Source organism: Vicugna pacos, chromosome 19 (genome assembly GCF_048564905.1).
Source record: "Vicugna pacos chromosome 19, VicPac4, whole genome shotgun sequence".
Taxonomy (NCBI): Eukaryota; Metazoa; Chordata; class Mammalia; order Artiodactyla; family Camelidae; genus Vicugna; species Vicugna pacos.
In genome coordinates, this window is record NC_133005.1 from 42,111,514 (window position 1) to 42,182,099 (window position 70,586).

Here is a 70,586-nt window from a genome sequence, read left to right on the forward strand (position 1 = left end):
CTGAGTCCTGACTGGGTCTCTGCAAGCAAAGGAGGCATTCCCCCTAGGAACCCACACAAGCTGATGGCTGAATTATCAGGAATTTTGAGTATTGATTGTCAAACAAACATGGTCAATATTAAAATTAAGTTATATAAACTTATAATTAAATGAGTTAAATTAAAAACAAAGGTACTCAATACTCAGCACTCACCACTAATCACTTCACTACACTTCACTGCACCTTTATCCATGCCTGTGGGGAAATTTATCTTGATCCTCTCCGTAGAGTGGAAGAGCTCGAGTGTGCCCGAGTCTCCCTGCTCTGCAGTGAGTCACGCTGGTAGCTTGAAACCCGGCACGGTTGGCAGTGTTCACACCGTGGAAACTGGCAAATGCTGCAAATAAGTTTCCCCCACCCAAAACTGTTGTTAAACAGTTACCAGCACGATGCTGAAAGGAGGCCTGATGGCACGTGCAGGGCCCGCCTGCTCTCCAGGAACCCCAAGCAACAGGAAGGAGAGACTGCAAGCATCCTCAGGGCAAGAACCATGCTTGATCTCTCTTGGCTTCCCCAGCATCTAGCAAGGGCATTCAGTTTACAGGTGCTGACTGACTAGAGGAAATCGGGGTCCAAGATGTCAAGGGTTTTGCCTGTCGCCTAGTGGTGGGGTAGGTCCTGAGCACAGCTTTCATTTCACTCCAGACCCTGAGCCCCACCTTGGAACCAGCTCCTCTTGTACCATGATCTCTGACACCCACCCCTGGTGGCCTGAAAGGCCCTGCTGGCAGCCGGGGCCAAGGCTCTGCAGCCAGCCACGGAGGAGATGTTCCCTCCTCAGCAGCCTCGGGCTGTGTGCACTCATTTCTTAGCAGCTTGCAGCTTTGCAAGATGATTTTAGCAAATGATGGGAACGGCATTTAATAACACAAGGTCCCAAGTTAAGGCCGATAAGTCTTCTCAAAATATACGAAGCAAAAACCGAGAGGATAAAATAGAGAAATTGCAACCATAGTGAAGTCCTCAACACTCAGCTCTGAGTGATTGAAAGAACAAATAGACGGAAATCGGTCAGAATGTAAAAGCTCTGGATGGCGCTGTCAGCGACGTGACCCGACTGACGTTTTACAGCAGATCTGTAAATTCATCCCCTGCAAAATGTATTTTTGTGCAACCAGATGTACAAATGTGTACACCTTTCATACAAATCGGCAAGGGAATTCATCAAGTGAGACGGAGAGGCAGAGGATCTCGGAGAATCAGAACAATTTCAGGAAAGAAGAACAATGCTGGGGGACTCGCGTTTTCTAATTTCGGTGCTTACTATAAAGCTACAGTAATCAAGGCAGCGTGGTACTGATGAAAGGCTGCATCAGTGGGACAGAACAGAATCCAGAAATAGATCCCCACACGTGTGGCCAATTTACTTTCAACACAGCTGCAAAGGGAATTCGATGGACAAAGGATAGTTTTTTCAACAAATGGTGCTGGAGCAATTGGCCATCCATATGTGAAAAAAGAAGCCTTGATCCACACCTCATATCACAAACAAAACTTGCCTCAAAATGGGTCACTGACTTACGTGCGAAACGTAAAATTACAAAACTTCCAGAAGTAAACCTAGGGAAAAAACCTTCGTGACCTTGGGTTATGCAAAGATGTCTTAGGCAAGACACCAAGAGAATGATTCATCAAGAAAAAAAGGATAAATTAGACAGCATCAAAATTTTTAAAAAATCTGCTCTTTGAAAAATGCTATTAAGAGACTGAAAAGAGAAGACAGACTGAGAGAAAGTACTTGCAAAACATATGTCTGGTAAAGAACTTGGGTCCAGAATCTATAAATAACTCTCAAACAATCCAATTTTAAAAAAATGATTAGAAGACTTGACCAGATAGTTCATCAAAGAACATGTGCAGATGGTAAGTAAGCCCACGGAAAGATTTTCAAACTGGCTAGTGTTTAGTGAAATGCAGACTAAAACCACGATGAGATATCACTACAGATCTACTAGCACAGCTGAAAACAAAACAAACCAAACCCTGACAATACCAAAGGGTGGCGAGGACGTGGGCGACGCGCATGCTCACGTCTGGCTGGTGGGAATACAGGTGCATCCACTTGGGGAACTGGTTCAGCAGTTTCTTACCAAGTTCAACAAACCTCTATCTTATGACCCAGAGATCTCACCTCAAGTGAAATGGAAATAATATTGTACACAATGTTTATAAGCAGCTTTACGCATAATCTGCCCAACGCGGGAACAACTTGAATGTCCTTGACCCGGTGAACGGATAGGAAAATTGTGGAAAAGCCATATAATTATGGAATATTACTCCACAATAAAAAGAAGTGAACAAATGATCCAGGAAACAGCAGGGCTAGATCTCAAAGTCCTTACTTTGAATAAAAGACGCCAGATTCAAATATATAGCGTATTTGATTGGAAACATACGATTCCATCTATATGACATTCTGGAAATTACGACTATAGGGACACAAACCAATGGTTATTTGGGGACAGGAGCAGGGTAGCAACTGGATACAAAGGAGCCCAGAGGGACCTGGGGTGGTAGTTACATGACCATTCATGTATCAAAACTCATAGAATTGTACGCTTAAAAGGGGGAATTTTACTGTATGTAAGGTAGTCCTTTTAATACCGAATTAAAAATATGTAAGAAAAAGATGTATTGTTGGAAATTAGCACCAAGAAGAATTCTAAACCCCGTTTCACTTGGATGAAAAGTTGTGATTAGTGCCTGCATTTCCATTTGGCCAACATTTGAAGGCCCCACATTCCCATGGCTGATTTCTGATTCTTCATGAAATTTTTTAAAAACAAAATTTTAGAAAAGTGAGCAAGTATCTATCTGTTCACATCCATCCATCCGTCTGTCCGTCCGTCCGTCCGTCTGTCCCCATCCATCCATGCTGACGTTATCCTACCCGTTGCAGTAAATGGTAAAAACAATTTTAAAGAAGATCCAGATGTTTTTATTCTGAAATGGGTCTGTGTTATTCAAAGTGGACTAATCTCCTGAAACAGGACAAAACCAGTTTGCAAAGTCAGACAATTGTATTTCCAAATGGTTCGTGCTCTACGTGACACATTTACCATCATCCAGGGTCAGAACTCCTGTACAGTCGGCAGATCCGGAATCTTCCCTCTGTCTCCCTCCCCTTCCCGTGGGTTACGTTCTGCCACCGCCAAAGAACTGTCCCAGTTCACCAGAGTGTGGGCTCTCAGTGCCAAACCATGGAGGAGGCCCAGCAAATTCCAGAACACAGGTCACATGTTGCTTCCAGAGGCTCTGTCTTCTTCCATTCCCTCTGGGACAAAACCCCAGAGAGATGCAGAGTTGCTCTTTGGGGTTGAACCACCCAGAATGAAATGCTTAGGTCCTGCCCACTGAGAGCATCTTCAATTTTTCTAACATTGGAGAAAACGGGGAAGAAACCCAGCCTGGAGGGCAGGTGACCCCGAGCTGACTTTGCAACAACACCACCCATGGAAAAAGCAGATTCTCTGGTGCCACGTGGAGATGCTAATTCCGTGGGCCGGGGTGTCTGGTCCAGGAGTGTATGATTTTCACAAGCCCCTGACAATCCCAACGCCCAGAGAGATTTCTGAACCACCTCAGCCAAAGGCCTTGAAGGAGCTGGGATTCCGCCTGCGCCCCCAAGACAGGATGAGATGATGGTCAGCTGTGTTGTGTGGTGGGGGCGGGAGAGAGGAGCCACGCTGGCCGAGGCCAGTGGGCAACCGGGTGACCAGTGCAGCGACAAGTACACACTCAAGTGAAGGGTGGTATTGCTCCAAGCAGGACCCAGGCACTCTGCACAGGCTGCCACTGGAGCAGAAGCACCTCAGAGAACTGGGGTGCCACCTGCAGACGCACATGGCAGTGCCACGCTCTGGCTCCGGTCCAGGCTGGGCCCTCCGCTGTCCTCACTGCCTTCCAGCAGCTCCAGCCACTCTGTCCATCCCTGAAGACATCCCACCCCATTTTCCCACCTCCACACAGGCGCCAGGCTGCACCCTGTAGCTCGTGAACAGTCCTGCTCTCTCAGGTGCTTAAAACATCACTTCCGTTTCGCTGTGGGGCTTCCGAGGGAATTCAGGAATCGGCCATAACGCGGGTTCCTGCACATGCTAGTGAGTACCAGCAGCTTTAGGACTGTGCTCTAAAATCCAGGCGCACAAAGTCGAGGAAGAGTGAAGTCAGCAACTGTGGTCACTTCTAGGGGGGACCGTCATGCCCACGCCGGGTGACACTGTGTTCTCCAGAGCTCATCCCAGCGAAGAATATTCTAGGGACCTCACTGCTAAGTTGGGCACATCCGTTAATAAAACTCAACTTCCTCCATCTCCTCCGAAAGACTCTTACCTTCAAATATTAGCTTTTTTAATTTAAGGAGTTGGCATCAGGACTGCAGGCTTGCTAACGATCAGGACAGAAAAAGCATATTTGTTCCTTTATTCCATTTAACAATGATTTTTGAATGCCTGGGGCAGCTGCATTGAAATCTCTCTGTTCCAGTAGCATACCTGGGCGTGCCTCTGTAGTGAAACTTTTATTTTCTGCTGAAGACAAATTATTTAACTGACAGAACATTTTTATCTCATAGAAAAATCCTGGAATCCCTCGGAACAGCGCTGTGTCAGTGGCCGCCGATGGTCCCAGTGCCGCAAGCACAGTCTTCTCGTTTTCAGGGGTGAAGTGGTTCCGATGCTTTGAAATATGAGATGGGCTTCTCTCCACAAACAAATCTGTGTTTAAAGTTTACAAATGGCCGGTAAGTGAAAGGGTTACCTGGGAAAAGGTCAGACACTGCTGTTCCGATCAATTCAGCGGCCGATGCTGATCGATTTAAGGTGACGTGTTGTCTGGCGTGCCGCTTCCTGTTAGCACTTTTCTGATGCTGACAGTTCAGGTCTCGGGACATAATTAGAATAATTATCAGGAGTCTTTTAATCGGCGACCTTTAGACTTGTCTACAAACACCACCAACAGGAAATGACACCACGAGCCGTGCCGGCTCCTCCTGCTGCTTCTGTGAGGAGTACTTCACGGGGAGAGCTATTTGCCAGCTTCCTATATGGTCCCTCGTGGCTGGTCCCGGCCTCTGTGGCTCAGTTTAAGAGTTTTTTTTTTTCCCTTTACCGCATTTTTCTTTTTGTCTCCACAAGCACGTGAGCAAGCCACATAGTGCTTATCTGCAGCTACTCCGAAAAACAAGCATCTATGTCTTCTGACATCCTGAACTGTGCATTCTGTACAAGACGATGATTTACAGAAGCAAGGCTGACACTCACAGCCACATCTTGGAGATGGTGCAAAAGCTGTGTAAGTATCACCATAAACGAGGCTGCCACTTAAAATCTGTGTTTAATCTGATACGCTCCATTAAAAATAAACAAACCACAATGTGAGGATGGGGAGATGTAGAAACAATTGGGGAGTTAAGCCAAAGGTCCTAAGGCTTTGGACTGAACGCGTTTAGGTATAAATAGCACTGCCATCAGTGACTGATGGTCATAAAGGAGACATTCAAGGGGCGATTCAGTAAGATTATCAATGGTTAGCCAAAAACATAACGTTTATACTGGAAATAACACCTAGAAAATAAGAAATTCTGGCCATTTTCAAAAGGTTGTCGAACTTTATAACATAAACGGCTTAAGTTCCATCAGGACAGGACCCCCCCCCCCCGCCCTTGCTGAATCCATCCCCTTCAGTGACTGATCTCAAACAACAGAGACATGCGTCAAGCCTCAGGTTTGTTTAAAAAGCATCCTTTATATAGTAAAACTGTTGTCAAACAACTGTAATTTAAACACCCTTGTCCCAAAACAGAGATGTTAAATTATGCAAGAGGTGTGCATGCCAGAAGGAGCTCTTGCTGGATCTCAGAACTATTTTAAGCCAAAGTGTGTCGAAGACAGCTCGCTCTCCAAGTCCTCTGACCCCGAGCCCACAGTGTCTTCTCTCCCAGGTTCTTGGAAAGGCCCCTTTCACACTTAGCAGCCTTAAGTGCTAGAAATCCTCCTGTTACTATGAAAGATAAACAGTTTTTTATTCATCTTTCTGTGTGGTTCAGAAGTGATCAGATTGCCAACTTGCGTTTTTTAACTGTCTCCGAGGTCTGGAGGAGTCTGTCCCCATGAAAGAAACCACTGCCCTCTTGTGGGGACGACTGTCATTGCTCATGTCACAGCCAGCAGAGGCACTGACAAGAATTTCTCCTTTTATCCAGGTGTTGGAATTCGGGCACATACATGAATCAAAGCTGAGCATCTGAACCTGATTTTATCTAGTATCTCATCCAGGTGTCACACATGCAAAACACTGCAAATGACCTGTAAGAGATTGTTTCTAAGGAGTTTTGATGGTGTTTAGATACCAACAGGGTTTATGTTTTGAAACATGTTTCTTACATTATCTGTTCTTTTTAAATCAAACAAATTTAAATTTTGGTAAGATATCTGATATGAAATTTAGCGTCTTAACCATTTTTAAGTGCACAGTTCAGCAGTGTTAAGTCCATTCATTTTGCAACCTATCTCTAGAACCCTTTCTGTCTTCCCAAACTGAAACTCTGTCCTCACTAGACAGTAACTCCCCACTCGCCCTTCCTCCCAGCCCCTGGCAATCACCCTTCTACTTTCTGTCTCTACGAATCTGACTACTCTAGGAACCTCATATAAGTGGAATCATACAGTATTTGTCCTTTTGTGTCTGGCATATTTCACTCAGCATAATATCCACAAGGTTCATCCATGTTGTAACATGCGGCATCATTTCCTTTTCGAGGCTGAATACTATTCCATTGTACAGATAAACACGTTTTGTTTATCCATTCATCCATCCATGGACATTTGAGTTACTTCAACCTTTTGGCTATTGTGAATAATGCTTCGATGAACATGGGTGTACACATATCTCTTCAAGACTCACCTTTCAATTCTTTTGGGTATATCCCCAAATTGCCAGATCACACAGTAATTTTCTGTTTTATTTTCTGAAGAACCGCCATACTGTTTCCACAGTGCCCACACCATTTTACACGCCCACCAACAACGTGCAAGGGCTCCAGCTTGTCCCCGTCATCACCAGGCGGAGAGGATACTTTTTAGAACCATCATTCACATATAACAAAGACAGCAATTTTAAAGCATTTCATTTTATTGAGTTTTGCAAAACATCTCTAAACAACAGTCAAAGAATAAGAAACTATTACAAAACAGGCCCCATTACGGCACACAACAGACCACGGGATTTAAGTCTTATTGTGCCATTTCAATTAATTTGCTGTCATAAAAAGAATCTACTGCCTTTCCTGCCGAGAAATTACTTGCATGTGTTCACCCTATACGGGCTTCCTAAACTTGGGCTATTTTTAACAGCAGATCCGCCTTTAAGACTTTGAATTCAGTTAGCTAGACGGGGAAAGCCCTTTCACAATGTATGCCTGTATCAAATTGTGTATCAAATCATCACAACCATGTGATTTGTTGACTATATCTCCATAAAGCTGAAAAAGGAAGAATCTGAATTTAGGACCTACTGATGGTATTAAAAGATGGGGGGAAAGTTCACAGCAAAAGCAGCTGCTGAGATGAGAAAAGAAGGAAAATATGACTCAGGACAAAGACAGGTGCCCGTTCATTTTAAGTCCTGAAGAGGCCATTTCATGTGCTGCTTGAATGTGGGGAAATCTTTGCAGTTGGCAAGAGAGAAATACTCATGACAGGGGCTTCTAAAAAAAGTACAAATCCTTTACAAGTACACGTTTTCATTATCAGATTTTTAGGTTTCTTCTCACTCTGCCAATTATTTAAAAAATATAAACAAAGGCGTTTCAGCAAAGCAGAAGGGTGAGGAACTGACACACTAATACACAAGAATGGGATGCAGTGGGGGGGGTTTCATACCTGCTGAAGAACATAATCAAAAACATAATCCAAAATCCAAAAGTGAGCTTTGCTCATCCACCAAAGTAAAAAACAAAACAAAACAAAACAAAAACCAAAAAACAACTCACTGTTTTCTTGTGTAATTCAAGTTTTTCATTTTCTACTCAGTTTGAAAAAAAAAATAACATTAGGATCTTTTGTGCCGAATTTGGAACTAATTAAAAGTATTATGGTAGCTGTACATTTCATGGAAAATTCATTTGTATAAAAAAAGGACATAAAATTAGCCTTCTGTGTTTACAACTCATAGGATTAGAGACACGATGGGTGTGTCCAATTCAACACAGTTTCCCAGCTTATCTGCTGAAGCACTGAACAGTCTCTACGGGGGAAACAACCAATTGTCCCCAAATTACTGCTCATTGCCTGTGGGCCACCTTGCCGGTATCAAGCGAATAAAGTCATCGGTTTGAGGTTTTATCTTTCAACTCGGGATTTGGGCTCTTTATCAAATACCTGCAATGTTTTCGAAACATCAGTTGAAAACAGGCAAACAGTTCTAGACACTACTGCAAGCTCTGGAAAAACCGCGACCATCCACTGTCAGGAATCTGACTGTTTCAAAGGCGGTGCTGAAATTAACCCCCTGCAACATGCTTCAGGAATTACGTGATGTGAGGACGCACTCTGAGCCCCGTCACTTGTCCATCAGGTCGAGGATCATCTCACATGTCATGCCTTCATCCAGGTCCTCGCTTTCCGCCAAGGCCGCTCCGAAGTCCATGGGAAGCGCCCCTCCCGGGCACTGCTCTCCGCTTATCAGGGAGGCCTCCTCAGCTGCGGCTTCTTGGGGGAAAAAGGCACAGGGTTGGCAAGGTTAAAATAAAGCCAAGAAATAAGAATTGATAAACGGTGCAACTGCATTTTGGAAACAATCACTGCATTTTTAACACCGCAGCAAGCGTTTTAGGAAACAATCCTCCCACTTATAGGACGGTACACACATTCTGATCGCCACTCTGTGCTTTAAGGCAGGGTCTCCCGACCTCGCTCTGCGGACATTTAGGGCTGGATCCTTCTCTGCCATGGAGGCCAGCCTGGGCACTGGAGGGTGGTTAGCCACTCCCCGGCCTTGACCCATGGGATGCCAGAAGCACGCTCCTCCCCTGTTGTGACAACCAGAAATGTCTCCAGATCTTGCTACCTGTCCCCTGGGGGGTAGAAATCACTCCTGGTTGAGAACCGCTGCTGTAAGTTGAACCCAGATCCCGTGGACTGAGTGGCTGAGCTGCTCCCATGAGGCCTGTCTCAGTGCCCATGGAATGACACTGATGAAACGAAAAAGGCCAGCTGCTCTCAGGGCATCTGTCCTTTTGGCCAATCAGCATATCCTGAGTCACCTCTGGGTCAAGCATCATGCTAGGTCCACACTGTGAGCCACACTCAGACTGGCAACCATCCCCACCCGCTCACCCGCAGGCTCTAGATAGTCAGCCTGACTTTAAAGGCCTAAAGACAGAGGCTCACTGTAAACCTATCTGTCTTCAACCCTCTACCCAGGTTCTAAATTCCTTCCCTAGAAAACCCATGGAATGTCACCGCTGGGCCTTGGGGAAAGCGAGACAGAGGACCCCACAGGGAAGGCAGCTTCTACCTTGTGTGAGTTCAGCCTTGTTGCAAGATACTTTCTTTTTCCAGTTTTTGTTTTTTGGAGGGGAGGTAATTAGGTTTATTTATTTATTTAATGGAGGCACTGGGGATTGAAACCAGGACGTTGTGCATGCTAAGCACACACTCTACCACTGAGCTACACCCTCCCTCCTATAGATACTTTTGCTTGAGGTTCCTTGAAGCATTTTGGGGGTGGGGGGAAGAGCAGTAAGACCCAGTATATGCAGGAAGATGGACACGAGGTCCCAGAATCGGTGCACCTGACAGTCACTTGCAGAACCTCCTAAGGACCCGGTAGGGGACATGCTGCCCCACTAACGCTGCAAAAGGAGGAGTGAGACAATTCTCTGGATGACACAGATTAAAAAAAAAAAAACCCTGAAATGCACATTAAGTCATGGTTTTGGCTAATTTAAATCAGCTTACTTGTCTCAATTCACACTTTGAATACACAACTGACTGTCTTCAATACGCAAAGCGTCTTAACATAACTGGTTTTCTCATCCCCAAAGTTTAAACCTGTAAGAGTTTTCCCATGTCTGCATCTGGCACATGGAAGCCAATGCCAGCGGCATCTCCGGGGCCCTCCCCTGATGGTCCTGTTTCAAAGACTAGCGTAAGTCACGGGGGAACAACGCTCAGCCCGACCCACTGTGCATCATTAAAACAAATTCTTTTTTTCATTTCTTTCAACATCAGTGTCCAGGAGGCATGTCGGGGAGAGGTCAACTCAGGCTCACGAGGATGAGGGCCGCCCTCCGATAGCTGAGGCCGCTGCTCGGGCTGGAGACCCTTGTGCTTCAACTCTGCTCCTCAGCAGAGACGTCACCAACCGGGGGGATGGTTTCAGGGGTCTCTATGCCCCCTCCTCTTTGGCTTCTAGTGTAGGCTACCCTCATCCGGGTAGAATTGTGCCATTTCAGGCGCCTTATTTAATAAGATAATTAAAAGAAAATACTGCGCTTAGGTGTCAGGAGGACGTCCTCAGGCACCTGACTAGCTGGGAAGTCGCACGTTTATATGGGCGTCTCGGGGTCCGGCCCACGTGGGGAGAGGAGTCCTGGGAACCTGGCCTCAGGAGCTCTTTACTATGGCTGAAGGATTTGGGTCCACTTCACCTGCTTGTCTTTGCCAGTAAAGGGCTGTGCTCATTATTCGCTGGCTTATTTAACATGTGGTGGATTGGCTGACACTAAAGCAGGCCTGGTGAGGCACTGGGGACAGACCTGCCGGCCAGGCCCACCTATGAGGAGAGCACGGCACAGGTGGGCAGGGTGACTCCCTGAAGGATCGGAGAAACGCAAGACCCAGCACAGGGTGAGGGGCTGCGAGGTGCACGTGAAGGGGGCTGACCGGGTCAGGAATCCGAGCTGAGCTATCAGGGAGGCCCAGGTGAGATTTTGAGGACCCGGGGCACAGTCACCGAGGAGAGGCGTTCCAGGCAGAGGAAAGGGTGAGCCTGGCCTGGTGGGGATGGGGGGACCAGCGTGGCTGGGTGTCGAGTGGGCAGGCTGTGCCTGGGTCCTGGGCTTTGGGCAGTGGGTGGCCAAGGAACGGGCTGCAGGTGGTGTGGGTAGTGAGGATGGAGGGGCCTGATGTGTGTGTGCAAAAGGCCCTTTGTTGGTTCAGGAGTGGCGCCCCAGACCAGGTGGAGACAGGAGGACTCGGCATGTGCAGGGGCTGAAATGTCGGGCAGCTTCAGATGTGAGCGAGAGGGAGTCTGCCAGTTCATGGGCCCAGACATCGGTGTGGGTCAGGGTTGCAGGAGAGAACTGGCTAAGGGTGGGAGGGATGGCGCAATGGGGGTGGGGGTGGGGGGGGTGACAAGACTTCAGCTTTGGGTGGACTGAGCTGGAGACAACCGCGGGGAGATGCTCTAAATGTTCAGGCAGCTGACTACTTGCTCCCCGTCTGCAGAGGTTCCGGGGGCTGCAGTCCCAGATCAGCAGGGACCCGGGCTGGAGGGATGAAGCCACGTGAGAGGGCGGGGCCTGGGCGAGGCTGCAGGTCTGAGTGTGGGCGCAGGTGTGGACGAGGGGCAGGCGCAGGTGTGGAGGCGTGGCTGTGGGTACAGGTGTGCACTCGGGCGCAGGTGTGGACGGGGAGGCCGGTCCTCTGTGGACAGTAGGCCCACTGCAGGGGAGGAGACGGGGCGGGAGGAGCTGAGGTCAGAAGAGGAGGAGGAAGAAGGGCGGCTCGAGAGGCGGGAGAGACGCCAGGAGGATGTGTGTCGGGCAAGGCGGGCTGGGAGGTGGAGAGGACAGCGGGCCAGCGGAGCGAGGGCTGGGGGGGCAGGGAAGGCCGGTCCGCCAGCGGGAGCGCGGCTCAGCCGATGCCCTGACTGAGGGCCTCTGCCTCCAGAACTGTGAGAAGACAAACCCCTAAACCTCCCAGTTTGTGGTCAGTTGTTGCCGCCGCCCCAGGAAATGGACACGGTCCCCATCAGCTCCACTAGGCCCAGGGACGGTCCACCAGTGCCACCCCGGGGAGCGGGGCCGTGTGTGGTGCCGCCGCCGCGCCCACGCGTCCCGCCAGGACCCCGTATGACGGGGAATGCGGACCCGCCGGGCTCCCGTGCGCCCCTCCTCACCGCGTCCTCACGGCCGTCACTCCCGCCCCACCACCCTGCCCCGCGGGGCAGAAGCAGGACAGCCGGGGGACCAGGCGCCCTCTGGGGTCAGGCACTTAGGGTCTCTGGGGGCGTCCCCTGCCCAGCGACGCTCCGCACCCAGAAGAACACACAGGGAGACACCCACTGCCACGTTAAAACCCAGCTCGTTTAAAATGAGGTACCGTCTTCCTTGGCTGCCGTTTTGGGGACGGCCGGCTTTCTCTTCTTTGTTCTTCTTCTCTTTTTGGAGGTGGACGGCTTTTCTTGCCCCGAGCCACACTTCTCCGCGTGTCTCTGCAAGTTACTCTGTCGGAGAAACGACACGGAGCACATGAGGACCAGCGTTTAAAACCCACGGTTAGAGAGACGGGGCTCTGGGGACAGGGAGTGACACGTACCTTGTAAAATCCTGTACAAAACAGATGACTTTTTAAAGGTGACCCTTTCTGTTGTGCTTAGGTCTAGCCAAAAGCTAGCTTATTTTTAAATGTATTTTTACGATCGTGGATGTCAATGAGGAAAAGTTCATTTTTCAGACTGCTTCTGCTCTCCAAAGTGAGGCTTGGTATTTACACCAAAAATTCAATATGTCATCAGCTTTATGAAAATCAACAACGTACCACAGAAACTATACTGTTCTGCCAGCTTCTCTCCTGACCTACTGTGCGCGGAGGTATTAGAACTGCAATGTTACACCAGGAATTGACACAACACTGTAAACTGACTGTACATCAATGAAAAAAGTGAACAGCATTTAGAATTAAAAAGGCAGCTCAGAGATTTCCTAGTCAAGCCTGTTAATGATATAACCCCACATACGGACCCTCAGGGTGATTGAAAGTAGGACAGAACACTTACACTATTTGAAAAAGTTCGCATGCCATAAAAAGATACCAGTGGCATGTCATTAAATTTGCCGATTATGTAAAACGTGCCCCCTAATTTCCCTTTTGACTTCAGGACTGCTTGGTGTGTGGGTGGGAGGAGGAAGGATTCACAGAGAAAGGCAGGGGGAACATTACTCAGACTTCTTCCATTTGAAGCCTCTCCACAGGGGTTGCAAACTACAGCCTGCGGGACAGGTATGGCTGGCCAGCTGTCCTTGTAAATCACGTTTCGTGCGACACAGGCATGTCCACCGAGATGCTTCGGTGCTACAGTCACGGACTTCAGGGGCTGGGGCAGAAACTGGTCTGTGCAGCTGGAAATAATTACTATCTGGTCCTTTCCAGAAAAAAGTGTGCCAACCTCTGGCTCATGTGGTGATTATGTAGAAACCAAGCCTTTGGGGGTCAAGGATTCCCTTGTGAATATGACAAAAAGCAGTGGTGCCTGCGTATCTCCAAGCACAGTCTCCCTACAGCTTCAGGAAATTAATGGCTGAGAACTCCTGATACCAGTTTTGGATGAATGAACAAAACCAACAAAACCACATCCAGCCTTTAAAAACGAAGTGGGGTAAGGTTTTAAGTAAACATATGGACATTCAGGGCCCAGAGGGCAGAGTAATAATGTAACAAACCTCTGGATCGGGGAAGTGTTTCTCAAGAGAGGAGGTGCGTGACCTGCACTCAGAGCAGGGGTCCCTCCTGGGGAGGAAGCGGCTGGCCCTGCGGCATCCTGGTATAGAGATGCACAGGGACTACTGCGTGAACAGGATGGAGGATTGTGAATAATTTACCCTGAAAAAATTAAATTGAATTTGAGTGTCCAGATCTGCTTTCATTTATTTGTTTATTTTTAAACACTTATTTTTTTAAGAGCAAGTTTTAGGTTCACAGCGAAACTGAGAGGGAGAGGCGCCCTAAAAATCCTCTGTTCTCTGTTTATTCATTCACCCCCCAATCCCAGCCCCTGGCAACCACTGGTCTTTCTGCTGTCTCCATAGTTTTGTCTTTTCCAGAATGTTATCTAGTTGGAATCATACGGTACGTTGCGTTTCCAGACTGGCTTCTTTCCCTAACACACATTTAAAGTTCCTCCAGTCTTTTAGTGGCTTGACATCTCATTCCTTTTTAGCGCCGAATAATATTCCACTGGCTGGAAGCACCACGGTTTGTTTATCTATTCACCTTCTCAAGGAAAGTCTTGGTTGCTTCCAAGTTTGGGCAATTATGAGGAAAGCTGCTATGAGCACCTGTGAGCAGGATTTTGTGTGGACGTAAGCTTTCAGCTCTTCTGGGTGAATACCAAAGAGCAGGAGTACTGGATTGCATGGTGCGAGCATGTTTAGTTTCGCAACAAATTTCCAAACAGTCTTCTAAAGCATCTGCACCATCTTGCACTCCCACCAGCACTCAGTGAGAGTTCCCGGGGCCCCACATCCTCACCAGCACGTGGTGGTGTCAGCGTTCTGGATTCTGGCCATTCCAGGAGGTGCTGGGGTATCTCGGTGTGTTTCTTTGCATTTCCCTGATGCCTCGTGATGTGGACCAAGTTTTCGTATGCTTGTCTGCCATCGGTAGACCTTCTCTGGCGAGGTATCGAAGTCTCTGGCCCAGGTTAGCTTATCACTGAGTCTTGAGTTCTTTACGTTTTGGAGAAGCCTCTTATCAGATGTGACCCTTGCATGTATCTTCTCCTAGTTTGCAGCTTGTCTTCTCATTCTTTTGACACCGTCTCTCGCCGAACAGAAGTGTTTAATTTTACTGAAGCTCAGCTTACCAGTTACTTCATTCATGGATCACGTCTTTGGTGTTTCATTCAAAGTCATCACCACACCCCGGGTCGTCTGGATCTGTTCCTACGTTATCGTCCAGGACTTTGAGTTTTGTGTTTTACGTTTAGGTCTGGGACCGATTTTGAGTTAACTTTTGTGACTGGTGTAAGGTCTCCGTCTAGGTTCTGTTCCTTTTTCCCTTTGGCACGTGGGCGTCCAGTTGTTCCAGCCCCATTATCTGAGAAGATAACCTCTTCTCTGTTGCACCGCCTTTGCCCCTTCCTCAGAGATCCACTGACGATGTTTCTGGGCTCTCTGTTCTGTTCCGTTGGTCTAGTTACCTGTTCTTTCACCAGCATCGCACCGTCCTGATCACCGTAGCTGTACAGTAAGTCTTGAGGTTGGATCTTGTCAGTCCTCCCGCTTTACTCTCCTTCAATATCGTGTCGGCTCTTCTGGGTCTTTTGCCCTGCCAGCCTCCGCATCAGTCTGTCGATGTCTGCAAATAACTTGCTGAGACTCTGAGAGGCATCACGCTGAATCTTCCGTGACATCTTGACGGTACCGAGTTTCCTCCTCCGCGAACATGGGACATCTCCACTTCCTCAGCTCTTCTCGGCTCTCCCGCCTCAGAGCATTCTTCATTTCTGTTACAACGCTGACCTCTGGCATTTCTTTCTGGTTCTTTCTTAAGATTTCCCGTTCTGCTCGCACTGCCGGTTCGTTCTTGCGTTGCTGCCTACGTTTTCCCTCAGAGCTCCCCACGTATAAATCACAGTTGTTTTAAACTCCTGGTCTGACAACTGTAACACCCCTGCCCCTTCTGTTTCTGACGTTTGCTCTGTCTCTTCAAATTGTGTTTAGCGCGCCTTGCAATTTTTTGTCCCACAGCTGGACATGCTGTACTGGGCAAGCAGCTCCTGTGAACAGGCCTTTAGTAGTGGGGGGGGGGGTGGATCTACGCCTGGGACTAGGTCTAGTCCTCAGCGAGCCTGTGCCTCTGGACTGGGAACTGCAGGCGTGCTTCTCAGGTGTGTCCCCTCCGCGCCAGAAGAAGGTGGAGCTGCGTACCTCCCTTCACCAGGTCAGGCAGACGCTGATACACCCCGGCAGGTTAGGCGCCGGTTAACTGGCTTCCCCGAGGGCAGGCCCCGTGAAGAGCACGGGGCTCCGGGCCAGCTCAGGGCCTCTTCCGCCCCCTGGCAGGATGCAGGAGATCCGGCAAGTTGTCCGAGTCCTTCATGTGTTCTAGACGCAAGTCCAGATGTGCCTTCGTGAATGGAAGAAAAAGCGTCAGAACTCCTGACTTCGTGTTCTGAGGGGTGCCGAGGCTGAGTTCTTCTCTTCCCAGCTGTCTTGTTTCTCGGGCCAAAGGGCAGCTTCTTGACCATTTACACTCGGTGCGAATGACACTGGTTTTTGGAGCACTGCTGCCACTTTTATTTGAAATTCTGAACTAACACCACTAACGCTCCAGAAGGGAGCCACCACCCAAAATACACAACCACCCTGCGTCTTCTTTCAAGAGAAAAGCTAGGTTCCCCCATAAAAACAGTCAGATTCAGAAAATTTAAAACCTTCACAAAGTTAAGGCGGACGCACATTGTCCAGGGGTCTAGCTAGTCATCCGCAGTGGCTTTAAAATGTCCCCAAATTCTTTAACACTCTTTCTTTCAAAGGGGACTTCAGCCCCCACCCCTTGAGTGTGGCTGGACTTTGTGGTTTGTTTCTAATGAATAGAAGGGATCTTGCGTTGCTTCTGAGACTAGGAGACGACAGCCACTGTGGCTCCCTCCCCGTTCTCTCCCGCTTGCTCTGGGTCACGAGGACACCTGAGCAGCCTGGGGGGAGGCCCACATGCTGGGGAACTGACGCCGCCTGCCAGCAGCCACGCCGGGTGCGCCACCTTGGACGTGGGCCCGGCGGCCCGGCCGGTGGCCGCAGCCCCTGACAACGCTCTGACCGTAACGTCGCGAGCGACCCTGGGCCAGGACCACGCGGCCAAGCCGCTCGCAGCTTCCTGACCCACGGAAACTGCGCGATAATAGATGTCTGTTGTTTGAAGCCACTAAGTTTTGAGGCACTTTGTTATGCAGCAATAGAGAAGTAACACAACACCTAAAAAATAAAATGCAGTTGAGGGGTAAATGTATTTCTCTGCACAGTACCAAGAGCATGTTCTAAGAATTTCTATAAAACATACTAAAAATTAAGTTACCTCTGTGAAGTAGCCTAAATCTAATCCACAGGGACAATTTAAAAATGTTACACTAAAAACAGGAGTTCTTTGTCTGTGGATTGCTGGGAGTCTGAGAACTGCCTGAAACCATTAGGAGCCTTTGTCTGCAGGACTGTCTTTTACACGGAAAGTAGACCACACGTTTATAAGATTTTCAAGAGTTTTGTGACTCCAAAAAGACTGCTGACCACCTTCCTGGCGTGACAGATGCTACCGTAAGTCCTGGCAAGTTTCTATAATCAGGTTTAACTCCCCGAGTGTGACACGAGCCTGGGGGAGGGCGGCGCCTTTTCAAGGAGGATTTGCCGTGAGCGAGCTTACCCAGCGGGAAAAGCCTCTGCCACATCGGGGGCATTCGTGAACGGTCGGGGTGAAGTTGGTGTCATGGCATTTCCTGACGTGCACATTCAGCAGCTGCTTCTGCCGGAAACACTGACTGCAGGAGAGGCAGGCAAACGGCTTCTCTCCAGTGTGGGTACGGATGTGAACTGTCATATGGCGTTCCTGGGAGGGGAGGGGACGAAAACAAATGCCTTAGCTATTTATAGGAATTTTTTCGTCTCAGACATTATTTGCTGAGTGATACCTTTCTCCCCTCCCCAAAGATATATGCATTTTTAAGGAAAAAACAAAGCAAATGCACCTTCAGCACAGCACTACGTGGAAGCTTGGCCTGGCTCCCGGGAGACAAACTCGCACACGGTCCCCGCCATCGGGTCTGCAAGTGCTCACAACGGACCCAACTGCTCCTGCAGTCCCACGGCGGGTGCAGCAGAACACAGCTCGGTGGGGGGGCCCGTAATCAGTCTCCCCTCCAAAAGGCCTCATGTGCTTGCAGCCCGACTTCTAGAATTATTTGTCATGACCTGAACTGACAAAGGGCAGATGGAACCTGCAAACTTGAAAATCTATCACTTGGGTTTCAATTCGTTGGACATCTAGGGTTGGAAGGACAGTAAGCATCTAAATGTCTTCCCGCCCACTTCCGGAGAGGATTATAACCACCTTAACAATGATTCAAAAGCACGGCGGTGAAAATAATTGTTCTTAGCAAAGAAACCCCCAGAAGTTTTGACTAAGATTTATATGAGTAAGTCACTGGGGAGTCAGGACAAACGTATACATGAAGTCAAGCAAAAGCTCAGGCCGGAGCCCTGCCTGACACTCTTTCTTCCAGCCTTTCTCTCATGAACATCCTCCACCTCCCCACACACCTTTCATCTCCTCCCTCCTCTCAGGAGAGCATCACCTGGTCTCTTGCCAGGAGTCAAGGTCCAGCGGGAAGGTAGGTCAGCGCCCCCGGCAGTGCTCCGGCCTCATCTCCTGCCTCCAGGTGCTCCAGGTCTGCTCCCCAAACCCCGGGGGCTTCACCCTCCCTGGAACCATCCCCCAGGCTTCATCCAACTTCCGGGGAGCCCTCCTAGTTCATCGCGACAAATGTCCTGTGCTCGGGGCACCCGAACATCCTAATGCTCAAAGTCTACAAGGAAAACTCTGGCTCCTTTATTCAAAGCATCTTCTATTGCTAGCCCGCACCCTGGAGCACCGCAAGCACTAGCTTCCACCTCTGGCGACCTGCAGCGAAATGTTCACAGTCGCACACGGCGCTTCGAAGCAGCCACTCAGCTCTTCAGCTTCTGGTCTTAGGACCCGTTATGTTCTTAGACAGTCCCTGACGACCCAGGGGGCTTGTGTTTATGGGGGTGACAGCTGTCACTACCGACCGGATTAGAAGTCGACAGAGAAATGAAGAAAGTGTAAAAACACTTCAAATTCATCTAAAACTAACTACAAACATATTCAGTATGTTTCTGTAAACATACATTATCTATTTCTTAAAACAAACGAAAATTAACGTCTGGCCTCATGCTAAAATTCAGGCTGCACTCTGGAACATACTTATATACGAAAGTGTTCGCTGTTTATCTGAAATTCAAACTTAACTGGTCATTCTCTATTTTTATTTCTAAGTCTGGCAACTTAATTAAAAGAAAACAGCTTCTGCCCTCAGCCTGCTGGAGCGTGCCGTTGTGGCTGACCCAGGGGAAGGGAGTCTGCTCTCCCAGATACACAGCTGGGACACGGAGCCGAATTTTTATAGCTTTTTTCAAATAATTACACATGTTCTCTGATACTGTACCGAAACTCAAGACGTTGGTAATTTCTCCAAAGTGGGTTAAAATGTGGAGTCTGAAACTGCACCAGTGAACTCGTGATGCTCTGTTACATTAAAATCTGTTGACTTATCTCATACTTTGAATGGATCCTTTACCCATGCACGATTTTGCAAAATAATAGAGGGGTCATTTGGAAAATATCAGTTTACTGAGTTATGAAGAGCTTCTAAATGTTGAATATATACTATAAGAAACTGCTGTCTTAAAATCACTCCAGTCTCACTAGAAACATTTTTAAATATTAGAAAGCCGCCAAGCTCATGCTGGGGGGTAGAAGTGCTCCAAAATTTGAATTCTAATTTCCTCTTGAAAGTGGAAATCGTATCCTTAGCAATACACCTGCCCTGAAGTGGCGGGCTCGCTTCGTGAGTTCTCAAGGAAATGTCTAACAACTGCCATCAGCAGTGGAACAAGCAGAGGCTGTCACTCGTTCTTTCAAGTGAAAACAGGGATTCGTAAAAAAGTGGCTAGTTGAGCTGGCAACTCAAAAACCTAGCGGGCGTGTCCCCCTCCAGAGGACAGTGACTGTGCTTTATGACGACTTCCTAGCTCACCACATGGACAGTTACAGAGGTGAGCATCCAGGCTCAGGACTGAATAAAGTGAGTAACTTTCATGTTTTGTCAAGGATGTTCTTAAGGAAAACTGCCCTTTCTTTGTGCTCCGGGACATGAAGGTGAAGAGCACTGCAGGCCTGCCTGGTGTGGCCACTTGGGTTCCCTGAAGGCAGCCCCACTGCTCCTGCACCTCCAGTGCCAGGGCCACACAGGCAGAAGGCGTTATAACTAGTTTGTGACAATAATTCTTATCTCCTGATCCTGGTCGGTCTCAAGGACCTCTAGGGCTTCGTGAGCCACACTTTAAGAACAATTGCCTTAAGGGGGGAGGGGATAGCTCAGTGGTAGGGCATGTGCTTAGCATGCATGAGGCCCTGGGTTCCATCCCCAGTCCCTCCATTAAAATAAATAAATAGAAAATCTAATTATCTCACCCCTCAAAAAACCAAAGCAAGAACGGTTTCTTTAAACTCTTGGCTTGTGGCTACTTTTTGGTTATTCTAAATAGTCTCTTTTATTAAAGCATGGCTTTGAAAAAAATTTTTCCAAGTGACAGAGCATCTCATTCCAACCCCCCATCCACGCGCCGCCAGCGCCCAGCGCGTCCCACGCGCACCTGTCTGCAGGCGTAGCCGCAGTGCTCACACTTGAACCTCTTCTCGTTCTTGTGCGTTTTCTGGTGCTGAACGAGGGTGTAGCGGTCGTGGAAGGCGGCGGGGCAGTAGCGGCACTCCATCGCCGCGGCTCTGTAAGCGTGCAGGTTGCGCAGATGGACGCCTGGAACAGTTACAGACCGTCACAGGCGAGAAGAGGACTGTTTCCGTGAGGTTGCCTCCCCCACCCACCAAACAGGGGCTCCCAGCCTGGGCTCCACGGGCAGACCGCAGAGACACCGCGGGGTCAGCTCCAGCTGTGTATAAAATTCATGTTTACGCTACACTGCAGTCTGTTATGCGCGCAACAGCATTGTGTCTAAAAACAATGTACGTGCTCTAATCTAAAAATACTTTATTGCTAAAAAATGCTAATCATCGTCTGAGCCTTCAGCCAGTCGTAGTCTTTTTGCTGGTGGAGGATTTGAAATACTGTGGGATTGATCCAAACGTGACACAGAGACAAGAAGTGAGCAAACGCCGTTGGAGAAGCGGACTTGCTCCAGGCAGGGCTGCCGCAAACCTTTCACCTGTGAAAAACGCGGTGCCTGAGCAGCGCAGCAAAGCCAAGTGCAGTAAAACGAGATGCGCCGGTGTTAAAGCTGGAGGCGCGCTAATTCCTCCGCGGGTGGGCAGGTCCTGTGTGGGGCCGGACATCAGCAGCAGTCACCCGCTGGGGCCAGCAGCGCCCCCGCCTCGTGACAGCCACAGTGCCTCCAGACACTGTGACGTCTCTCCCGGGGGGAAAATCATTCCCAGCTAAAAACTGCTGCTCTGGATGAACAGCATATGGACATCTCATTTTAATGCCCTTTCACGGGGAGTCAAGCGTTGCATGAGGCAGGGCAAGCTGGACCTGACGGGCTCCTTCAGCAGAGCACGCTGAGAGCCTCATGGTGCAGGTGGACCTTTAGGATAACGTAAGATGGTTTTACATGACAAACACAGAACCCCTGCATTCTAACTTAAAGCCCGGACGTTCCGTTAGAAGTCAGCGCTGTTTGTCCTGCATCATAATCGACAGACATGCTCCAGGGTGACTTCTGCTCAGCTGGGTCTAGAGCACGGCGGTTTTGTGATCCTTTGGGTAAGAGGCCAAACAAAAACTGACAAGTGCAGGGCGGAGATGCAGCCCAGATGCGCTGACTCAGTCATTCAAAGAGCTCTATTTCTCACACAGCGACAGGAGGGGACACTTCGCTTGTTTATAAAGCATCTTACGGGGTACACGGGGTGTGCTGCCTACTCAGGTGGGACGTAACCTGTGCTTCTTTGCTGTGGTGTCAAAAATGTCCTTTCTTGGAGGCGGAGGGTCTAGCTCAGTGGTAGAGCACGTGCTTAGCATGCACGAGGTCCTGGGTCCCCAGTGCCTCCATTAAATAAATAAACAAACCTAATTACCTCCTGCCCTCGCTCCACCTGCCCCCCGCCCCCAAAAGTCCTTTCTTGGCAACTGGCTCTTGACCCTTGTGCCCTACCAGGTCCCACTGGACTGTGTTTTGCAACTGACACATGTTCCAGATAAAACAAAAAGTTAAGGTTTGAGTAAACATCTTTACCCTTTCAGAAAAGTTCTCAAAACAGTGCCTTACATCTCTAGAATTTCTCTGGGCAAAACTGGGGACTCTGTATTTTTGTTGACATATTTTGAATATCATAGCATTATGTATTTTGGAAAGAGAAAAGAGATCATGGAAAATGGGAGGCCAGGAACCCTGGAACAAAGGAGAGAGGCTGGTTCACCACCGTCACCCCCACCACTGCCCACTGCTACGCATGGGCAGACTTCCCCTGCAGGCGGGATGCGACCCCAGCTCCTAACGTGGCACCTGGACTCGCTCACAGTGACATCCATTCTTGCTCTGCGGTGCCTCTTACTGTTTGTTAGGGGGCTCACCGCGCCACAGTGTGGGTTTCATGTCACCTGGGCTCTAAGACCGAAGAACCACGTCTTGCTCCTTACGTTTGTACCCTCAGTTCCCAGAACCATTTTAGGGTCACAGCAAGGGCTGAAGACAAGTTTGCTGAGTGTCACTGGAGGGAACATTAATGAAGAATCAGAACCTGCAACCAGGCCACCTCCCAGCACCCAGGTCCTGGGCACCGTGGGGCAGCTCGCTTTCTGTCTCTGATCCCCTTCGTCATCCATAAAAACAGGCCCAACCGGGAATAAAATAACATCCACCCTTGAAAGTGCTTTATGAGCTCAAGTGCCCCCGACAGCTCATCTGCGCACCTGGACTGGCCGGGGCGGACTTGGAACCTGCACTTACGCTATGCAGCCACAAGATGGCACCACAGGACCTGTGGACAAAAACCCAGGCCCAGGCGCCCAGTTCCCCGAAGAGCCAGCACCCAGTGCCGCTCAAGGAGCTCACTCAGCTGGACACTCACGCAGGTCGCTCTTCCTCGCGATGATGGCGGCACAGTGTGGGCACTCGTATTTGGGCAAGTTCTCGCTGTGCTTCTGCAGGACGTGGATCTTCATGGTCCCGCTCTGGGTGAAGCGTGCGTGGCAGACTTGGCACTCGTAGGGCTTCTCACCTGGGACACAGGTGACAGCAGTGACCCTCTGCCCAGGGCTCCTCCCCGAGAGCCCGACGCTCCCCCAGAGGCCCCTGGAGCCGAAAGCGGTTCTTTCCCCCAAGACTCCTTCGTCAGCCCCTTTCTCATGCGTCTAACCCCCCCAGTTAGAGCCAGGTTCCTAAATCAAGCTCAGACAAGGGGCCGTCCGGCTGCGTGGACAGCGGCCAGGTGGGCGCTTCTCCCAACACCCGCAGGCTCCTCACAGCTCACCACCGACACCTAGCTCCTAGCCCTGGCGTCGAGAGCCCAGAAGCACACGTAACACGGGGCTCCTTACACAACCAAATGTGTGTGCGTGAAACCAGCACACTTTGTTTTATGTTTTGCCTTAAAGGATGAATTCAGGGGTCGGCTTTTAAACGCCTGGAAAACCTATGGAACCAAATAGCTGACGATGTCCGCTCATCCCGGCGGGGTCTCCACGTGGTATTTACGTGTGTTTATGTGCTGAGTTATGCTCCCTTAATGCTAGGTACACGCGAGGGCACGGATCAGCGTCCCTGGGTCAAAACTTTGTTTTGACAAACTCCAACTTTGCACCAGAGGTAAGTTTCACGAGGCCACTTGTAAAGATGCACCTGCGCTTCCCCTGTTCGGTGCGTGAGATGCCTTTACCTGAATGCGTCCTCATGTGTCGCTTCAGCTTGTAGGTGTCTTTGCTGGCGTAGCTGCAGAGGGGGCACTGAAAAGGGCGTTCTCCCGTGTGCGAGCGGATGTGGCGCTTCAGCTTACTTGCCTAGTCAACGAGCGAAAGGTATTTATTGCAAATGGAAGCATCAAGCTTGTGGAGCCTGCAATAAAGCAGCCTTGAAAAAGAGATTTAAATGAGTACGACTTTATCATCAGAGTCTATTTCACACCCTGAGAAACAGGCTGAGCCGTGGCCTTTCCTGCCCTGTGGTGGAGGGTGTTTTCCATTTGGTGCGCATGCGTGCGGGACCCTCTGGTGACAACGAGCAGGTTAAGAGACTCTCATCTCCAGCTTCACTTTGCAAGGGAGGATGGAGATCTCGCTGCTCAGCGCCATTCACGATTTTATGCTCATTTCTAAGGCAACTTCCTCCCCAGAGCTGCGAAGTTCAGGCCGTGCCGCAGAACCAGCAGCCCTGTGTTTGCCTGAACAGGGAAACGCGAGCTCTTCCGTGGGCCGATGCCCGTCTGAGGCATGTCACACCCCAAGGCCCGCAGACCCGATGGCACAGGGATCGGGGAGGCCTGCCTTTCCGTTAAGGACAGGGTCTCTGCGCCGGCACTGCCTTCCTAAGGAGTAACTTTTAAGCAGAAGAAAATACATTCTAATTTGATTAACTGTGTATCCCGGGCAATTCATTAAAAGGCAAACACCCCGCCCATTTGATCCCTTTTCTGGCTGTTTTTGGACCTTCCAGAACCGCTTGTACTCTGCGTCACTCAGTCCAGGCCCTGATCTACCGTGGGCAGAACAGCAGGGACCCCACCAGGCTCGGGCCGCCGAGGACGGAAAGCCCGCCGGGCTCTCAGCCAGCGCTACACTCGGCCTGGTTCCCTCGTGGGCAGCCAGGTGCCCGGAAGCCTAAAGAACATTCAAGAACAAAAGAAGATGTGGAATGGAAAACAGGATTCAAACCAAAACATTTCACTTAAGACTTTTAGGGCGAAAAATAAAAAGGATATCTAGAGTTTATCAGAAAGCAAAATACAAAGAATTGTTTAAATTACAGCACGGAAGGTCGGGTGAGCCGAGCGTGTGCCTGGGCGGTGTGGGAACCTGCTCTGGACGCTCTGGAAGGGAGGGCGGGGAGGAGCTGGTGAGGGCTGCACCCAGCTTCCTGCCTTCCTGCCGGTGCCTGTGTGAAGGGAGGGCACCAATGGGAGATTAGGCTCCTCCCCCTCAGACCAGACCAGCAAGACCCGGAGACTGCAAAGACGGGGCGATGGCAGCTGTAGAGGGTCCATTTGTTGGGGCCGCACCCCCTACAGGCTGTGGGCGACTCAGGGCCCCAGAGAAGGGTCCCAGCGAGCCCCGAAGTTGGCACTAAGAATGGGCAGGACCCCAACAGGAAGTCCATCCCGGGCTTGGGGTTCTCAGATGGCTCTGCTCTTTGAAACCCACATCCTGTGTTTCCACGTTATAATCACAACCTTTAACGCAGATGAGAAATCATTTTTAAAAATAGTAATGGCAGAAAAAAAAATTCTTGGAAGCAAATCCTGACCCTGTTTGTGAAATCTCCTACTGATGAAACACGGTTGCATCACTACTGTACTTAAACTTCAGCCGCCCCCTTCAACTCACTGCCATTCAAGCGAGTCGTCCTTCCCGGGCGGGGGGCGGGCCTCAAAAATCGGGACCCAGCACGCGTCCTACTACAGAGTGGAGTCCTTAAAAACTAACTGCAGAAAACTGACACTGGCAAGTGAATGCACTGTTCTCCTGCCGTTTCCCTGAGGGTGTGCTAAACCTGCCGGAAGGTATAAATAAAAAATCTAGTTGAAATGACCATGACACACAACTGAAGACTGAAAAATTTTGGCGGTCAAGGTCACAAGGAGTAGGAACGGCCACATTTGCATCTTCTTTGCACCTGACCAAGTGCCCCTGGGGAAAGCAAACATTTCAGCAAAGTTCACAGCATCTGGGTTCTACGCTAGTGCAAATACATTCTGAGTTTTGTGGAAAGAGTACTACATAAAGCGCTGGGCAGAACATTTTACCAAACTTGAGAATTATTTCTCAAGGACCACGAATACTTTTATTTGTGATGTATACATCTTTACATATAGCTCTCACTAGTTGGTAATCAAAGAAAAAAGAAATCCTGTTTTCTATTTTCAATTCAGAAAACTGAGTACTGTTTCCCACATAGAGGTATGACCAGTGTCCTCAGTAAGACCTGTTTTGTAAGAGATTCTCCTCCCAATTTAACTTACATAACTTTTACAGCAACATCTTAACAAGTCGCCACGAAGCCTTGAGTGCAAAGGTCCACTTACTTCCACACTAGCATACGTGCACATGGAGCACTTAAAGGGCTTCTCGTGAGTGTGTTTATAACGTCTGTGTCGGACAAGTTCTCCACTGGTGACAAACGCCATGTCACAATCGCCACACTTGTAGGGCCTGGTTCCTGTAAAAAATCACGTGGTTTATTCTTTTAAACGAGATTTAGCTACAAGTTTTCCTAGGAAATTATAACTTACAAATTACAGCCTCAAAATTCTTTAAGAATTAAGAAGAGGCTCTTTCAACCACAAACACGCCAGAGAGACACGTGAAAAGTCTTTGCAACATCCAATGTTTTTAACCAAAACTAAAGTCTAAAAAAATCGCATTATTTAAAGATAGAAGCAGGGGACTGGCATGCGTACACAGGCCTCCACACACATCACTGAAGGCAACATCCCTCCCCACGGCTCACCTGTATGGGTGTTGACATGGTTCCGCAGAAGAGTAACAGTCCGGAAAGCCTTCAGGCAGAGGTGACACACGTGGGGCTTGTCACCGGTGTGAGTTTTCAGATGACGATTAAAGCTTGAGATTCTAGAAGAGGTGAACATGCAGGCGTCACAGCGGAAGGTCTGTTTTACTTCTGCAGGAGGGACAAAGTTTATATATTTGTAAAGATCTTTCTTTAGGTGTTCAAATTTCATGTAAACACATCAAAGTAACTTGGTGCGTCATTTTTTTAACCGAATGTGGAAACTTGACAAAAGCTATTGCATGCAAATGGTAACCCAGAGAGTGTTGGCTGGCTATACTAACAGACAGAAGAGGCTTGGACAAAAACTGTTGCCAAAAAAACCCGAGAACAAAACAGGACCATTATGTAATGATAAAAGAATTAAACCATCACCAAGCTATAACAAGTACCAACATACATGCACCTAGTAACAGATCCCCCAAACACTTGAAGCAAAAACTGAAAGACTTGAAGGTGGAAAGAGATGCTTCAGTAACAGCGACTACAACACTTCACTCTCAACAATGGGCAGAACTAGACAGAATATCATCAGGGCAACTGAAGACTTAAACAACTTCATAAACTAACCGGACAACCGATGTAACACTGCACTCCACAACAGCAGAACGTACATTCTTCTCAGGTGCACAGAGGACCTTCTCCGGGAAAGACCATATATTAATCCAGAAAACCAGTGTCAATTAATTTAAACAGACAGAAGTCACTTGCCCTCTGGCCATCACGGAATGAAATCAAAAACTGACAACAGAAGGAAATCTGGAAAATTCACAAACATGTGGAAGTTAAACCACAGACTCCTCAAGGACCAATGGTCAAAGAAGAAATCACAAAGAAACTCAAAAATGCTGTGAGGTGAAGGAACGTGAAAACACAGGACGCCAAGGCTTACGGGATGTACCGAAAGCAGCGATCTGTGGGAAATTTTTAGCTGTAAACACCTACATAAAAAGGAAAAAATATTTCAGATCAATAACCTAACTTTATATCTTGAGAAACTAGAGAAATAAGAGAACCCTAGACCCAAAGCTAGGAGAAGGAAGAAAATAATGAGGTCTAGAGTGGAGGGACATGGGGCAGAAAATAAGAAGGCGAGACAGAGATAAACAGTCACACTGAAAGTTGGTTCTTTTAAAAGATCAGCATTAACACTTTATCTAGACTTGAAACCAAGCAAAAAAAAAAAAAGGTAAAAGTTAAATAACTAAAACCAGGAAGCAAAGAGAGGGCATTACTGCCAACCACACAGACATGAAAAGGATTATAAAAGAATACTACAAACACGTGTGTGCCAAAAAACTAGGTAAGCGAGGTAAAATGGACAATTCTTAGAAACACACAAAGCACCAAAACTAACTCGAGAAGCAGCAGAAAACCCAAACAGTCCTACAACCAATAAAGAGACTGAATCATTCATAAAAACCTTCCAACAGAACCCCCCCCCCCCCCAGGACCAGACAGCTTCACTGGAGAATTCTACCAGCTGCCTAAAGAAGGAACATCAATTCTTCTCAGACACTTCAAAAAAGAAAAAAAAAGAAGAAGAAAAGAGTAGGAAACACTTGCCAACTCGTTCCACGAGGCTGGTTATTACTCTGATACCAAAGAAATAAAACAGCAAAACAAAACTAGAGGCCAATATCCCTCACGAATGCAGGTGCAAAAGTCTTCAACAAAACATTAGCAAACCAAAGCCAGTGGCATATTAAAATGACTGTGCATCTTGACCAGGTGGAATTTATCACAGGAACGGAAGGGAAGTTCAATACGTGAAAACCCATCCGTGTAATACACCGTATTAACAAAATAAAAAGAAAAAACTCACATGGTATCTCAATAGGAACAGAAGAAGCATTCCCCAAATTCCAGCACCATTTCATGATAAAACACTCAACAAACTTGGAATAGAAGATTCTGGGGTTGAACTGTGTGCCCCCAAAGATATGCTGAAGTCCTAACGGCAAATGTCTATAGCGTGACCTCAGCTGCAAACAGGGTCTCTGCAGATTGATCTGTTCAGATGGTCACACTGGATAAGGGTGGGTCCTAATCCAACCTGCTGTCCTTATAGGAAGAGAGACACAGAAAGAGACACACAGAGAACGTATGTGACAACAGAGGCAGATACTGAAGGATGCACGCACAGCCCGAGGAAAGCTGGGCCTGCGGCCACACCACAGGCTCCGAGAAAGGGCACGGAACTTACTCTCTTCCAGAGCCTTCCAAGGGAGCAGGGCAGTACCCACACTGTGATTTCGGGTTTCCAGTTTCCAGAACTGCGAGAGAATACATTTCTGCTGTTTTAAGCCACCCAGTTTGTGGAGTTTTGTTATGGCAGCCCTGGGGAGCTAACACAGGCACCAATTTACCAATGGGCAAAGGCTTGGAATAGACATTTTTCAAAGAGGACACACACGCGGCCAACAAGCACACGGAAAGATAGTCAACGTTGTTAGTCATCAGGGACGGGCAAACGGAAAACATGGGCTCGATACCTCATCACACTCTCTGGGACGGCTGCGATTTTTTAAAACAATTTTTATAATCCTATGATTTTAGCAGTTCGTCAAAAAGTGAAACAGAGTACCCATAAGACCCAGAGATTCCACTCCTAGGTGTGCACTCGAACCCAAAAACAAGTGTTCAGACAGGAACCGATACCTGAGTGTTCACAGCAGCGCCATTTCCAATAGCTAAAGGGCAAAAACACCCTACACGCTGACTAACGGATGACCCGATAAAACACGGTGTACCCACACCATGGGACCTTATTCGGGGGGAACGAATGAAGTGCTCACACAAGCCACAACACGGTGAGCCCTGAGAACATTGTGCTCAGTGAGGGAATCCAGACACAAAGGCCCCGGGTGACCTGTGCGCGACTGTTTAAACGACATGCCCAGAGGAGACTATTTAATGGGTACACTTTTTTTTTTCAGGGTGATAAAAGTATTCTGGAATTAGTGGTGGTGGTTGCCCAGAACTGTAAATATATTAAAAACCTGAAGATGAGTGAGGAGTTGGGAATTTGTGGGTCGGATCTCTTGACTGAAGTATATGAAAAACTAACATTCAGCAAAGGTGACAGATGCCAGCAGCCACTGAAGCCAGAGGCAGGCAGCCTAAATGGCCGACTCTAACCACATGTAAGAAGGGACAGCGGTGGCAGTGTGGCTCTCTAAACTGGGTCACTTTCCAGCCCCGGCCACCCGCTGCTAGGAGCAGGAAACAGAGCTGAGGGTTGCCACATACGACTTTTTATAAATGAGCTAGAAGTTGAGATTTTGGAGTTGAACTCTCTTGATTTAATTAAGTGACAAACTAGTATTTTTTAAAAAGCCAAACAGGGAACGTTTGAGGGCGCAGATTCATCCTCTTTTCTTTCCTGGCCTCACCTAAACATCTCTTCCCCTGAAGGTGCCTCTGCTGCCTTCTGGGCACCTGCCTTCTCCTGGCCCTGAAGCACCTGCTCTGTCTCCATCAGACACCCAACCCCCCAGGGCTGCAAACTGGGAAGCAGATCAGGACTCAACCTTCTATTTAGGTGCACAGCGCTTTGCGGGAGCATCTTTACCACGCGTTGAAAACATTTGTGCACAAAAAGCAAAACTCCCTTGGATCCAATTCACAATACAGAACATTAGTTCAAAATGTCTCCCATTTCCTGACATTTTGTGAGCAACTAAGTCAACCACTTAAAATTTCAATGACCATCTTCCCTCCCCTAAAGACAAACCACAGCCCGTTGTTTGCAGAGTATTTTATACCAAATGAACTGGCCTACCCTTTGTCTTTTTTTGATTTTCTGTAGTTTTGGCTTTTTCAATAGGTGCTTGACCGGGGACCGGTTTATCTTCTTCCATATTCAAGCTGGAAATTGTCAGAACAATTTCATCGCTTCCTTCATCTCCTGGCCTCGCTTCCACAAGAAAAAACTGCTCTTCTCTTTTTCCACTGACTCCTTCTTCGGCCAGCAGCTGTTCCTCCTTCTGAGCTTTCTCAAGCTAATCAACAAAAAGTATTCAAACAAGTGCAATTCTATCAATGAGTCTGGTTCAACTCTTTGCCTTAATGAAACCATTGAATCCATTAAAAAAAACCCAAATTAAAGATGCACAGGGGATTGTCCACTGCAACCAAAATGCTTAAGTTGTAAAATTACTGAGCATCAAGGGTTTGGGTGGTGAAACAAAATGCTATTTAAAAAACCCAGGGCTCCTTCTAGTATTCTAACTAGTGTAACTTTTTAAACTCTTAAAAAAACAACGGGAAGTCCCCCAGGATTTCCTTGAGGAATATTTTTAGTGCATTTAATATTTAAACTGCAAATTTTAAACTGCTTGTCCATACCTAAGACTGTTCAAAGGGCAACTCTACAAAACAGTTTTCTGGCTCTACCCTTCCTCCTTTTTATGAAAATGAGCTGTACCTTAATCAGTTCAGTGCTTTCTGCCAGGCTCACTGCTAGCTCACTGTCCTCACTGGCCACGGTCACACTCTCCTGCAGGACGTGAAACTGCATCACCTCCGTTTCCTGCATCGAGTACACCTCTTCCTGGAAGCTAATGGCCACACACTGGTGCAGGCTCGGAGGGGATCCCTCGCCGAGCCACACCAGGGACTGCAGACAGCCGCTGGCCCGCTGCAGCAGCACCTGCACCTCCCCCTGCTGCGGCGGCTCCACATCTCCCGAGGTGACGTGCACCGCCTGCAGGGTCAGGATGAGCTGCTCGCTCTCCGCCATGGTGGCCGGCGCCAGCTCCTGTTCTCCCTCCGGGATCTTGGCCTGGAGGGCCCCATGGGTGCTCTGGGCCTCCAACTCTCCAGCGCCTGAGTGTTCTTTCACTCTGCACACGCCATCTTCCTCCTCCTTCTCCTCCTCCAGGGCTTTTTCTGGCATTAACTCCAGTTCTTTGATTTTGGTGAACTGTTCAGAAGGGATTAAGAACTCCATCCCTGCCACTGTGACCTGGCCTGTCAGAGAAAAAAGCAAGCCGTCTGGGTGGGCATAGTGGGGGTTGGGGCTGGCGGGCATCAGGGCTGACCAAGGTCTGACAAGTTTCCAGCCCCAAAAGGCTTTGGGCCTCATTGGGGTCAGGATGAAGTTGACTCAGCCTAGGCCTAGGAGGGGGCTGAGCCTTAGCAGGATTTAGGCCAAAGCAGGTGTTTGTCCAGAACATTCTAGAACCAACAGGCTTGTGGCAAATCCACAGTCTAGGCTTAGCAAAGTGCGGCCTGTGCAGGGTTCGGGCCAGCGCACAGTTCCAGGCCTAGAAGGCTTGAGCTTGAACCGGCTTTCAGCAAATGCACACTGCAGGCCTAGAAGGGGGTCCTGGACACGATTCCCACCAGAGCGCATTTCCAGACTGCGCACCCTTTGAGCCACGGAGGCTTTGGCCCAGAGCCTGTACCCACGCGGCCTTGGTCTCAAGGCGACCACGCGCCCTCTCTGGGCCTGAGGCACCCGCTCTGGACCAGGAGAGCCCCCACCCTCCTGGGCCCTCCCTGGCCCCCTCCTCCGCGCCGCCTGCCAGGGCCTTCCGCGCCAGCCCGCCCACGCCCACGCCCACGCGGAGCAGCTGGTGCTCAGCGGGAGACGCGAGTCTGGACCCTGGGGAGGCCCCTCACCCTGGAGGCGTGGCCTGGGCGCCAACCCGCCCAGTCCTGGTGGGCTCCGCCTTGCGCCCCGCGGTCCAGGCTTCCGCCCGCCGCCGCCAGCCGCCTGGGCACGAGGGTCAAGGATAGCAGTGCGCAGGCGCAGGGCGGGAAGTGGGGAGGTGTGCAAGGGGCGGGGCCCTGGGGGGAGGGGGCAATGGACAGCAAGGGAGGTGGAGGAGGGGGTCGAGAGCTGCACCAGGAGCTGCAGAGAATGCTGAGAGACCATGGTGAGTGGGGATGGATGATGAGGGGAGCTGGGGGTGCTTGTAAGAGGCGCTGAGACCTAGGGGTTGGTGGGATGGATGAGGAGGGGAGTAGGGGGCCTGCAGGGGGCGCTGAGACCTGGGGGGTGGGGATGGATGAGGAGGGGAGTGGGGGTCCCTGCAGGGGGCGCTGAGACCTGGGGGTGGAGATGGATGAGGAGAGGAGTGGGGGGGTCCCTGCAGGGGACGCTGAGACCTGGGGGGTGGGGATGGATGAGGAGGGGAGTGGGGGGTCCCTGCAGGGGGCGCTGAGACCTGGGGGGTGGGGATGGATGAGGAGGGGAGTGGGGGGGGCCTGCAGGGGACGCTGAGACCTGGGGGGTGGGGATGGATGAGGAGGGGAGTGGGGGGTCCCTGCAGGGGGCGCTGAGACCTGGGGGGTGGGGATGGATGAGGAGGGGAGTGGGGGGTCCCTGCAGGGGGCGCTGAGACCTGGGGGATGGGGATGGATGAGGAGGGGAGTGGGGGGTCCCTGCAGGGGGCGCTGAGACCTGGGGGGTGGGGATGGATGAGGAGGGGAGTGGGGGGGGCCTGCAGGGGACGCTGAGACCTGGGGGATGGGGATGGATGAGGAGGGGAGTGGGGGGTCCCTGCAGGGGTCGCTGAGACCTGCGGGGTGGGGATGGGTGAGGAGGGGAGTCAGGGGGCCTGCAGGGGGCGCTGAGACCTGGGGGGTGGGGATGGATGAGGAGGGGAGTAGGGGGGGCATGCAGGGGACGCTGAGACCTGGAGGATGGGGATGGATGAGGAGGGGAGTGGGGGGGCCTGCAGGGGACGCTGAGACCTGGGGGGTGGGGATGGATGAGGAGGGGAGTAGGGGGGTCTCTGCAGGGGGTGCTGAGACCTGGGGGGTGGGGATGGGTGAGGAGGGGAGTCGGGGGGCCTGCAGGGGGCGCTGAGACCTGGGGGGTGGGGATGGGTGAGGAGGGGAGTAGGGGGGTCCCTGCAGGGGATGCTGAGACCTGGGGGGTAGGGATGGGTGAGGAGGGGAGTTGGGGGGGCCTTCAGGGGGTGCTGAGACCTGGGGGGTGGGGATGGGTGAGGAGGGGAGTCGGGGGGCCTGCAGGGGGCGCTGAGACCTGGGGGGTGGGGATGGGTGAGGAGGGGAGTCGGGGGGCCTGCAGGGGGCGCTGAGACCTGGGGAGGGGGGTGGGATGGATGAGGAGGATAGTGGGGGTAGGAGAGAACTAACTAAAAGGGGTTTTGAGAGATGATGGTGGTGGAAGGGGGACAAGGGAGCCTATAGGTAGGATGCTCTAGAGACTTGAGCAGGAGATAGGTGGTGGAGGGAAAAGGCAGGAGACGAGGAGGGAGTGGGAAACACAGTGGTTGTGGTCATGACGGAGAAAGGGAGGGAGCCCAGCTCATGGTCAGGGGGTAAGCAACGAAAGTGAATGGAATTAAAGAACCTGAAGGGCAGAAGGTGGGGGTGTGGGGGCGTTTGGGGAGACTAGGAGGCTGGAAGGAAGAAACCGGGAGGTAAAAGTGGAGACAGTGATGAGAAGGTGGGAGGGGGCTGGACCACCCGTGCAGCTTTACATCTTTCTCAGCTATTTAGAAGTCCTAGAATTCATTCCAGACTATCTTCTGTAAGGCAGATGGGAGGGAGAGGGAGAGTGAAGAAACAGAGAAAGGGATGGGGGGAGCAGTTAAAACTCAGGGGCCATGACGTGAACGCACTGTCACTGAATTGTTCGCTTTAAAGGGGTTACTTTCTGTTGTATGAGTTTTATCTCAATTAATTCTTTTTAATGGAGATTAATTTAACACTGATTTTGATGGCCTTCAGAAGGAGTTGGGTCTCCAACTCGATACAAGATAAATACAACTTTGGAGCCAACAGTTGATTAAAATCTTTTGCAGTTCCCGGAGATTTTGTTTTTGAAGGTATGGTTAACAACATTCCAGGAAATTTCATTTTGTTTCCACTTTTTAATTAAAAAAAAAGTTGATGAAAATTTAACAGAATTTTCTTGTTTGCCGATTGTGAATAAATACATTTGGATGCTGGAAAACAAACCAAAACATAACTCGAAGAAGAAGGCGATCTTGAGGACTAGGTTGGGGTGGGCTTCTGGAACCTCAGTGGAGACACGGCCTTCACTTGGCTTCCTTTCGTTTGAGCACACCTTCCAGCAGCTGGAGATGGAGTTTCTGTCCCATCTCTGTACCTTCTGTACGTCTGCTCATTCGTTCTCCGCAGCTCCTTCTTGTAGCTCTTCGTATTTTATTTCACATTCTGGTGTTTAGTGTGGACTCAAATATTTTTCTTTCATTTTCAAATTCACTTTTCAAAGAAACTCACGTGCCAGCAGGGATGTGCCTGTTGGTTAAGTTCTTGGGTCGCTAGTTTTCACAGTGTGTCTAGGTGTCTTGCAGTGTGTGTGCTGCAAGGGAGGAGAGAAGTATTTGAAGGTCCCCGGGAAAATAGTATTATGATAACTTCCCTCAAATCATGTAAATGAGTTTCTCTGCCTGAACCACCACCTCTGTTTAGTGCCCTCTCAGGTAATTCTGTGTTACTGTCCCAAAACTCCTGCAACTGGGAAGCTTTGTATTATAAATTTGTGTATTTATATTATATTATATTTATATTATAAATTTGTGCTTAGAAATTTCAACTACAGATTGAAAATGTATTATTTAAAGGAGAGGTGGGACATAGAAAGGGGAAACTGAGGTAGACTTGGAGGGAAAAGCAGGGGCCTAAGAGGAGAGAAGGAGAGATGGGAGGGGAGGGGTGAGCAGGAGGGGAGAGAGGGCGACGTGGATGGGGGACTGGAAGGAGGGGAAGCCGGGAAGAACCGTGCAGTGTTCCAAACTTTGTTTCGGAGGTGAGGAGTCCACCACAGGTCACAGGTTTCCTTTCCTCTTTCAGGATGTTCCTGGGATTGACTGGACAATTTCCCACTGGAGGATGTGTCACCTTGGACCCTCTGTGGGGCCTTCTCTCAGGAGGCAGAGGTAAGAGGGGAACCCCAGAAGGCTGTCTTCCTTCCAGAGCACCCTGGCAGCCCCACTGACCAAGGAGAAGGGGAGGAGCCTTTACGTGTGGGTGAAGGGCGCACAGGGCCCATGTGGGGGCTGACACTGTGGCAGCCATCCGGGGCCTGGCTGCTACCTTGGCCGTGCCTGTGGGTGGCTTCAAAAGCTGGGCGGTATTTGGAGCCCACCTGTGGGCCAGACTCAATCCCAAGGCAGTGGGCTTGTCTGGCAGCCTCTGGAAGAGCCTGGAGTGTCAGAGCCTCACCTCAGCAGTGCTGGCTTCTTTGGGGGTGCAGGTTCTCTGTGGGGCCTGAAGTGGCCCTTCCCTTTCGACCCTGCAAACCTCCCTGTGTTCTTGGATAAAACAATATTTGGGGAGACACCTCAAGAAAGAGGTGCTAAATTTTCCTAAAAGGCCCGGGGAGCGCAGAAGACTAAAAAAGTAAGAGATGCGATTCTGTTTCACCCCGAGTGTGCAGAGCAGTTTCTGCCTGTTGAACGCACGACCCCTGTTTATTAGGGGGTCGAGGGAGAGCAGAGGCCAGTTGCTTGCCTTTAATTTTGAGTGAAAAGAGCAATTAACTCCTGGGCCCGCCACTGTCTTGTAAAGTCTGAACTCCTCTGATTCACTTCAGTTCCGCCCTTTATCTACCCTCATATATCTTCCCAAACGCTTTTTTTCTGCCGCTTCCTGTCCCTGCTCCATCCAGACCCACCTCCTACTTATTGCAGGTGGCCGCTCCACCTGTGACCTGAGCCCCGTGTCTGTTCTGAGACCCAGAGCTTTGCACCTGGCTTGGCTTTGCCGTCATAGGCGTCCCTGGGAACGCTAATGGCCACAGCTTAGTCATACTGAGACCCGGAGACGCAGCATCCTCTCCTGCAGGCAAATGCTGCTTCATCTCCTAAAGATGCCCCGGGTTGTGACGGGCCAGTCTCCAGTTCTCCCAGTGCCGGTGGTACAGTGTCGGTCACTTGCCTCCTCCAGGCGACAGTGATGCTTACCATGCCTTTTGCCCAGGATGTCAAGGGACTTGTGCGTGGTTGACAGCTGCTCACTAGGTGCGTCCCTGGGAGACACTCCCAGGCCTGCAGCGCTGGCATTTTAGCCTTGCGGGGGCAGTGTTGCTCCTTGGCACGCTCACATTATCAGCTTTTGATCAGTCAAAGGGGCTCAAGGAAAGAAAAGGTCCCGGCCAGGTGTGTGGTGCTTCCCACGCAAAAAGGAACAAGGGTAGGAGGCCATGTGAGCGCTTGGTTGCAAAAAGCAAGTGTTCAATACCTTCTACTTCGATAGCTCTTTGGCCACAGGCTTTATTTGCCTCCAGGGCCTGCTTTTGACCCAGTAGGCATTGGATGTCTGTGGGGCAGGCATGATGTATAACGCTATTTGGAAATGTAATAGCTTTACGCAGAGATACAAAGTGATCAATGTAAAAATATTTTGAAACAAAAAAATAAAATAGATGAGTGTCTTGCAGAATAGCAGCGAATGATGCAGGCCAGCAGGCTTGGTCGCCATCTTTTAAAATTATTCTCAGTCTGCTCACTGCTTCCAAAGTAAGTGTCACGAGTCTTACCACGTTGAGTCCCCGGCCGTCTAACTTGAGTGCCACATCTTTACAAGGTACGTGGTCAGCACTTAAGTTTTTGAGGTTTCCGAGTAAAAAAGGAAGTTGATAATGAAATGAGGCACGAAGGCTGGAATTGCCAGAAAATCTGCGGCAAGGGGTCTTCGTCAGTTTTGCTGACGTGGGATCCAAGGTGCCCAGGACAGAGAGGGTCCCCCCGGCAACTCTCTGTTGAATTTATGGATGCTGGTGTCCATCCTTAACCATTCATTTTTATTACCTCTCTAGCATCCAGGACGGGTGAATTTGATTTTTATGTCCTGGAGTCTTACATAAATAAACGTTGGGGTGATTTCCTCCTGTTGCTCTGCAGTGATATTTACCTGAACAGTTGGGTGACATCTCTGACCACTTCATTTTAAGGAGCCTTCCCAGAGCCTTTTGCTTTATTCAGCGGTTGTTCGTTCACGCAGGAGGTGTTCACCATTAACTAAGGTAGCTCCATTGTTGGGAAACGGGGTGCTCAGACGGCCTTCCTGAAAGCTAACGTGGCACCCAGAATTTCCACGCTGATGCTGGAGGTACCATTTCCCAAGCTGGACAATGTGCCTGCTTACAGGTAAAGAGCGTTTAACACATGATGGGTTAGCAGGTAGCTCTGTACTAAGACGTGTTGCTGCTGCCTCAGCTGTGCATGTTTCTATGATCAGCTCCATTCTAAGGAAGAAAAGCTGGACAGTTCATTTCTCCTTAGTGGAATATTAGAATTGCAGAGTAGATACCAGGGTTTTGTCCTGCGCAGGTGGTGGTTTCTGTGTTTGTTTATTTTGTTCTGAAGCCTGACTAGCAACTAGTCGTAAACTATTGTTTAATTCACTCTTACAGTGATAAGATTGGCTACTCTCAGGGTCATAAAGGTAATTCGCACCCCCCCAAAATACATAAAACAGCCTTGCCCTTTTGTCCGGAATGTTATTACTGTCATTATGACTTCAACCAATGAGTTGCCAAAGGAGTGTCCGTTTTCGAACATGCCAGTTAACCTGTTGGGCAAACGTTGTTTTTATACAGATCATTATCCTTTGAACTTTGGTATGAACACAGAGCAAATGCATTTTTATTTGGTGAGCAATTCAGCATTGCCCGTGGACTTGGCCACGGGGGTGAAGAGTCTGGGGGCAAAGGAGGCACAGGGGAGAGTTCTTAAAGCCATGTGGAATGCTTATGGGATGGGAAGAGGCAGGGTCCAAGCATGGGAATTTGATGACTAAGCAAAAGGGTATTTAGGTGTTCCAGAACTCTCCGGAACACTATCATTATAACCTCTACTTCCTCCTGCTTATACATGAAGAAACATTTAGGAAATAAACAGATAAATAATAAAAGCTTTATTGCATTTAGTCTGATTAAGTGGAGTCTGAACACTAGCCTCTTGGGGGGAAAATCTGGAAATGTGTACTTTAGCCCATTAATGGTAGTTAAGTTTGGGGGCTGGGGATACTGAAGGGGCCAATGAGAAGGACCCCCTTTTTTCTGTGCATGATATCTTTAAATAGCACACAGAACTGGTGCAAAAGAAAAGGTGATCTCCTTTTCCGTTTTTGGAAAAAAAAAATCCTGGAGGATCAAAAATCTGAAATAAATACTGGGGGTTTATGGGGTGCGTTCTGTTTGTCTCTGTCTCCCAAGCCTCTGGCTACTACTCAGCGTCCAGAAGAATCATAACATGGCAGTAAAAGTGGTACACAGCTTCCCTGCTGTGTGACCTTCCACCGGTTACTCACCCTATCTGAGTCTGTTCTCTCATCTGAACCTTGAGCCTAGCTATAGTATCTTCCAAATTTTCTTATAATGAAGAAGGCATGAACTAATCCATGTCAAGTGCTTAAAAATAACGCTGGGCTGGGGCTAGTAAATGCCAAGTAAATGTTAGCTCGCTTATTATTTTCACTCCCTTATGCAACAGTTGTTATTTATAATGAAAGTTTTTTGATGTCGTTGGAATTCTGCAAGTCTTTTGAACTTCACTTTTTAGATTTCTTTTGCTAGTTCTAAAATTAAATCTGCCTTTTAAAAAAAATGACATCCCTAAATCTTCTGGTGCAGAGCAGATAAAGAGGCGTTATTTTACATTTTTGTATTTCTCCAGTAGGTTTAGCAGTAGAAAGAGGTCTCAGTTCAGTGGCATGGTCAGATCATACTCCCTTAGACGCTAATTCAAGGCTGATTACTCTAAAATCTAAAAAGAGTGATGCCCGTTGTTGTCCAGTACTGAGGACATTTTGGGATGTCCTGCTTTTTGCAGAAGCTGCTCCATTCTTGCTCTGGTCGAGGGCAATGGTAACCACGCTGGTGGGTCTATGTTCAGTTCCGACGCTCATTCGACCTCTCAGAGGCATTTGTCAGTCACTCCTCTTTCATGTACTTTCTTCACTTGTGCGGTAGGCAGAATAATGGGTCCCCAGATAAGTCTACATCCTAATCCCTGGAACCTGTGAACATGCTCAGATACAAGGCCAAAGGGACCTTGCCGATGTGGTTAAGGTGAGGATGTGAGATGGGAAGCTTTTGCTGTGTTACCTGAACAGGCCCCGTGTAAACACAGGGACCCTTATAAGAGGGAGGCAGGGGCATCAGGGTCAGAAGAAGGCAATAGGGTGACGGGAGCAGAGAGAGGCATTGGAAGATGCTGGCTTTGGAGGATGGGGCCACGAGCCCAGGAAGGCAGCCTCTGGACACTGGAAAAGACAAAGAAATAGATTCTCCTCCAGAGTCTTCAGAAGGAATGCAGCTCTGCTGATTCCTCTTAGACTTCTGACATCCAGAACCATAAGGGAATAAATCTGTCGCTGTAAGTTGCTGGATTGTGGGAATTTGTTGGGATGGTAACAAGAAACACAACTGGCACTGAGGTGACTCCACACGTCTGGTCCTCTCCTTCGCTGTGGCCACATCTTCGTCTTCTGTGCTGCTTCCTTCCTCCCTCTTCGGACCTCTTAGCAAGAGACGGGGTCGCTGGGCAGAGTCCTTGGACCCTCCCTCTCTGCATCCGCTCTGGGGTCTCACCAGTCTCTACGTTTCTGATGCACCGCGCGTGCGTGATGGCTGCCAAATGTCCTTCTCCAGCGGGGGACTCCGTTACCCGCTGCCTTCTCTCTGTCCCTGTCAGGGCACCTGCTGGGCAAACGTAATTTGTCCAAAGCAGAATTCTTGGTCCCCTTCCCCCCAAATCCCGTTTCACTCAGTCTTCCCATTGCAGTCCGTGGGGATTCTTCCAGACGCTCCAGCCAAACACCTTTGAGGGCCCTCTCTCTCACAGCTGCACGCATGCGTTCATGAGCAAATCCTGTTGGCCTTACCTCAGGAAACTCCTGAATCTGACCACCTCCACCCTCCCCTGCGCCCACTCGAACCCAGGCCGCTAGTGTTGCATCTCTTTCTAAAACACCAACCATGCTCCATGCAGAGCCCTCCAGGCACCGCGGGAGCTGGGGGCCCCCTTCTCCTCACAGACTTCAGCCAGGCGACCACGTTTCCCCGCTTCTGCTCCCTCCGCACAGCCGCTTACTGCTCCTCACACACCCCAGGCAGGCTGTGCTGCAGGGACTTTGCACTTTGAGGGGTGGCAGAGCATGCACCCCAAATACCCTGCTTTGGCATAAGGATATTTTGGGCTAAAGGCACTTGGGAAAGAGCATGGGCAGGACGGGCCCTCTGAGCCCCCCTTTCTTCCCGAGAGCAGGAGACGAAACCCCTGTGTGAAGGGTGCCCTCCCTGTACCAGCAGGAAGCGGTCTTGTCACCAGAGACGGGGAGGAGGCCGAGAGAACTCCGCGCGGACACACTTGCTGAGATAACCCAGTCTTCCTTGAGGCTCCCCGTGTATTGCTACCTTTCTACAGCTTCTGGTCTTTGCTCAATTTGCTGTCTAAACCCCAGGCCTGGCCCCTTCCCTGGATCTCCCTGTTTTAAGGGACACCCACGTCCACCTAACAGTCTGCATGCGTTTCTCCTGTGAATGTGTTTTAGGTCAATTTACTTCTCAGCCGGAGACCCTAAGAGGCCGAGGAAGAGTTGTGCCTCCGGTACAATCTGATGATTCCTCCCCCCATGGTGTGTGGCTCTTTTACCTCCTGCAAATCTATGTTCTGCTGTCCCTTCTCTGAGGCCTTCCTGGCCTCCCTGTTTAAAACTGAAACCCCATACTACTCAGCCATAAAAAAGAATAAAGTCATACCATTTGCAGCAACATGGTTGGACCTGGAGACCGCCATTTTAAGTGAAGTCAGCCAGAAAGAGAAAGAAAGACCACAGGATAGCACTTATGTGCAGACTCTTTAAAAAACCATACACACAATTGAACTTGTTTACAAAACAGAAACAGACTCACACACATAGAAAACAAACTGATGGTTACCGGGTGGGGCGGGGGAAGAGGGGTGGGAAGGGATAAATTGGGAGTTTGAGATTTGCAGATACACACTACTATGTATAGAATAGGTAAACAACAAGGTCTCACTGTACAGCACAGGGAACTATATTCAATACCTTGTAGTAACCTAGAATGAAAATGAACATGCAAAGGAAAATATGTATGTATATGTATGACTGAAATATTATGCTGAAATGATACAACATTGTAAACTGACTATACTTCAATGTTTTAAAAAATGGTAAAGAAAATCCTTTACAAAAAACCCCCAGAACCTCCAGTGTCCCTCATCAGCTTTGTGTTCCTCAGGATTTAAACGTTGCTGGCATCCCCTCCAAAAATGAAAAGCTCAGGGTGTCATCAAAATGCATGCTCCCCCAGGGCAAGGTCCTTCCTGTGTCTTCTTTGCTGTTTGTTTGTTTTTTCCTTCCCGGTACTAGATCACGCCTGCCCCACGCAGGGCCCTCAGCAAGCGTCTGTTGAACGAATGAACCTGAATGAACAGTTGTGCAATAAATAACCTTATCCGGTTCTGAGGGCTGCATGTTCAAAATAAATGCAGAGTGGGTTCGGCTCACCTTTGGAGGTTAGTGGTGCGTCTCGCTTGAATGTGCCACGTGCCCAGTGGTTTTTAGCTTCTCTGCTTGTGGGAGTCGTGGAGGCTGCCTGCTGAGACACAGCGACGTGAATGGACTCCCCAGACAGAAGCTGAGAGTGGGCTCATGTTTTACCTCTTCCGCCCAGACTACCTCTGGCTTTCCATTGACACGTGTTCCAAAATAGATGCTCTGTGCAGTTAAAATTCAGAATCATTACTTTGGAAAGGGGAAGGGACGGTTTTCATTTGTAACAAGGGCTGCATTTAGGGTGTCAGAGGGCTCAGGAGAGACCCCCTGTTTGTGGGATGCCCGCTGAGATGCAGGGCAAACGATCTTCTCTTTGATTTTGGGTCGTCAGGGCTGGGCTTAGGAGGGGCCAACTGAGTATTTGTGCAGGGAAGGAAGGAGGGAAGGAAGGGGCTGGAAAGCAGTCTAGAAGCCCCGATGAGTGAATGGGAGGCTGGCGGATAAGCCAGGTTTCCCAGAGGCTGCTATTCAAGCCGGACGCCCCTCTGGCCTGGCCGCGTGGAGGGGCAGAAGTTGTCTAAAGCAGCCGGCCTCCTAGTATCTCTGGAGAGCAGGGCTGTCCTTGATGTGGGAAACCACCTTGATAAGTTGCCTGCGGGTGGAAGGGACCCCGGCCAACACCCTAACGGAGATAAGGAAACCACTCTGAGCTGGAGGTGGAGAATTCACCTCTATCGAGTTTGCTTTTTCTTGTCTGTTTGTTTTTGAAGGAGTGGGGCAGGGAGGGAAGAGAGCAGAAAGGGAGGGGGCAAGGGGCGGCCTCACAATACAGTTGACCCTGGAATGACCTGGGGGTTGGGGCGCCAACCCTCCGCAAACAAAAACGCCCATGTAAGTGGTAGTTGGGCCCCCCGCATCTGCTGGTCCTCCACGTCCACATCCAGGGATGCAGCCACCGTGGACCTGGCTGCATAGTGGGATTTACCACTGAAAACATCCGTGTGTAAGCGGACCTGCCCAGTTCAAACCCATGTTGTTCAAGGGTCAGCTGTACTGCGTGAAAAATGGCTAATGCATTGCCGGGAGGTGTATCTTGGTAAACAGTAAGGTGTGTGTATCTCCCTCCAACCGTCAGCGAGCTGGCGGCACACGCAGAGCCCTTGGTCTGGGGGTGGGGTGGGGGGTGTGGTACCTGTAAAAGTCAAGCAAAGGGCGGGGTTCCCTGTCTGCAAGTGTGCAGTGCAGGCCGGCATCCGCCCCGGGGTAAGAGCCACACATGGAATTAACCCAGACCTGGGGCTTGGATGCAGGGGCCACCAGAAGGATGTTGGTTTTGTTTTTAAACTTTCTGTTCTGAAAATACTTGTAAATTCACAGGAGGTTGCACAATGAGACTGTACAGGGAGGTCTCGTGGACCCTTTACCAGGTCTCTCCCGGTGGTTCTGTCTACGATCTGTAGGGCACCAGCAGAACCAGGAAACAGACATGGGTACAATCCAGAGTTTATTTCAATTTTTGCACATACCCCTCTGTGCGTGTGAGTGTGTTGTCCTATCACACATCTAGATTTGTGTAGCCAACCCCACAATCAGGACACCAACAGTTCCATCACCCCCCCGGGACCCTTCGAGCTCCCCCTTGATAGCCACGCCCACTCTCCTCCCCCACCCCAACCCTATGACCATAAGAAGTTAAGCCCCTTGGGAACTGGCAGAACTCGTGGGAAGGATAGTGTATTTTTCCACAATACTTGCTGGGGAGGCTCATGCCTTTCTTATCTAGACATTAAGGGCCCTGTTGGTTACTGTACCATCAATCTGGAACTATGCTGATGTTGCAAACCAGCACTGATTTTCATCCTAAATAGCTCACACTCCAAAGTCCTCTCGTTCGCAAAGTCAGGGTGTGGACGGTCTCTGACAAGGGAGTGGGGATGGCGTATAAGATCTTGAAGTTATGAGTTGGATCCTCAAGTGCCAGGGGGATCCGTGGAGAGTGGGGAACAAGACCTCAGGGAGGCCGGAGGCACTGGGACCACATTTTGTCAGATGGTTCCTCTGCGGCCCTGGAGTCCTGCTCGGTGCCCCGTGGCAGTGGTTGCTTACATGAAGCATCCCAAAATGCCCGTATTATGGACAAGTGATACATTTTAAAATCTAGGACAGAGGCTGCAAAGCCATTTGCCTTTAGAGACTAGGCATGGGGGTGACTCTGGCAGCTGGAGACGGGTGGGTGTCCTCTCCCAGGGGACAGTGCTCCCAGCTCTGCTCAGGTGCAGCCTCAGAGGGACAGCTGCAGCTCATCTTGGACAAGCCAGACCCTAAGTGTATAAGTAAATTCCTTCGACTTCCAAACACTGGCAATGAATTAAAAGAAGTTGTAAGTCCTCTTGTCAACCAAACAGAATAGATGCAGGGACCAGACTGGCCCAAGCCAAGTGGGATGTTTTCCCATTGGTTCCCAAGACTTAGTCACAGAACAAGAAAACACAGAAGGAGGAGACTGGATGTGGGCACAGTGGAATCTTCTGAGAGGGCTTGTAAGCACTTCCTGAACTTGTGAAGGCATTGTTTTTCTGAAAAGAGAGCTCTGGAAGTGATAGTAGTTAAAGTCTGTCCAGTGCTCACCGAACCAATGCCGATGTGTGCTTCCTCGGTTTCCCTCCCGGTGCAATGGGTACCTGGATGGCTTGTCTGAGGTTGCAGGGCTGGGAGTCTGAGCACGGCCTGAACACCTGAACCAGAGGTGTGCCAAAATCAGGATGGGTGAGGGGCACCCCGGGGCTCCTACCAGAGCCCCCACATGCGTGACAGTTACTCCAATGGGAGTCACCAGAGAGATAATGTCGTTTTCCAACTTGGGAGGAGAAGCTGGCAACGTTGGACCTGTTGTGTTGAAAGTGAGGTGCTGCTTGAGGCGCTTTCGTGTGGAATTTAGGTGACATCTACTTGAGACTGTGATCAGAACCTGACCCTTAGTTTTTCTTACCACCACCAAACACATCGCTCATCATCCTCCCCAACACACACACACACACACACACACACGTGCTCCCTGCATGTTTTCTCACTTGCCTGTCTTTCACGAGTCCAGCTCTGAAGCATCCCTTAAGACTCCTTCACATCTGCCTTCTCGTGGGTCTTCCTGGGCCACACAGGTCCCATCTGGGCCCCTCCTCCCCCGTTCCCTGTTCTCAGGGCTCCTGTGAGGCGGAAAAGGGCCGGACCGGCTCCTGCAGGGCTGTGGGGATAGTCTGCGGTCAGGAGCTGGACTCTATTTTGGCTCCATAGAAAGACACCGGCGGGGTTTGCCCCGGGGAGTGACTGATCCAGTTTATACTTTAGGAAGTTCTCTTCTTTCCGTACCCCTTGTCTCCTGGCTCTTGGTACCCTGGGGATGCCTAGGTCCATGCTTTTGGCTTCAAAGCTGTAACTGTGCTCTTTGCTGATGGGCACGTCTGTCTTATCTCCACTGACGTTGAAGGTGAGAGGCAATAAAGGTGTCATTCTGTTGAGGGAAATGGGTGAAATGGCCACGTGGAAGGGGCCCAGCGCCTGCCTGCGCCTCAACTTCTCATGAAGCTGTAATTATTTTCTTACAGCTGTAAAGGTCACAAGCGTGACCCAGCGTGTCCCCATCCCTCTCCCTTGAGTGACATGTCCGTTACTACAGCCAAAGCATTTTTCTCAGCAGGTTACTGTTCGTGGAGGTGCTCATCTGGGACCTGATTAATCTTTAGTGTTTTAAACAGCCTGGGCTGGGGCGTGAGGAAATTAGTCTTCAGTTTGTTGACCTTGAAAACTTGATCTCGAAAGAGGCCAAAATGTTGGCTCCTTCTTTTCAGATTGGAATGCTTCACCCAGGCCTGCATGTTCCTCCCATCCAGCTCCTGCCAGCAGCTCCTTGGCCCTCAGACACCTGCCTCCCTGCCCCACAGTTTCTGCGCTGAGGCCTCCGAGGCCCCAGAAGTGCCACACGCATGTTACTTTCAGGGTCTCCTCCTCCTGATGTAAATGTGGACACCCTTTCTCATCAGAAGTGTCCAGGCCCCATAATCACTGCTGTCCGGAATGCTCCCCTCCCCAACATAGTATTTCTGTCACCGTCCTGCATTTTATTATCTCATTTATCTGGATTCTTGTCTTGTGTTTGCCTGTTTATTGTTTTTCCCCCCTTAGGATGCGACTCGGGGAGAGCAGGGCTGTCTGGGTCCCCTCTGTCCCACAGAGCCTTGAGCAGGGCCTGGCATTCGTCTGCTGGGTGAACCTGAAGATCAAACGTCAACCTCCTCTTTTTTTTTTTTTCCTTTTTAAACTTTGTAAGTCTATCAGCTACTTTTTATTTTTATTGAAGTAGGGTGAGTATAGTGCACGCTGAGTCCCGCGTTCCTGCAGCGGACGGAGCGAGGGCAGTGCGGATGGTCTTGACCTTGACAGCAGCAGGCCCAGCGTAGGCCCCTCCCCAGGCTCAGCCTTTCCGTTTACCCTGTGCAGGCCCTTCGCTCTTGCAAAGGGGCTCTCCGTGGCACGGAATATTCCAGAGGATGGAGGCGGAGGGCGCTGTAGTGAATGTGTACCAACCCACCTCTCCTCCTGCTGTTTGCTTTGGCACCAGAGGCCTGCTTTCTTCCTGCGAACTCCGTCTGGCTTCTTTCCAGGAATCTGTCAGGAAGTTACAGACTAAGCACCCTTCCGTGGTTCAGCCGGACTTCAGTTGTTTTTGAAAGATGAATTTGGAGGTAATTTTCCAGTTACCAGCAGTCGTCACATAAACTGAGACAAAAGACTGCCAGATCTTAGCCTTGGCACAAATGGGCCCTCGCTCCAGCGGGAACCGGTTGTTGTGTCTTGGTGATGAATGCAGAGCATCAGCAGCTTAAAAACCAATTAGCTTTCTGCTTCTTTTGCTAATGAGGGGACAGAGCTGGGCAGAGTTCGGCTGCCTGAGAACAGAGTTCAGACAGGGCCAGCCGCAGAAGTTAAGCTAGCAGAACTGATGAAAGGAACACACTTCAAGGACGTCTGTGTTCTTAGCGATATCAGAATGTTCGTCTTCATTTGATGGAACTCTTCTGAGTCTGAATTGTCAGTACAAACGCTAAGGATGTAACAGCTGTTGACACCTATTCTCGATAATAATGCTTAAAGATACCACTCGGGCGTTTTTCATTGGAGCTTTAATCTGTGAGTGGAAGTTTTCCTGGAGGGCTGCTGTCTGCAAAAACATCAAGCTTATACATGCTAATATTTATAAGGTGGCATTTGTGTTCTTTTCTGCAATTGTTTGTGTGACGTTTTGCTTTGTTAATTAACACGTTGGATCATGGGTTGATGTCACAGGGCGATTGATGGCACAGGGTGATGGGGGGGTCACCTTGAGGCTGTTGCTTGGGCTCAGGGTCTAATTTGCTGCTGGGAAGGTCTAGAAATTTGATTCTGTTGGGACTTCACAGTGAAACCAACCAGGCTCGGAAGGCAGTCGTGTGCCAATGTCTTAACTTACCACAAAACACTACCTTTCTAGAAAGATAGACCCCAACTCTGCCACTCAGGGTTCCTCACAGTAGCTACTGTGATTAGAGACTTTGTGATGAGGTGGAAAGACAGACCTGGTGCAGAATCTCAGCTCCACTAATGACCTTCAGCAAGCCCGACCCTTTCTGATAAGATAACCGCCCTGCCTTCAACTCTCAGGGTAGTTGGGAAAGTTAAAGGAAAGTACGTATGTAAACTGTTGGGTCCCCGAAGAAGCACTGAGTGACTTTAAGAAGATAGCCAAATGCAATGGGTGAGTCTAGACTTTGGAGCCCATGAGTGGATTGCCGTTCCAGCCGTGGTCGCCTAGAATAAGCTGCTTCATTTCCCTGAGGTTTAGTCTTCTCATCAACTAGATGGGGTCAGAATTTTATCTGTCGCATAGATTTGCTATTGTGTTGAATGAGAGACTGAACGGTGGTATTTACGGACACCGCGAGGGCTGCAGCGAAAGGAAGCTGCCCCTGCAATTCGGAGTCTTAGCAGTTGTGATGGTGGAAATCCATTGTGGTACCACCAGCCACACAAGCAGAACAACCAGGAGGTGAAGGTGGCTTGGGGAGCACAAAATCGAATGAAGAGCTGGACGTCGGGGACAGAGCTTCCCCCCGCCGGCACTGCTGCTGTTTTAGGCTGGGTGACTCTCTGATGTGGGGCTGTCCTGTGCGTTGCCAGGGGTTTAGTTGCATCTCTGGCTTCTACCCCCAGATGCCAGTAGCGCCACCCAATTGTGACAACCAAAGATGTCTCTGGATGTCCCCAGGGAGGGGGCAGAATCACCCCACTCGAGAAGCTTTAGCCTGGGGGACTCCTGCACCCAGACCCAGGAGAAGCCTGCGGCTCTCCGTGGCGTGTGTCATTGCCCGCACCTGTACAGACTCCTACCTGCCCAGTGTGTTCCTTTGATTTTCCCTTTTCTAGACTAATCTGTGCTACCTTTTGTCTGTTTGATGACAAATACTAAATGGCTACTATGGTCCAAGTACCTGGGAGATAATCTACTGGGGAACAAAGCTCAGCCTCTGCCCTTGGGGACACTCCCACAGACCTTCCACCTTCACCCCGTTTGTCCTCACACTCCTTGCTCACCTGGTCCTTAATGCCATCAACTGGATCACAGCTTCTGAACCTCACTGTAGCCTGGAGCAGAACATCTCCCGGATCCTCGGTGACAAACCTTCTCTGCAGAGAATTACTTCTTTGGAAGGCCCTTTTCCCTTTTCCCTTTGGTATTTATTAGCATTATAATCTTGGGGGTGTGAGTTAGCCGCGCTGGATCACGGGCTCCTGTGCAAAATGAGGACAGTGCCATGTTCACCAAGTGGTCCTGGGGGGCGAACCGAGCCTCTTCCCTCTTCTCACTGCTTTCTGATGATAACCTCCTTCTAAAGGGGACCTCCCCCGGCCTCTGGATATTTGCCTCAAAGTGGTTTTTCAGGACAGAGTCTAACTTAAAGTATCTCAGCTTCAGTTTTTGTTCAGTTATCCCAAAGTCTATATCTTCCTGCTTTACTATCTGATTTAAACTGTTCCTTACCAGTGGCACTCAGTGGTTTGTGAATCTCTATATCATGACCAGGGTCCTTTGTCCCATTGTAATTTGGACTAATGTCTTAGAAGGCCTGGCTGCATGAGTAAAAGTTCACTTTAATTACCAATTAAAAAAATATTTTATTATTTTCAAACCAAGTAAGAACTGGGCTAGAAAACTATGACTGAAGAAGATTCTTTAGGGAAATAGTAAGTGGGCATTAAGATGCCTTGGAACCTCATTTTCTGCGTTGCTCACTTGTTTCCTGTCCTAGTGTAATACCCGCCACGAGATCAGCGCATATTTAATCCCCGCTCTGCTTAACGTGCGGGGTAGCAGCTTGGACGCTTAAGTAGTTTCAACAGTCACCGGAAGTCTTGTTGACACTGCTGGTTTGCTTAGCAAAGGCTTTCTTAAAAGATCTTAAGAGGCGAACTTTAACCCGGCCTCTGTCAGAAGTGGTGTTAGAGGGACAGAATTGATGAGGTTTCTTAGCTCATTTCCATTTTTGCTGCACTTAACAGGGCCACCGTCCCATACTTGTGAGATCCAGAATATTCGTGTCATGACACTGTTTTCATAGCTGCTTCACACAGTTTGGGGCACCCGGTTTTAATTGTGTGTGTCCTATTTTACCTCCTAATTTTTTTTTCAGAGGGAAATAAATAATTTTTAAAAGGAAATGTGAATTCCTGCTCACCCGCGCTAGCCCCGTCTTTGGTAATTTGAGTCGTTGCCGAGAGGTCTCCCGGGGAGCTTGCAGGGCTAGCCTTCAGCAGGCCTGGGCCAGATTCAGGTTTTGTTTCTAACAAGCTGTGTTGATTTCTTCAGCATTCGGTTTCAGTATTTTGGAATAGTCTTCAGTTTTCCTGTCTCTCAGAATCGTGAAGATCAGCTTTGGGAGATGAGGGGATCTAAAGACAGAAAGCAGAAAGGTTTCACACAGAAACCTGGCAGCGGGGTCTGTTAGATCTGCAAAATGAAAATGGATGGGTTGGCATATCAAAATTCTAAAAAGATCCTCAGGAGAGCGTTTAGAAAGGGAGCCGGGGAGACAAGCGGAAATGTCACAAGGGACGTTTCACAGAACACATTGCCATTTAGAGATAATGTCAAGTTTCAGGCAGGAGAGGCAGTGCCTGCTAAGGAGGAGGTGGGGCGGGCCCAGGGACATTTGATCTTTAGTTTACACCATGACTTAGGGCCACAGGCAAGGTGAGGAGAAGGGTGGGCTGCCACAGTCACCAAGGAAGTGCATATGGCATTGTTACAAGGTAGAAGAGAAGGGCCAGCAACTTTATCCGTAATACCCCCAAAGGGAGACAACCCGAATGTCTACCAACAGAAGAATAGATAGACAAAAGAGCATAAACACACGATGGAATACTACACAGCCATAAAAAGGGCTGAAGTGCTGATAGATGTTCCAGTGTGGATGAACCTTAAAATATTGTGCTAAGTGATAGAACTTCCCTAAGGCCACATAGTATATGATCCATTTATATGAAATTCACAGACTAGGCAAATCCATAGAGATGGAAAGTGAATTGGTGGTTGCCAAGGGGCCAGGAGGTGGGAATGGGGAGTGACTGCTAAGTGCATTCTTTCTGGGGTGATGAAATGTTCTAAGAATGATTGGGGTGACATTTGCACAATTCTGTGAATGTATTAACAGCCACTGAATTGAATACTTTTAAAGGATGAATTATTTTAGAGTGTGTGAATTGTATCTTAACAAAGCTCTTATGGAGAAAGAGAGAGGAGGTGATTGTCATAAAAACTTGAAACAGGATTTTAAAAAATCATTATTTCTGTTTATAAAAATGATGTTTCCAAGTGCTGAGTTACTGGGAAGAGTTTGGGTTTTAGAGTCAAGAGACCTGTGCCGAGTCCTTGGGTCTCTTAACCTTCTGGGCCTCGGTGTTTCCTCATCTAAACATTATAGAGAGTTGGAGAAAATGAGCCACGTGTTTCTTTCCAGCTGTAAAAAACCTGTGATTTCCAAGATTCTCTTCCTGTCTTCTTTCTTCCCGTCACCCCAGAAAATTCCACCTGACATCTCCTTGCCAGTACTGACATGAAGAGAGTTTATGCTGTTAAATGAGTTCTGATGTTTTATATTGGGTTTCCTTTGAATGGAGCATCCTTAAAACAAGAAGTTCCTAATTCTTCTTAAACTGTCCCACATGATTCTAAAAACACGTAGAAACTTTGTGCACAGATCATTGGAATTGTGACCGTTTACCTACGTTTATGTAACCTCCTGGTTACACAATCAAGCAAGTTGAGGTTAGAAAGAAGTGTCTTGACTTTTGTCTGGGGCCCAATACCTGCCCATGGGACCAATTTATCACCTTATTTTCTTTCTTGATTCCTGTTTCTCTCTCCTGATCTTATTCAAGAGGACTTGAAAACATTAAGTGCAGCTCTTGATTTGATTAAACTGATTGCTCTAGGTGAAAAACAAGACTGTCAACCTGGAGCTGCAGATAAGATGATTTTCCAGGGACAGGACGACACCAGACTTTACCTGAAACTGACATCTGAAAGTTTAAGGTTGAGGGGGCTGGTGGGTAGGAAACAAAGAAAGGCAAAGGAGTTATGTTACAGTCAGTAAAGGTTAGAAATGAATCACAAGATCAGGGTAGAAAACCAAGTAATAAAATAAGTGCATACGAGTGGGCTGCCAGGCAGACAGTGAGCTAATGCTGAAGTGACAACGGAATACAGCGAGGGGCGGGGGGCTGAGCAACAGAGAAGAGTGGGTGAGATGGAAAATAAAGGAAGAAATAATAAAAGCCACCACTGACGGGAAGAGCAGTCTGTCACTTTGTCTTAGGAGAAATTAAGAAGCTAGACAAATTACAAGTGTCCTTTCCCTGGGAAGCGTGATCAGATGGTCAGATTGGCCCTCCTGGCGGGTGGCGAGTGGTGCTGACGGGTCCCATGGGCTGCCTTCTCTGACTCGACGTTTGGGACTTGACAAAGTTTGCAGGTGTCTGTGATGCAGGAGCGGGGCCGGGTGATGTTTGAGGGTCCTGCTGGCTCTCCTCGATTGTTCTGTTCAGAAAGGGAACAGCAGGTAAAGGTAAAGATGTGTCCCATCATCGGGACCGAGTGTCCGGCCATGGGCTGCCACGCACGCTCCCCTCTCATCCTCCCTGTGCCCCTGTGCCGCGGGTACTACTCCTGTCCCCCTATCCCAGACAAGGACGCCAACGCGGCTTGCTTGCTCACACCCAGCAGGGACCCCGTGCTTCTCCCCTCCTCGACGTCTCCCTCCCCGGCTTGCTTCTGGAGTCACTTCGTAAATGGTTAAACGTTCCTCTCCCAGGGAGGGCTGGAGGGAGGGGTCTTCGGGGACCACCTAGGCTTGGACGACGTGGAGTTCATTTGTCCTGTCACCACAAAGGAAATGGACGGGGCCCCTCTGAACATCTGATCATCTTTGCATTTGGTTGTCTTTTTCTTCTCTTCATTGGCGATGGCTGCATCAGGCTCCCAGAACAAGGCCTTACAAAGAGTATGGCTCGATATGTCTCGGGAACAAGCTGCCCGGAAGCCCCGCACACTCACGCACGGGCAGAGCCCGTCCAGCCTGCGCAGCCAGCAAAGATGGTGGGTTCCGGTCGCCTGTGGCGTTCACGGAGCAGCTCAGCACGGGTGTCCAGACGAGAGTCGGGTCTCGGAGGGAAGGGGTGCCTCACCCCTGTCTCTCTCGAGCCCATCTCCAGTCATGCAACCATGCTCGGCCGCAGTGATCTCTGCAGATTGAGAAGGGATCCAGTCTTCTAGAAGGCTCTCCCCAGTTCTCAAATGTCATCACGGGATGAAGAAAGAAATGCAGACTTCGAAATCAGAACCTCGACACAGCAAAAGTGAAGATCTCTAGTGGACTGCCCGGGTCTGGCTAACGTTCATGAGAATAACAGAAGGCATAATTTGTTTTCAGAGTGTAATTTTACTTTATCTTAGTACAAAAGAAGGTAAGATAAATTCCCTATTAGTTTATAATAACCCTGTCGTGTTTATAATACCACCCTGCTGTAATAACCATTTCACTGCAACTGCTGAAGACATAATAGTGTTTCTTATCTATCAGCATATTATAATTTACACCACCAACTTTGCCCTTATTCCCCCCTAATTTTTATACTTTCACTATTGAAAAACTTTTTATGCTTTAACTTTTGAAAAACTTTAAAATATTTTCTAAATTGGCTCATTCAAGCTTATATAGTAAACTTTCTGCAACAAACCTGTATTTCTGCCATCACCTCTCTTTTCAGATGGTAAATTACCCGGAAAGGTTTAATGAATACATCAGTTAATAAGGACCCGGGAAAGGTCCCAGTGCAGCAGTATGTGTTTGGGGTACTTGGCTGGCATTTGATGAATGGTGGCAATCTTACGATCTTATGATAAAAGATGAACTTAAGGCCCCCACCTCCCAGCACAACTCTCTCCTTCCTGACTCATAAGAGTTTTCACTGGCATGGTTATGTAAACGCACAGAGCATGAGGGAAATTATTGTTTAATTTCAAAACCACAAATGAATCACTAATATAAAGGACGATTTTGCATCATGCTTCTGTGTCTGCGGTGACCTGTGACACGGTACTATGTTCTCAGAGAGGTGGAGCTGGGAACGAGGTGGCATGCCTGACGGAGGTCATTGCATTCCTCCTGTGAGCCGTGTGGACGCTGGGTGCCTACGGCCCCAGTGCCCTCCACCAAGAACTCAGAGATGCGGCAAGTCCCAGTGAGGTCCTCGGGTTGGGGCAGGGCAGGTGTGCAGCCCCGTCCAGAGCTTTGTAGGATGTGGGGCGTCCCTGGTCCCCACCTACTAAATGCCAGTCACGCTTCCCTCCTTTTTGACAACCCCACCAGCTCCACACCTTTCCAGAAGCCCGGGGCTGCGGGGGTGGGGGTGGGGGTTCTGCCCCTGGTGGAGACTGTGCGACAGCAAGGATCTGCCAAGCTCTGGCGGCTGCTGTGTGCGCATGCCCCTAAACGCCCGTCTGCGTCTCCTGTATCGATCCCTTGGCTAAGTTACAATCGCTCGTCTAATTTAGTGCTGTTATTATTTCTTCCTGGCAAGACACTTGTTTCGGGTTTTTTGTATTTCACTTACTAAAAGAAGAATTCTTGTGCACACCAGCTCTGAGCTCTCAGGACAGGAGAGAGGTGTAGAGTACCTCGTACAAATAAAAGCCGGAGCCCTCTTGGTGATCTGCTTCGAAGTCCAAACAAGTCCGAACAGTGGCAGGAGTTTGAGGCCTGGGCAGGACTCCCAGGCTGTCCCCCAGTTGCATCCGGGGGACATTACTGTTGGCTGATTTTTCCTAGTCCAGTGTGGTGGCCCCAAGCTCCCGTCTTTACATCCAGGGCTGTGAGCAACCCAGGAGTAGGTGGCTCTCAGAGCTGGGCTCATCTTAACCAGACTCATGGGACTGATGTTCAGAAGAGAACGCCAATGTGCTGACCTGCAGTGAGACCAGAGCTGTGCTGGGATGAGCTCCCCGTGCCTCCGACCCGCACAGCCTTGAGAAACCACGTCGTGATCTCGCGGTGCTCAAGACTAGAGAGCTCAAGCATAGGGACTGGTTAGATCCAGCTGAATTCACTTGCTGATGCAACAGATACCACTGAGCACTCGCTGCAGTCAGGGCTGGATCACGGTTGTGACCAAGACAGATAAGGTGTTTGTCCAGCACCGAGCTCATTATGTTTGAGTCAGGGATTCTGAAATTTAACGTGCAGACAAACGCAGACATTAATGCCACGTAGTAATAAATGCCGGGAAGGAAACACGATAGGGGACAGTGTGTTGCTGGGTGCTGGGAAATGCTGGGCCCTGACTGACAAGAAGACCCAAGCCACACACAAGCCAGGAGGAGTGCTCCAGGCAGAAGGAAGAGCAGGTGCAAAGGTCCTGAGGTAGGAACAAAGGTGGCTTAAGGATGTGACCAAGTTGAACTCACAAAAGGTAAGCTGATTTTGGAGTTCTGAGGAACTCCTGAGAGCTCCCAAGAGCTGACCGCAATCTGATACTGAGGGTGGCGTCAGCAGATGGAACAAGTCAAAAAAAACAATAAACTGAAATTTTCAGGATTCTTCTGGTTGCTCTACGGACCATCCCATGCCCAGCTCGCCTCTCCGAGCAGTGAGCGTAGTGTCTGTCCTCATGAATTGCACTCAGAAATGCGTTAGTAAACATCCCAGGCGCTGCAGAAGGGAAAGGAGGCAGCAGTGGGCAAACCCCAAACAAATAAATGCCTTTTTGTTAAAATGCAAGTGCCTCCAACCGGAGATAGGAGAGGCATCTCCCAGAGGTGAGCCGTTTGCGCCTTGATTGTCCATGGAGAGGTACATTTCATTTCTGACTTCGACTCTTCTTTTTTTTTAAGGACATATGTCACATGGAACTTTTTTTTTGACATGACAATAGCCAGGATAATTAGATACATAAAGAACAATGAAAAGCTAAGCGTTTCTAAGTATATTTTGAGCAGTTATTATCCACCAGCAGTGCCTTTCAGCTGTCACTTGTGGAGTGTTCCTCTGTTTGTAGTGAGGCAGAAAACTTTTTCGCGGTGGGGTAACTTGCTCTAGAGAACCAGCACCATGGCGTCCGGCTGCAAGATTGGCCCATCCGTCCTCAACAGTGACCTGGCCAATTTAGGGGCCGAGTGCCTCCGGATGCTGGACTCTGGGGCCGATTATCTGCACCTGGATGTAATGGACGGGCATTTTGTTCCCAACATCACCTTTGGCCACCCTGTGGTAGAAAGCCTCCGAAAGCAGCTAGGCAGGACCCTTTCTTTGACATGCACATGATGGTGTCCAGGCCGGAACAGTGGGTAAAGCCGATGGCTGTAGCAGGAGCCAATCAGTATACCTTCCATCTTGAGGCTACTGAGAACCCAGGGGCTTTGATTAAAGACATCCGGGAGAATGAATGAAGGTTGGCCTTGCTATCAAACCAGGAACTACAGTTCACCGGTTGAGGACCCAGTTCCCGTCTTTGGACATAGAGGTTGATGGTGGAGTAGGTCCTGACACCATCCGTAAATGTGCAGAGGCAGGAGCTAACATGATTGTGTCTGGCAGTGCCATTATGAGGAGTGAAGACCCCAGATCTGTGATCAACCTGTTAAGAAATGTTTGCTCAGAAGCTGCTCAGAAACGTTCTCTTGATCGATGAAACCACAAGGAGTCCAGTCTTTCTGCTCATGAGATCTCCTTTTTACTGGAAAACAAGCTATTGACTACCAAATCGTACCATAATTCAGGCAGTGCTGCTTTTCTGAGCAATTATTCATTCCAGTGACTAAAATCCACTGTGCAGAATGTTCCAAGACGTTAGAAGTTGGTGTGTATAAACTACATTTTTTCGTGATGGAATTTAAAGATTAGTGTGGTAAAATACCATTTTTACTGGGAGACTTTTTATAAAGAGTAAAAATATGGCTGTATTAAGGTTATGAACAGAAATGTTTTAATGCCCACGGAAGGCATATTAGCTACTATGAAAAAAAATGTTTTTTGCTGAATTTCTAAAAAAGAATTTTCTGTTGTGTCCTGGCTGTTTCCCAAAAGCAAAGGAAGTCCCTGTGTTTTTCCTGTTTCATGTCATTTTTGATTTGTGTGTGTGCGTGACAACTAAGTTTGGATCTGGCTGGGTTGGCATACCTTATTCTTCTAACTCCTAAAACATCTATTTTTTACTTTGCACCTTATGTTTGATATATAAAAACAAAGTGTGAAGCCCCCCTCCAAAAGAAAACTTTTTCGCTGTTCTTCTTTCAAGTAGCTGAGAGTATTTTAAATCTCCGAGTTGAACCCTGGCAAGGTGCTCCTAAAGTAAAGCGCTCAAAACCTGTATTTTGGAAAGCCCAAATGGTGCCCGTCAAACCAGCAAGGAGAACGTTCCGTTTTCAGAACTTAGCTCGCGCTTCTGGAACCTGTCAGGTGTGCTCTTAAATAATGTGACAGCTCAAAAGAAGACATGAGCAGCACGTTCAACTGTTAAAAGTACAGCAAAGAAAGTCCAAGAAGTTTCCTGCCCCCCCACAAATTTATCATTAAGAGCTACTTTATATGTGGTTGCCTACTGAATGTAATCATTTAATTTCTCTCTCTCTCGCTCAGCAAATAATGGCTGTGAAGACTCATTTTAATAGAAGAGACATCTGGAACTTTCAGCTGAAAGGGAAAAAAACAAAGCATTACCATTGCTCAACTGGGCTTCACGTATTTAAAAATGTATGCAGAAGAGGTTGGAGACTAACAGACACACATGACTGTATATAAAATAGGTAAACAACAAGGATCTACTGTAGAGCACAGGGAACTATATTCAGTTTCTTGTAGTGACGTATAGTGGAAAAGAATCTGAAAAAATATATACGTATGTGTTTGTATAACTGAATCACCTTGCGGTACACCTGAAACTAACATTGTCAATCAACTATGCTTTGATAAAAATTTAAAACAAAATAAAATGTATACAGAAACGTCTAAATGCTGAAGTACTTGGCATAAATCTTCAAATACAGGTATTTAAAAAAAAAAAAAAACCCAAAACTGTGACCCCCAGCGCCTGAACTTTTCGTTTACCACCACGGGGCCAGCTCGCTGAAGACCCAAGATCGCCTTTCTGTGGGTCATCACCTGTTTTTGCAGAAGTGCACAGACTTCAGAATGCTTGTGTAACCCTTTGAACTTGGAACCTGGAAGTTGTCATTTGCTGAATAGAAATAAGCATAGGAATAAACGTGAAGGACTGGTCCACGGCCGCCATCTTCTTCCCGAGAGGCCACAGGCCGGGGGAGAGCGACGATGGGGCTTTCCGGTTTGTAGCATTCAGGTTGGGGGCTGGCATAGTGGGGCAGTGGGAAGGGGACCAGGGAGGTGAGAGCCCTCTTACAGCTGCTCCTGTGCCTGGAATTCAGCCTTTTCCTCTTCGTCGTTCCTTGCTCCTCACCCTTGGTTAAAAGTATAAAGGCCCCACTCACATGGATTCAGGTGAATTCCTGCGACAGGCAGCTCACCGCGGCCATGGTACTAGCTCCCCACTCCCACTTCCCACTTCCCACTTCCTCTGAGGGCAACAGCCTCCCCAGTGCTTCCGGGGAACAAGGAAGAAGCCTTTGCTAGCAGAGCCCCCTGCGCAGGAAAGGGATCTCTGAAGGAGACACTGTCCTCTTTCAGAGAAAGTCGACTCAGGCCAGCCCGAGTCACTGTGTGTATTTCTGATGCAGTCAGTGATGCAGGATTCATCCAGGAGGGGGCGCGGGGCGCGGAGGGGAGTGATGGGTCAGCTTGCTTCCTCTCACCGGCTTTCAATTAATTTCTTCAGCTGTTGCTTAACAAGGATTGATAGAGTGAAGATATCGTTAATAAAAGTGAGTCCCCGGCTTGGGAACGGGCTTCTGTTTGTGCCTCAGCACTTAGCAGAGAGCAAGTGTAGAAGGGATTCTGTTTTTCAGCAGCCTGCGATTGGAAGGAGTCGGGCCAGGTGGAAAACGGTTCCAGCCATTCATCAAGGTTGTCAAGACGCGTCTCCCCCCAGAAACGTTTACCACTATTCACAACCAGCTCCCGCGTCCCGCTAACAGGAGCCCGTTCGACCGTCACTCAGGACTTTTCAACCGACCCCGGGCGATTTAGTGCACCTGCATTACTGAGTGTGCGCATGTCTTGCTCCTCGTGATGAGAAGGCACCATGGGACTTGCAGGAAAGTAAACAACGCACTCAGAAAAATGCCTGCCCTGGCAGCTTTGCGTGAGCCCGGCCGGACCGTGCTCCGAGGAGCTGGTGAAGCCAGGGGACCGGCGGCCTCAGGAGTGAAAAATGAGCTGGTTATTTCACACACATAATAACATGAATCTGATTCGAGGCAATGAGAGAGAAGAGAAGACAGGAGAGCATATGGGAAAAGTTAGATAAAAACCCGAGGCGACAGCGCCCCTCCTCCCCGGCGGGGGGCTATTAGGGAGCGGGTGCCTGGATTGGGGGTGTTCACGGCCTGCACCGCGCGCTTGGTGCCGGATCACTCTGGCCTCTGGCAGTTCTGCTCCTGGGTGTGTGGAATTTGTCTTCCTAGCTGCATCTGTGCAGCGGCCGTTAGCTGAGCACCTACTGTGTGCCAGGAATGGTCTGAGGTGCAGCGTTGGCTGCAAGGAGTGAGAATACAGACCCTTAGAAGCTGGGGATTTTGCCTTTGCTTTTTTGTCCCTTCATGAAGACCCCAAGGGTGTTTCTCTGGGTTACCAGTGTGACCTGGGCACCCTCTGATGTACGTACTGTCACTGCCCTCCCGTAACAGATAGGAAACTGAGGAAGCACAGAAAGGCTGTGACTTGACTAAGGCCACGGGGTCAAGATGTGAGTGGAAGCGTTGCCCGTGCTGTTGGGACTGCACTGCACTGCTCCCCAGAGGACACCACGGGCCCTGCACGCAGATCGAAATACTGGGCCAGTTCCTATGTATGATGATCTTAGTCAAATAGGGTCTACTTCTCAGTGGGGTCGATCCACCGCTGTATAAAAGTTGGTGTCTGAAAGTCCAGACTTCGCACTGCTTTCCAACCCCAGGCAGTCGACCCTGCTACTTGGAGAGGGAGCCCACATGGGCTTGTGGACTGGGACCAGCCCCCCCAAGACAGATGTCTGTGCCCTAGTCCCTGCTGGTCCTTGCCATGTCGGTCCCCAAAGGGATCGAGAAGGGTTGAGAAAGAGGCCTCTTGCGTCAGAGCTTCCTTGCATCAAGCCAGGGAAAGAAAGCTTGCATCACCTCAGCTTTCGGCAGAAGAGCTGCAGGACAGAACTCTGCCTGATTGAAAATTACAGAATGACAGAGACCAACACACACACAGGGTCAGAGTTCTCCTCAACCCCCTGCTTTCCGTTTTTCCATCTGAAAAACCAACTGATGGACAGGACGAATCTTTGCTATCTGTGTTGGTCTGTGGTTCTGTGCACCCTCCGCACATTTCTCATCCCCCTCGACAATTTTACTTTCTCTTCAAGTATCCAAAACGCCAAAATGAAAGTTTTTTTCCCCTGACTTTACCATTTATCTTGGTTGCCTCTTCAAAGCAATGCAGACGAGTTTGGGGAAGGTGGCTTATGGGATTAGGTCTTTTTCCATCAGACTCTGTGGTCGTTGTTCAGACAAACAGGGCTTTCTGCGTGCGTGTAGATGGGCTGTGATTCTGTACCAGGATATGAGAGCAGCGTCCCGTGGGGCCTCCGCTTCCACTGTATTTCAACTTGGAAGCATTTCAGGGTACGGCTAAGTTAGATGCCCCAGCCCCTGATGAGAAGCGCTGGCTGGACGCCTGCCCTGCGGGTTGTGTCCCCGGGTTTCGATGTTGTGAACTCTCCCCACCTTGGGAGAGGGGCTGAGCGCGTTAGATTTACTGAGCTTTTAGGAATCATCCCCAGCACGGATCCGAAAAGACATTTTTGTTCTGAGCCGCAACATTACAGGCGTGTGGAGGAATTTGCATAGTTACCAGGGAGCGCAGGGGAGGAGCGGCGTTCAGTTCCCGGGCAATTACCATTATTTCCAATAGAGTTAACTGCGCTGCAAAGTGGATCCATTTTCTCGCTGCAAAATAAGTGCGTTGGATTGTTTTGGTGGTAACTAGGCAATTAGTGCCTCTTACCCCGTGCTTTGCCTGGTGGCGCTGTCTCTTCTCCGCGAGTGGGTTTGGAACAGCATCTGGGGGCGACTCTGTTCTCCTCTGCTGCAAACTCTCCCGGAAAATGGATTTGCTTACTCCGTAGCACCTGAAATCAAGGGCACTGTGGGTCAGAAGGGCTGTCTCAGTTTAGAGATAAGGAAGCTGAGACTGCAGAGCATAAGTGACCCACCCAGGGACAGTCAGTACAGATGGCACAAGCATTGTCAAAGGCCACGCAGAGCCGTACCACCCAGCTAGTGCCCCCCCCCCCAGAAGTCATAGGCAAACAAATGGGGAATAGTAGAAAATTGCTGACTTTGGTCAAAAGCTGCGCGCGCTCTGGTTATAGCATGAAACTGATGAAGAGAACTAAGGCAGGTTGTGAAAAATCAGGGCAAAGCTGAGTTTTTAATTTTCTTTTGTCGTGTCCTGGTTTGCTGACCCTTTGCACTCAATGCAGTTTTGCACCTGCAGTGCCCAGCAGGTGATGTTGACTTCCCACTTTAATATGCACGTGTAGCCCAGAGAGGAAGTCCTCCCGGCCTCCAAAAAGAAGGGCAGCTTAGCAAACAGTGTCGCCGGTCTTCCAAAGTAGGTAAGAGGGAAATAAGGCAGAAACCAAAGCCACCGTGGACCTCGGAATCCATGGCAGTGAACACGCGCAGTGATAAATCGACAGGACTTCAGGGATGGGAACAGCCTTGGACCGTATCTCATCCACCTCCGCGCTGTACAGGTGAAGAGACTGAGACATGGATGCTGTCTCTCTGGTTTCTAGGGGAGCTGGACCCAGAATTGACCTGGGTCTCCTGAATCTGGGTTCTGTGCAGACTGAGTACAGGATCTCGTCTCCGGATGCTTTTGGCTGCGAACCACAGGCTACCTAACTCAAACAGCAGTCCTGGAATCTGCTCGTCCTGACTCTGAGGGTGATTCTCCTGTCACTGCCTGGTGCCACGGAAGCATCCTACAGAAGTGACCCTGCTCTCTGAAGGGCAAAGTTGTTCACGGGATGGATGCCGCGTGGAATGTTGAATTCCAAACTCTACATCGTTTCTGCACAGCAGGAGCTCCTTTACGCCTCTCCAAAAACCTGATGCAGAACTCTCCAAAGGAAATAAACGAGATTTTATGGACTCACTCTTTCCATGGGCTACTCAGGATTGATACAGGACATTAGGAGGCTGCTGAGAGAGGTGGAGAGGATTAGGTGGGGGAGTGGCGGGTGGGTGGAGGGGGTTGGAGACCTGCCTGCCTCCAGGCGTGTGCTTTAAATAGGCCCCGTGCCCTCCCGGGACACGCAAGAGTCCTGCCCCAAGTGCTGGGCTGTTGTCTCCACACCTTTCAAATAAAAGACTGGACTATATCATCTTTTTTTTTCTTTGGTTCTGTTTTCAATTGAAGTAAAATTCACATAACACAGAATCAACCATTGGAAAGTGTACAATTCAGTGGCCTTTGATACATTCACAGTGTTATGCAACCACCGCCTCTTTCTAGTGCCAAGACATCTTCATCGCCCCCAAGGGAGGCCTCCCCCCACCCATTAAGCTGGATTAACATAATCTTTTAAGGACTTTTTCAATTATATGATTCCGTAGCTCTAAAATAGGAACTCAACTCATTCAACTCCCCTCCAGGCTGCAGAGACTTTAAGATCACCCCATAAAGGGAGAACATCTAAACATTTGTCCCAAACAAACACCCCTGGGGTAGGTGAGTGGGATTTGCCCGGGGCAGATCATGACACAGCTGGACTGTGTCTTCCTGCTGCTGGAAACGTCCACGGCTGGGCCGGTCGGTGCCCTCGGAGCAGCCCTGCTGGCAGTGGACGCCCGGAGCTGATTTGCACACGTATCTTTGGCTCCAGGACAAGACACTGGATTCACACTGTTAGTTTCTTATCACCTTCTGGAAAACCACTGTCCCTTTGACCTTTACCAGGAAAGAGGCATGTTTTTCTGTGAATTCAGATTCCTGAGCTAGGGGGCATTTTGGGGTCGCCCCATCAGCACTGAGGCGTAGTGGGGAGGTCCTGGTCTTGCGGTTGGGAGCCTTAGCTTGGGAGCATGGCGTGTTTGCCCTCTCTGGGTCTCAGCTCTTTCACCCACTCCAGTGAAAGAAGTGATTGTGATTGGTGGATTTCGAAGGTTTTCTGAGATTCCTTGTTCAGACAGAGATCCAGTATGGAAGCCTAACATAGTAAGTACCGCGGTGAAGTCAAAGGTGCTGTGGGTGCTCTGAGCACGTCTCACCTGGCCGGTCTCCCTTCCTCCACAAGGAGGCTCAGAGGCAGCCCCCAAACCCTTCAGAGCACAGAGTGGGAACCACTGATCTTGACTCTACAGGAACTCCGAGCACTGGTGTTAATGGCCTTTGGAATTTCTGAGGTTTTTTTTTTGTCTTTTATTGGCCTCCACGTAACCAGGAAACAGCAATGTATGCCACTCAGACTGCCCTTGGAATCCTCTGTGAGACTCCACCCAGGTCCGTGGCTGTGTTTTTCACTGCTTATCTGGAATACAACCACTCTGCACCCGGTGCCTCACCTGCTCACACCTTTCCGTCCTGATGGACGCTGCCCGTGTTTCCCTGTCGCCTTCTGGGCAGCTCCATCCTCACAGGGATCCACAGGCTTTTCAGAGTCTCGTTCCCTCAGTCCTCAGAACCCCGGGGACCGCCAGCCTGCAGCGGCTTAGGACAACAAAGTCCGTGCACGTTGTGACTTCAGGGAGGAGTGGTGAAAACATTACCTTTAGGTCTGAAACTTTTTTTCAGTGTCTGGTCTTTTTTTCTCCTTTCAACAAAGCAGTTTTGTATCTGGGCTCAACTTCTTACATGCTGCTTTTTGAAAAAGAGCAATCTGGTTGGGGAGGGTATAGGTCAGTGGTAGAGCGCATGCTTAGCACGCACGAGGTCCTGGGTTCCATCCCCAGTACCTCCACTAAACATATAAATAATTACCTCCTTCCCGCAAAAACTAACAAACAAACAAAACCCCCAAATCAAAAAGAAGAGCAACCTTGTGCCTTAGGCCATAAGTGCTTAGGTGGCCCAGGGAAAGCAGTGGAGGGGGAGGTACCTGTGGTGTTTGCAGTTCAAAGGGTGGGTCCGGCACAGGCAGCCACCCACCCTCCCCAGCCACCTTGGAACACAGTGAAAACTCCGCGCGGCGGTTTGACCGCAGGTCCTCAGGGATTCCAGCAGCTGGGAGGCAGTCTGCCCCCGTAGCTCTGAGTGGAAACCAAGGGCAGGTACTCAGTTTTGAGGCTTACTCACAACCAAGCCACTGGGTAAGTGTGGAAGACACTGATGTCTCTGGCTAGCCCCTTGAAAGTGTTGCTCAGTGAGTCCCCATTGGCGCAGGAAGTCTCCGAGGACGGGGACAAACTGGGGCTCTACCCAGGACATCATCAATGGAGGGATAAGGGAACGTTGCCTGTGAGTCCTCAGAACCCTGGCTTCTCTCTGCATCACTCGGTCCTTCTGGAGAACTCACTGCTTTTAGGTGCATCTGTGACCCCGTGTTTGCTTTTTAACATTTTGTCGAGGGACCACTCCTACATTTTAGTTGAACCAGCCCTTTCTCTCCCGGGAGACTCAGAACCCAAACACCTCGAATGTATAGGCAGCACTTAGAACTGCACAGAAGTTCTGGTTCCTCGTTTCTGTTTTCAGTCTAGGTGCTCTTCCAGGGAGTCTAACCTGTTACTGAGCAAAGGCTCGTGAGCCCGCGGCACAGAAAGCCAAACTCTGACACTGGGTGTTTACAGCCAAGGATTTATTTGCAGGGCACCAAGTGAGGGAGCGGGGGACAAGCCTCAGACCCACTCCAGCTTGGTCTTTGAGTTGGAGGTGTTTTAAAGGGGAGGAGCAAAGAAACTGGGATTAATCGTTGTCTTGTGACGTTTCTTACCGGGTCAGGATGCCTCTGGTTCGCAGTTCTCTGTCCAGGTGGCCCATGGCTTGGGGGCCTGTGAATTCCCCTTGCCCTGGAGAAACATCCCCGGTTTTAGGTCAACGATGACACCTACGGCCGCAGCTTCAGTACGTTAATGGTGTTACGGCAACAGCAGTCAGTCTGCTGATCCTGGTGGATTAGTGTTCGGTTAGCACAGGATTGTGGTCAGAGGCGACAAGCAAGGGAAGAAAATTTTGGATAGAGAGATTAATCCTAAACTCGGTGAGGGAACTTGGTTTCAGAGGGGCTCAGTTTCTATCCTCACTCTTGCTTTAACTTCCCCTGGTCTTTAAGGGAACGAAACAATGGCCGCTCTGGCTACTTCCTACTGAAACGGGGTGTGGGCCCACCTTAATTCGGGGAATGGAAATATTGCACACTGAGTTGGAAATATTCCCAAGTTCCAGGTCTCGGATTTGAGTGTTTCATGATTAAGAGCTTAGTCCCTTGGTCCACAGTTTTGGTGCAACAGACCCAATTAGAAGCGAGGGTCGGGGGGGTGACAACCTGAAGTTTAATATACCTTGGGAAAGAGATCTTATGCCCTGAGGAATTCAGGAGAATAAGCCTGAAAGCCAGTCTGGACCTGGCACTTCTGGGGAGACTTGTAGCCAGGAAGCCAGTTGCCCAGTTTTATCTAAGTAGGTTTTAACTTCTGATGTGTTATTAATGTATACATGACAGGAGCTATGGGCCACTACACACATGCCTCCTTTGTCTGCTGGAATCGAGTCTGACACAACTTTATTGTCTAAGACTGTTCTGGCTAAAGAATCCAGGGCCTTCTACAGCAAGGACTTACAGTAGAGCACAGCGAACTATATTCAATACCTTGTAAAAAGCCTATCATGGAAAAGAATAAAAAAAGAATATATATAAAAAACTGAATCAGCTTGCTCTACACCTGAAATTACCGCAACATTATAAATCGACTGTACTTCAATTAAGAAAAAAAGCATCTCGTGCCTTCTGCCGGGAGGCTATGGCTTGCGCTGTCTCATTTGCCACAACTATTCCTAAAGTAAGAGAAACGCTTTCCTAGTTATAGGAGGAGACCTTGAGGTTAGGAGGTTGTAGTTGGCAGCTGCTGGCAGACATTGTTTTGAGAATAGTTGGTGGTGTCCTTGAGTCTAATAGATTTCAAAAACATTCAAGCTCTCAGTAGCAGAGGAACACGTCTGAACCATGTCCACGGTGGCCCCTCAGCTCCGTTCTGGATGCCCGAACCACAGTTACTCTACTTTGATCTCAAAATGCACTTTCTCTCCTTAATGTTTAAGGCCGATGTCCAATCCGTGCTCTCCAGACAATGAAATAGGCTGTTCTTGTTTGTCTTACATAAGCCAGAGTGACCTTCCCAGACCTCAGTGGATGCAAGTTTCTTTCATCATCTCCCCTTTTGGTTTGCATATCTTTGGATAGATCAGAATATTTGTCCCTTGGTGCCAGGTTGCTGCCTGCCCTGGGCGCATCATTGTCCCTCGGTGCTAGGCCTCCTTTTTGTTTATTTCTATATGTATTTGTCTAGTTATCCGCGTAGGAGGAAATTTAATCAGATACAGTGAACAAACTCAGAAGTATGCTAATAGGGAAGCATTTTATAGGCTATGTATTTTATAAATTATAGCAAATTATCACACAGACATTATCCATGTGCTTTCAGCAATAGACTTAAAGCAGACATGGCACATGTCAGGAGTAGCTAACTGACAACTTCACCAGAGAATTTTCTTTCTTTCCTGAACGCTGAGGGCAACAGTATGGTTAAAAGTAAAATGATCACTTTCAGTTTTGACAGCGAGACAAACATTTGGTAAACCGTTCAACCAGATTAGTCGGGTACGTCTTACAGGCCTGGTCCAGATTCTTGGGTCAGCTGTCTACCGGCTGGCGTCTTCCTGTCGTCCTGTTGAGGCCAGCAGTCCTTTCTATAGACCAGTCCAGTGCAGAGGCCCTTCTGACGTGGAGATATGAATTCAAGAGTCAGTTCCCTTCAGTTTAAGAGTGCCTGATACTGGTCCTTACATCCAGGTTGGAGACAGCCCTTTAGAGGGTGCCTTTCCCAGTATGCATCATCTCCTGGTTGCAGATCATGGGGCGTCTGATCTTCATCCAAAGATAGATTGCTGTGATAAGCTTCAGGAACAAACTTAGAATGTCCTTTTAATAATTCAATTAAACTTTACAACATAGCCACAAGGAGCTGTTAGTGAGTCGAAGGTGGTGAATACAGGCCTCAGTTAACAAGACTAGAATTTAATATTCACAAAAACATAGTCTTTTTCTCTCTAAAATTACCCTTGTTTCTACAACGATGAAGATTATTTTGTTTGCCACACAAGTCAGATTTCAAAAAACTTGGCCTGATTATTTACGTAAGTGTAATTGATCATTATAGACTTTTAAAAATTAGCAGTGCTGAAACTTTTCAAAGAATCTCAGTCTGAGCTTTTAAAAGGTCTCTCAGGGCCAGGAAAACCATGCCAAGGGCTTGCCACAGATTCTGTCTGCAATAGCTATAGATTTGGGCAAATTTCTCTCTTCTCAGAGTCCCCAGAGTATCTTGAGATTCCTGTACCTGTCTTCCTTATTCGCTTGGTAAGTCAGCTGGGAACTTAGGAGTTTCCAATTTCTGGAGGGATCAGGTAGAGACAAAAGATAACTATTTCTGTTCTGCTTACAAAGGCATAATTACCCAGTTGCTGTAAGTCATAACTAGCTTAAGGGGAAAGGTTTCCTTATATCTGAAAAACATAGATTAAAAGCCAGAAATATTTCAGACAAAAACCATAAAAATAACCGTATTCTCCAGTTCACTCAATCTTATGTAACTGATCCTTTTTGTTAACATTTTTTTAATGAAGTTTTCCATTGGGAAACTTTCATTTCTTACCCAGTTCAGCAACATGATCTGAAAGTTATCAGAAACCTGTCCTGTCTATGAATCTTCTTGAAGATGAAACACTTTTGCAAAAGCATCAAACAATATTTGTAAGTGACAAAGGAGTTTAAAAGGCATGGTTAAAGATCTGATTACAGTGCAACTGACAAAGAAACTTGGTCACTGCTGTGACACAGAACATTTTAAGACAATAACTAGAATTATGACTGATAACTTTATATCAGGATGTATCCAAATTTTAGAAATTTCATGTAATTTCTAGAATATCTGTATTAGTGACATTTAGTACAACCTAAGAAGATTTATCTCCGATCTTTTGACAATGCTTTCCAATCAATTTAACATACCACATAACCCTAATTCTAGTGACCTAAATGGCAAATAATTGTAAACTGCACGAAAATACCTCCTGTTGTATTTATGCTGAAAGATTCAATTGGCTGAATAAAAAAATCAGAATAAATGAAACAGCAATGAGTTGGTAGTTGTGGTGGAAGTTGGTGATAAGGGTACACCCAGCGTGGCAGTGGGAATGAAGCCCTACAGGACAGTCCTCTAAATACGCTCGGTGTGAGACCGTTACTCCCAACGCCTTGTAATGGCCACAGCTCCTAACACAGGGTCAGCTCAGCTCACAGCCTGTAGGGGAGGTGGGCGAGTCCCCAGTGTCCTCCTCCGAGGGAGAGGGTGCCCACTGGGCTGTCAGGCTGGCTGTGGGGAGTCGGGGCCTGGCCCCGTTCTTCTGACTTCTCACCCAGTGTTCTCAAAACTCTAGCCAACGCTCCATAGCTCATTAAATTGGACTGAAGTTCTGACAGCTTGCAAAGCAAAATCTTTGCAACTGTTATAAAGGTCTCATTGCTCAAGTGTAATCTGGCAAAACCACCAAGCCCCCTCCACTCCCCGGACACTAAGATCTGCAAGGGCAGTGAAGGGTGTACAGTCGACTCCAGAAATAACTGCATCAGTCCAGAACTCCTTGGAGAATACATGGAAGGTTCTAGAAGGGGCAAAGGTACCTCACTAGGGGCAGTTTGGGATGCTGCCCCAGAGCCCGGTGGGGCAGCTGGGGAGCTGGGAGGAGCCACCGGGCCCCCTGTACCTCAGTGTCCTTGTCTGTATACAGGGCTGTTCGTGGGCTCCTCAGAGAGTCGGGGGGAGTTAGTGGCGGCGAAGCGCTTGGAACGAGGCTCAGCACTTGTTCATTCAGTGCGCACCGTGTGCCGGGAACTATGTATACAAAAAAGAACAAAACAGACAGAAATCCCTGCTCTCATGGAGTTTATGTTTGGGTTGGGGGTGGGGAGGGGGTAACACAGTGGACACTCGGTAGGGTTCATTGCCCCTAATTAAATCAGATCATTGCCAGTTAGCCCCTGGCCGTCCCGCATTCGGGGTGGTCTTCGCCCGGGCCTTTGACTGTGGGCTGACACCTCAGCACCCCCGTCTTGCCGATCGACAGCATCCGTAGGCAGATGTCCCCCCAGCCTGTGCTCCATCCCACCTGCCTGTCAGTGGGAGGGCGACGGGTTTCCAGCAGTGGGCTGGGTCAAAGTTCCGTCCACCAGAAGTTGCGTAAGAGTTTTCTATGGCTGGTCCGGGGCTGAGGCCTCCCAGCACTCATTAACAATGGTCCGTTCAATGATTATCTCCCCGGGGTTTATTGTGGTGCGTCGGTCCAAAGCATAACTGACCGTGGCCGTGATCCAAAGGCCTGCCCCTGACGTCAGGGACGAGCCTCCCCGGGGTGTGGCCGAGGGGCAGGGCCTTTCTCCTCCATGGAATTTAAAGCCAGGAAGTCCTGCCACCGAACCCCAAACAGGGCTTTCCCACGGGAAACACACGCTCACCGGCCGGAAGAACTTTGAAGGAAACCTTTGCATCTCTGGTGCAGATCAACCACAGAGAAGAGAGGTAGGTAGAGCTTTATCAAGTACCTTTCTCAGGAGTTGCAGCCCTAAAAGGAGCTCATCTTTTTTCCTTCCAGCTAGCATGTCTGTCTGTCTGGTGACATGCAACCCAAACAAAACGGGTGGAGTATTATTTTATTTTAATTTATTTTATTGGCGGTACTGGGGATTGAACCCTCAGGCGCGCTAAGCATGCGCTCTACCCCTGGGCTATACCCTCCCCACCAGGAAGCCTGTGCTTCTGTTGCAGGGAACCCCAGCCAGCCCCTCAGCACAGCCCTGCAGAGATGCCTCCTCAGATCTCAGACGGCCACAGCTACTCAGCCAAAGTCATCCAGGGCTCCCTCGAGAGCCTGCCCCAGGCCGTGAGGGATTTCGTGGAGAGCAGCGCCAAGCTGTGTCAGCCTGACCAGATCCACATCTGCGATGGCTCCGAAGAGGAGAACCAGCAGCTGCTGGGCCGCATGGAGGAAGAGGGTGTCATCAAGAGGCTGAAGAAGTACGACAACTGGTGAGCGCAGCCCCGCACCCACGTCCACACCTGCCCCTCCGTGGGCGGCGGTGGGGGGCGGAGGGCCGCAGTTTTGCAGACTCTTGAAAAACTTACTAGAAGAGCCAGAACTGTAATTTTATGACGTTTGCAGAGCAACCCAAGTCTTCAATGAGGTGGAGCCACAAACGCTCTTTGCAAACTAGATCCCTGATAAAAATGAAGGTCAGACAGTCCCTGTCCTAAAAGACTAGCTCCTGGTCTAGTAAGTGTCTCCCTGACTGTGTCTCAAGCAATGTGGTTGTGTCCACATGTATGGACCATCGTCAGTGTGCTTGGCACCTGCTAGCTGTGGAAAGTCACAAACTGGTCCATTCCTGAATGATGCTTGGCTGAGGGAATCCCTGGCACAGATGCCGTGTGGAGTGGCAACACTTCCCTCTCCAGTCTTAACCTGTGTATCTTTGATTTTTGCAGCTGGTTGGCTCTCACCGACCCCAGGGATGTGGCCAGAATTGAAAGCAAGACTGTCATTATTACTCAAGAGCAAAGAGATACGGTGCCCATCCCCA

The 70,586-nt window shown here is 49.2% G+C and overlaps 2 protein-coding genes and 1 pseudogene across 2 annotated transcripts in view; 2 read left to right on the top strand and 1 right to left on the bottom strand.

Moving 5' to 3' along the window:
* Window positions 1-7,149: 7,149 nt before the first annotated feature.
* Window positions 7,150-32,161, bottom strand: CTCFL (CCCTC-binding factor like). Its single transcript, XM_072943605.1, has 11 exons — window positions 32,142-32,161; window positions 30,943-31,487; window positions 30,298-30,517; window positions 26,454-26,624; window positions 26,029-26,162; window positions 23,671-23,791; window positions 22,864-23,013; window positions 20,433-20,593; window positions 17,404-17,586; window positions 12,367-12,490; window positions 7,150-8,748 (listed from the first exon to the last, which is right to left on the bottom strand). The coding sequence occupies exons 2-11, from the start codon at window positions 31,465-31,467 to the stop codon at window positions 8,600-8,602; spliced, it is 1,938 nt and encodes a 645-aa protein (XP_072799706.1). The 5' UTR covers window positions 31,468-31,487; window positions 32,142-32,161; the 3' UTR covers window positions 7,150-8,599.
* Window positions 32,162-55,656: 23,495 nt separating this feature from the next.
* LOC102526654 (ribulose-phosphate 3-epimerase-like) lies at window positions 55,657-56,812 on the top strand (annotated as a pseudogene).
* Window positions 56,813-69,420: 12,608 nt separating this feature from the next.
* PCK1 (phosphoenolpyruvate carboxykinase 1) overlaps window positions 69,421-70,586 on the top strand; it is a 5,743-nt gene continuing 4,577 nt past the window's right edge. Inside the window, exons 1-3 of the mRNA XM_031687673.2 lie at window positions 69,421-69,528; window positions 69,775-70,035; window positions 70,492-70,586. The exon at window positions 70,492-70,586 is cut by the window's right edge and continues 87 nt beyond it. Coding sequence (XP_031543533.2) covers window positions 69,812-70,035; window positions 70,492-70,586 — 319 coding nt within the window. The 5' untranslated portion in view covers window positions 69,421-69,528; window positions 69,775-69,811. The remainder of the gene's footprint in view (window positions 69,529-69,774; window positions 70,036-70,491) is intronic.

What these genes read in the sequence shown, in the direction of transcription:
- CTCFL (XM_072943605.1), bottom strand. Translation starts at nt 31,467, where the DNA reads ATGGAGTTCTTAATCCCTTCTGAACAGTTCACCAAAATCAAAGAACTG. An exon ending in CCATGTCAACACCCATACAG is followed by an intron (nt 26,163 to 26,453) that starts GTGAGCCGTGGG and finishes GATTTTTTACAG; the next exon opens with GAACCAGGCCCTACAAGTGT. An exon ending in ACACATGAGGACGCATTCAG is followed by an intron (nt 23,014 to 23,670) that starts GTAAAGGCATCT and finishes CCTGTGTCCCAG; the next exon opens with GTGAGAAGCCCTACGAGTGC.